The sequence below is a fragment of the Heloderma suspectum genome, chromosome 5 (genome assembly GCF_057233095.1).
Source record: "Heloderma suspectum isolate Gila_16-S chromosome 5, 16-S_ref, whole genome shotgun sequence".
Classification (NCBI taxonomy): domain Eukaryota; kingdom Metazoa; phylum Chordata; class Lepidosauria; order Squamata; family Helodermatidae; genus Heloderma; species Heloderma suspectum.
The window spans coordinates 189,107,683-189,179,771 of NC_139462.1; positions in this window are offsets into that span (position 1 = coordinate 189,107,683).

Sequence of the window (72,089 nt, forward strand, 5' to 3'; positions counted from 1 at the left end):
CCCCCTGAACAAGTTTTGGGGAGAAATTCTCCGCACCCCCCCGCACCCCGCACCCCCCCGGGACGGGACTTACCTTTGGCGAATGTCCCTCCCGGCGGCGGGTCCGGCCGGCGGTTCAGCGGGTCTTCGTCCGGGGCGGGAGCGGCAGCCGGTATTTCTACCAGCTGCCGCCGCCGCCATTCCAATAAAAGAAAAAAAAAACGCCCCCGTGATAGGCTATGTGACGATTAACGTAGCCTATCACGGCTAGATTTGCAAAGTCAGCCGTGATAGGCTACGTAAATCGTCACGTAGCCTATCACGGGTGACTTAAACAAAAAAAAGAAAGCGCGTACAGATAATGGCAGCCCCCATAGGGAGTCGCCATTCCCGTTCCTTATTTGGTCACTGTAGTTTACGTAAAGATTACGTAGACTACGGCGAAAATAAGGGCAAAGCTATTTGCATTGCCCTTATTTTCGCCGTAGTCTACGTAAAGATTTACGTAGACTACAGTGACCAAATAAGGAACGCGAATGGTGGCTCCCTATGGGGGCCGCCATTTGCGTACGTGCTTTTTTTTTTTAAGTCACCCATGATAGGCTACGTGACCATTTACGTAGCCTATCACGGCTGACTTTGCAGATCTAGCCATGATAGGCTACGTTAATCGTCACGTAGCCTATCACGGGGGTGTTTGTTTTTTTTTAACTTTTTAGTTCGCGGCCGGGCGAGGCGCCTCCTCCCCGGCCTGAATTTCGGCCGGGCGAGGCGGGAAGCCTCCCCCCCGGCCTGAATTTCGGCCGGGCGAGGAGGGAAGTCTCCCCCCCGGCCTGAACTTCGCGGGGGGAGCAGCGAAGCGCCTCCCCCCCACCGCGAAAAGCTTCGAGGACAGGTAAGGGACTTTCGTGCAGCCCTATTGCTCACCTTCTTCATTTTGTACACATTTATTTTGAAGTCATTCTGCATTTGGCTTATCTTCCTATTCTTCATTTCTCCCCACCTCTTTTATCACATTAAAGTTGTTGACAAGAACTCCAGCCACCCCCAGATGCAAATGCACCTCCTAACTTTTGCCAGTCAAGGTATATCATCTTAAGAAACAGTCAGAGTCTGACATTCCCAGTTGTTTTGAAGTTCATGATATACCTCTTTTCCTTTCTTCACTTAGAATTATGGAATAGTAGGGTTGGAAGGGGCCTACAAGGCCATCAAGCCCAACCCCCTGCTCAATGCAGGACTTCTGGCTGCTTTTTTGAATTAAGCACTAAGAATTTAATTTACGGGACCAGTTTTCAGAAAGAATAAGACCAGTGGGACTGAGAATATTTAATATCCTGCACACAAAGTCTATAACCTGTTTATGTTCCAAAACGGTTCAATATTTTAAAAAGGTTGCTTTATTTTATGGCAACCAAAGTAGTACCCAGACAAACTGCATTTAGATCTTTTTATGTCTGCGGCATTTAAATTCTCCCATAGTGAACCACAAAATTCATAGAGCATTTAAATTGGCTTTAGCATATAGGATTGTCAAGCTTGAAGGGTGAAATCAACATTTCCTTCTTGGAGATCAGACATTTGGCTCCTAAGTAATAAAGACTAGAATGAGTTCGAAGATCCCAAAAGGATGACTATATTTGTCAATGTTCCAAATTTCATTAGGTGTTGTAATATTTGTAGAGGGTATTTGGCCCTGAATTCTTTGATCTTGGTTGTTCAAGGAGGTTTGGTTTTCTTCAAGTAAAATGTATTCCTGCCCCTTGTTACTGTGATGAAAAATGTGGAAATGTGAACTGCACATGGTTCTCCCCCCTTTTAAAAGAGAAGGAATTTGCATCTGTAATGAGAGGTGGGTGAATCCTACCTGATCAGTTCTGGAAATAGTTTGGATTAGCAAGATTTAGTTTGAGTGCCCAAACTAAGTCAAATTTCATAGTTTTATGGCATTATATCATTGCCATGCATGGGCCTAGAGGCTTCTGTGGAGCCCTAAGAATGACCAGGACCCAATCTCAGTCAGGACTAGGGATGTCAGAGAATTTTGCCACGGATCTTGGTGAGGCCGAATGCCAGTGCATTTGGCCCCCCGAAATCTGTGGCGGAATGAAGCCCCCGCTCTCCCCACCCCAAGAAAGGAATGCAAAACGGAGCACTTACCTGCTGCCATCCACGCTGATGTGAGAATGAACTTGCGAAGCATTCGCTTCCTCATCATAGCTGTCATAGGCTATGTAAATAATTACATAGCCTATCACGGCTAGGGATGTACGAAAGTCACCTTTTCGTGGATTCTGTTCGTGGGGGGGGGAGGCGCTCCGTCCCTCCCCCCGGAATCCTCGACGGCAGGCTCTGCTCCACGGCAGCTCTGCGGAGCAGCCGGCCAGGCCAGGGCCGTCCGCAGCCAGATTTCTGGCCACGGACTGGCTGGTGCAGACGCAAATGGCAGCCGCCATAGCAGCCACCATTTGCATCCAGCCAGGGAGCTGTGATAGTCTATGTAAGTCTTTACATAGCCTATCACATCTGGGTAAAAAAAAAAAAAGACCAGACTGCAAATGGCGGCCACGGCAGCCAGTCAAAGGCCAGCCACTGCCACCAAAGCCGCCGCTGGAGCCGCCGCCGTCCAGAACATCCACCCCAGGTAAGACTTGTCCCGGGGGCAATCCGCAGGGGGGGGCGGGGGGCAGCAGGCCATTCCGCCACGGATTTCGGGGGGCTGAATGCCAGTGCATTCGGCCTCACTGAAATCCGTGGAAGAATTCTCCACCATCCCTAATTATGACTAATGCAGCGACGCCATTTGCGTCCCTGTGGAGGCCATGATAGGCTACGTTAGTATTTACATAGCCTATCACGGCAAGCTAAAAAAAAAAAACAGCATACGCAAATGGCAGCTATGGTAGCCACCATTTGCATTCCCTTTTTTCCCGCTGTTTTAGCCTACGTAAATATTTATGTAAGCTATTATGGCGAAAAAAAGGGGGAACGCAAATGGTGTAGTGGGCCGCTGTAGCCGCCGCCATTTGTGTACGCTGTTATGGGGGTTTTTTGCCTGCAGGCTGCCCAATGGCTGGATGTGCAGCTGCGGGCAACCCCGGCCAGTGGCTCCGCGGAATCTCTGCGGAGCGGAGCTGGCCGGGTTAGGATTTCAGGGGAAGGTGCGGAGCACCTCCCCCCCACTGCAATCACCCCGTCAAAAAGGTAAGTGACTTTCGTGCATCCCTAGTTAGGACAGGACACTGACTCCAGAGGATCTTTAGTTCATTCCAAAATGGCTCTATAAGAATCATACCCCCAGATTTGTTTGCATGTTCTACTACATTCTCAAATTCAGTAGCAACCATGGTGAATTTACACCCCATACGGTTGTTTACCAGCATTGAATATGTGCCTTTGAGTGCTTGATTGTGAGATACCTTGGACAATTAATTGAAAAGGCAGCATAACAATATATTATATAGGTAGATGATAGATAATGCAGTGAGATAGATGATAGAGAATGCAGCAGATGAAGATCATGTAATAAGTTGTTGTTTCACCAGGTGCCACTGTTTGAGGTTTGTATCTTTTGTCTGTAATAGCTGATGCTGTGTTCTGTAATGCTCCACTCTGACCAGCAATAACACCAACACATCTAATGTATAACAAATGTTGTCATCCACAGAAGATGCACATTTTGAGCTTAAGGCTAGTTTCAAGAGGCAGAGGAACTAGAGATCAAATTGCCAACATTCGCTGGATCATGGAGAAAGCAAGAGAATTCCAGAAAAACATCTATTTCTTCTTCATTGACTAAACTAAAGCCTTTGATTTTGTGGATCACAACAAACTCTGGCAAATTCTTAAAGAGATGGGAGTACCAGACCACCTTACCTGTCTCTTGAGAAACCTGTATGACGGCCAAGAAGCAACAGTAAGAACCAGATATGGAACAACTGATTGGTTCAAAATTGGGAAAGGGGTATGACAAGGCTGCATATTGTCGCCCTGCTTATTTAACTTCTGTGCAGAGTACATCATGAGAAACACCGCGTTGGATGAATCACAGGTCGGAATTAAGATTGCTGGGAGAATTATCAACAACCTCAGATACGCAGACAATAACACCCTAATGGCAGAAAGCGAAGAGGATCTAAAGAGCCTCTTGTTGAGGGTGAAAGTGGAGAGTGCAAAAGCTGGTTTGAAACTCAACATTAAAAAAACAAAGATCATGACATCTGGCCCCATCACTTCCTGGCATATAGAAGGGGAAGAAATGGAAGCAGTGACAGATTTTATTTTCTTGGCTCCAAGATCACCGCAGACGGTGACTGTAGCCATGAAATTAAAAGACGCTTGCTCCTTGGGAGGAAAGCTATGGCAAACCTAGACAGCATAGTAAGAAGAAGAGACATCACCTTGCTGACAAAGGTCCATATAATCAAAGCTATGGTTTTCCCAGTAGTAACGTATGGCTGTGAGAGCTGGACTATAAGGAAGGCTAAGCGCCGAAGAATTGATGCTTTCAAACTGTGGTGCTGGAGAAGACTCTTACGAGTCCCCTGGACTGCAAGGAGGTCCAATCAGTCCATCCTAAAGGAAATCAAACCTGACTGCTCGTTGGAAGGACAGATACTGAAGCTGAAGCTCAAATATTTTGGCCACCTAATGAGAAGAGAAAATTCCCTGGAAAAGACCCTGATGCTGGGAAAGATTGAAGGCAAAAGGAGAAGGGGACGGCAGAGGATGAGATGGCTAGATAGCGTCACCGATGCAATGAATATGAACCTGAGCGCACTCCGGGAGAGAGCGGAGGACAGGAAGGCCTGGCGTGCTATGGTCCATGGGGTCACAAAGATTCGGACATGATTTAATGACTGAACAACAGCAACAACAACAACAACCCACCACAGGAAGATATCCATACATACTGATCATGGAATATCATTTTCCATAATAATTAGCTCTCTGGGCTGGGGTGAAAGAGGGAGAAAATTGAGGTATTTGTGGGAAGGAGAAAAAAGAATCAATGTACACAGGTGAGAAGAGCTACCAGTAAAACCAGTGGCACCAGTGATTGATCGCCCTCGGTCTTCTTGATTAAGCATAGTGTTGCTGCCCAGCAAGCAGCAGGACCCTCCCTATTGGTAACCCAGGGGCCTCTATGACTCACTTGGAACAATGCTATGTCATGTCTAGGGATGAGTGAGAATTTAGTTTCATTTCAGTTTTGATAAGAATTTACCAACGTTTGCAAAATTCTCTATATTTGGGACAAAAAGAATTTGAGATTTAAAAATATCAGATGTTGGAGAAAATGAAATTAACAGATGTGTCCATCCAGGGCGAAGGCTTTGAGTGCTTTGCTCTTAAAAGTCTGGGTTTGAATCCCTAGATATTCAACTATGTCAGTGCTGCATTAGGGTTTTAAACTCTCTTTTTCTAACAGGCTCCTCATCTTTAACACTTATATATCAGGCAGGAACATCACGATCCTGTCCATAAAGGGAATAGCTATACCTGTTCATAGAATCATAGATCATAGAATAGTAGGGTTGGAAGCGGCCTATAAGATAGGGATGTCGGAGAATTTCTCCATGAATCTCCGGGAGGCCAAATGCCAACACATTTGGCCCCCCGAAATTGGTGGAGAAATTCTCTGACATCCCCCCCCGGGATGGGACTTACCTCGCGCGAATGTCCCTCGTGGCGGCGGGTCCCGGCGGTGGTTCGGCGCCGGCGGTGGCCGGTCTTCCGACCGGCTGCCGCTGCCGCCATTTCCAAGTAAAGTGTAAAAAAAAAAAAGTGATAGGCTACGTAAAGATTTATGTAGCCTATCACGGCTAGATTTTCAAAGTCAGCCGTGATAGGCTACGTAAATCTTTATGTAGCCTATCATGGCTGACTTTGAAAAAAAATAAAATAAAAGCACATACACAAATGGCGGCGCCCATGGGTGCCGCCATTTGCATTCCTTATTTGGGCACGGGTAGTCTACGTAAAGATTTATGTAGACTACGGCGAAAATAATTTTCGCCGTAGTCTATGTAAATCTTTACGTAGACTACCCATGCCCAAATAAGGAACGCAAATGGCGGTGCCCATGGGCGCCGCCATTTGCGTACGTGCTTTTTTCCCTTTTTTTTTGAGTCAGCGGTGATAGGCTACATAAAGATTTACGTAGCCTATCATGGCTGACTTTGAAAATCTAGCCGTGATAGGCTACGTAAATCTTTACGTAACCTATCACGTTTGTGTGGGTTTTTTTACACTTTACTTTTTTCTTTCACGGCCGGGGAGACGGGGCGCTCCCCCCCGGCCAGAATTTCAGCCGGGAGGGGCGGGGCGCTTCCCCACCCGCCAAGAATTTCAGGGGGAGAACCGGAGCGCCTCCCCCCCCCCCCGAAAAAAGCTGCAGGACTGGGTAAGGGACTTTCGTCCATCCCTACTATAAGACCATCAAGTAGAACCACTTCCTCAATGCCGGAATCTAAGTCAAACCATCCCTGACAGATGGCTGTCCAGCTTCGTCTTGAATGCCTCCAGTGTGGGAGAGCCCACTACCTCCCTAGGTATTTGGTTCCATTGTCATACTGCTCTAACAGTCAGGAAGTTTTTCCTGATGTTCAGCCAGAATCTGGCTTCCTGTATCTTGAGCCCATTATTCTGTGTCTTGCACTCTAGGATGATCGAGAAGATCATCCTTGGCTTTCCTCTCTGTGACAACCTTTCAAGTCCTTGAAGAGTGCTATCCTATCTCCCCTCAGTCTTCACTTCTCAAGGCTAAACATGCCCAGTTCTTTCAGTCTCTCCTCAAGGGGCTGTATTTCCAGTCCCTGGATCATCTTTGTTGCCCTCCTCTGAACCCTCTCCAGTTTGTCTGCATCCTTCTTAAAGTGTGGTACCCAGAAATGGACACAGTACTCAAGATGAGCCCTAACCAGTGCTGAGCAGGAGGGAACTAGTATTTCACATGATTTGGAAGCTATGCTTTTATTCATGCAGCCTAAGATAGCATTCACCTTTTTTGCAGCCACATCACATTGTCAGTTTGTGATCTACAACAATTCCAAGATCCTTCTCGCTTGTAGTACTGTTGAGTACTGTTGAGCCAAGTATCCCCCATCTTGTAACTGTGCATTTGGTTTCTTTTTCCTAGGTACAGAACTTGGCATTTATCCCCTTTAAATTCCATTCTGTTGTTTTCAGCCCAGCCCTCCAGCCTATCAAGATCACTTTGTGTCTGAATTTGGCTAGTGCAGATGGCTGAGAATTTTCAGTTCATTTTTTTAAAGGATATACCAACATTCTCAAAGTCTGTCATATTTGGAGTGGAAAGAACTTGAGAGTTAAACAATTCAAATGCAGGAGAAAATGAAACTGACAGATTCGGCCATTCACGTAGCATGTATCAATGGCATTGTTGAAGCATTGTTCCAAGTGAGGTATTGTGATGGAACATAACAGTTGCCATTGCTTGTGGTATTTGACAAAAATGCATTTGCTGCAACTTTCCCCAGTAATCCTTCAGCTCTCCAAATTTGTCAGTTTTCTTCCCATCCTTATAAAAGCTGCCAAAATGGCTCCCACTTTTGCAGTCTGCAGATGGGGCTGCGAATGTGAATATGTGTGTGTTTGTGTGTACCAGGGGAGGGGGTGGTGGCGTAATTTTTAGTCCATCACTTTGCCAAGTATGAACCATAATGGATCAATAAGAATATAACTCCATTCTCAGAAATGAAAATGTATATAAAATCTGGTGAAGTACATTACTTATGAAGATAAAAATGAAGAATCACCTCAAATGGATGAGGTCATATATAAATATGTTACCCGCACACATTGCTACAGTTGAAAACACTTCATGCTATGGTAGTTTGCTCACTTCATCAAATATTTAGGGTACACATCACTATATCTTTAAAGACATTAATCTATGCCACTTGCTGATCTGGGTATATGCTAGATGATTGATAAATAGTTATAGACTGTATAACAGTGTCAGCAATCAGGAATGTTGCTGATTTTGCTTTGCCAAAACTTCAGCTCACTTTTTGTAATATATTTGTTTTTGATTGTCAGCTGTATAACTATCAACCCACAGGAGGGACGATTCACATATCTATAAGCCCTTAGCTAGGGAACTGGAAGTGGAGGTGAAGGAATTGTTGGAGGTGAGGGACTTCAAGAGAAGATGGCTGTTGTGCTTGGGTTCAAGGATTTATTATGTACTTAAGTATTTTTAATGTACACAAAGGAAGAAATAGATAACTTCATGCATGCAGATGATGGGACAAGGCCCTGTAGGGCAGAAATAAATGCAGTGAAAGCTGGTAGCTCCGATGTCAGTGCGGCAGTGAATCTGCTCCGGGTTTCAGTCAGAACCAGATAGGACTCTAAAGGAGCTATCCAAGGTACGAAGCACTTTGGATAGCTCCTTTAGAGCTCTGACTGAAATCCAGAGTGGAATTACTACCCCATTGACATCAGAGCCATTGGTCTCCGCTGAATAAATATAAATTCACTTTGCACATGGCAAAGGAGAAAGTGGATAGGGAGAAGCTTTCCCCGTCCCACCTCTAATACTAGAACCAAGGGTCCTCCAATGAAGCTGAATAGTGGGATATTCAGGACAGAATAAAGAAGTACTTTATGTTGTTGTTGTTGTTGTTCAGTCGTTCAGTCGTGTCCGACTCTTCGTGACCCCATGGACCATAGCACGCCAGGCCTTCCTGTCCTGCGCTCTCTCCCGGACCGTGCTCAAGTTCATATTCATTGCATCCGTGATGCTATCTAGCATCGGATTTTCTTTTCACCGCCAGACACATCCACAGCTGAGTGTCCTTTCGGGTTTGGCCCAGCCGCTTCACTCTTTCTGGCGCTACTTGGAAATACCCTCTGCTCTTCCCCAGTAGCATATTGGACACCTTCCAACCTGAGGGGCTCATCTTCCGGCGTCATATCTTTTAGCCTTGTGATACGTTCCATGGGGTTTTCTTGGCAAGAATAGTGGAGTGGGTTGCCATTTCCTTCTCCAGTGGACCACATTTTGTCAGAACCCTCTGCCATGACCTGTCCGTCTTGGGTGGCCCTGCACGGCATAGCTTATGGCTTCACTGAGTTACGCAAGCCCCTTCGCCACAACAAGGCAGTGATCCATGAAGGGGAGTACTTTATGTAGGGCATAGTTAAACTATAGGATTTGCTACAACAAGAAGTGGTGGTAACCACCAACCTTGATCATTTTAAAAGGCAACTAGACAAATTTGATGACGATGAGGCTGTGTATTACCTCCAGAATCTCAGTACAAGTTGCTGGGAAATACAAGCAGGATTGTGCTCATGTCCTGGTGGTGGGCTTCCCATAGGCATCCGCTTGGCCACTGTACAAGCAGAATGCTGGACTAGATAGGCCTTTGGTCTGATCCAGTGCACCTCTTTTGTTACTAACTGTGGGGAAAATATAGATAGCTACAGTGCAAAGACATCTATGAGGGGATAGGGATATCTTCTGTTCCCTGCACTCTTTAATCACAGACCTTATGTATGAATGTATTTTCAGGCTGGTTCTCAGAGTATTTTAACCTGTTTAAGGCTGCAATCCTAAACCCACTTTCTTGGACTCAGTGGGGTTAGACATGTGCTGTAGTAGAAATGTACAGGATTATCCTGTAATGAAGAGTTAGCACAGAGTCACGTGGGCTGTAATCTGGTTGGCTGTGCATACACTAACCTATTGTTAGCGATGGTCAATGCAATTCTGTTCATCTATGAACCCTTTATTATGCTGCAGCCAGTATGGGAGAGCCTGATTTGTGTTTGTGCAGCTGTATAAGTGCATTGCAGTCATAAATTCATAAGCACTGCATAGCAAGTTCCTTTTCATTGTGTGTCAGTGTGTGTTTTTGTGTTTATCCTTCATGCAGCATTCCCTTACAACAGGAGTTCACATTCTTTTTGGTCCTGAGGGCCACATGTAATCCTGGCTTGGGGGTTGGGAGCCATGCACATGCACACACATACACACCCACATATATGCACACACACATGGATGGACACGTGAACCTGAGAGAGATTGCTCATTCCTCACTGCCAGCAATGATGGGGAAAGAGTGATATACATGACGATTGGCGGGGGGAGTGGAGAATACAAGTGGTGGGGGAATCAGCAGAGGGGAAAGTCAGAGTGGCTGGGGGTGGGGGCACCAATGGAGGAACCCATTGCCTTACAAAGTTGCAATTTTTAAAAACAAAAACTAATTTGGCTGAAATTTTTGAAGTGTTCTTGCTATGTTGCTCTCTTCTTCCCCCACCTCTAAAACGGCAGAGTCCGTCTGCAACCTCTCAATATATTGTGGTGGAGGACAGACAGTAGAACTGTAGCTTAGGTGCATCCTGAGCAGACTTGCGGTAGTAGTACCTTCCATCCGGTACTATTTTTTCAGACAGGTCCCAGCTAGGGATGTCAGAGAATTTCTCCACGAATCTCCGGGAGGCTGAATGCCAATGCATTCGGCCCCCTGAAATTGGTGGGGAAATTCTCTGCCCCCCTTCCCCCCCGGGATGGGACTTACCTCTGTTGAATGTCCCTCTCGGCGGCGGGTCCCAGCGGTGTTTCGGCGGCGTTTTGGCGGGGGTGGCAGCCGGTCTTCTGACCGGCTGCCGCCGCCGCCGCCATTTCCCAGTAAAGTAAAAAAAAAAAAAAGTGATAGGCTACGTAACGATTTACGTAGCCTATCACGGCTAGATTTTCAAAGTCAGCCGTGATAGGCTACGTAAATCGTTACGTAGCCTATCACAGCTGACTTTGAAAAAAAAAAAGCGCGTATGCAAATGGCGGCGTCCATGGGCGCCGCCATTTGCATTCCTTATGTGGGCACGGGTAGTCTACATAAAGATTTACGTAGACTACAGTGAAAATAAGGGCAACGCAAATAGCGAATTTCGGGGGGAGAAATGGAGCACCTCTCCCCCCCACCGAAAACAGCTGCGGGACCAGGTAAGGGACTTTCATCCATCCTTAGTCCCAGCCGGTGCCCCTCCACTTGCCCAGTGGTGAGCCAGCGAGGGACAGAGCGAGCACATGCACTGGTCATTGGCCCTGCTTTTGTTCTTCCCCCTTGGCTGGGGCCTCCTGAGGGAGGGAGAGGTGGTGGCGGTGCTGCCTGGCTGTGTTCAGCTGAGCTCGTCCCATGACATGCTGAGTAGTGGCAGCTGCGGCTGTGCAAATGCGCTGACAATGGCTTGCCCGCCCAAATGAAGTTTGTGGCCTCCAGAGCCAGCTTCTGAGGGAGGCAGGAGAGTTTTAGGGGTAGTGGCTACAGCCCAGAAGGTGAGCTAGGTAGCAGGGAAGGAGGCTGAATTTCTCAGATCTGTGGGTGAGATCACTTTGTGGAGGAGGACAGATGGGGTGTGTGGAGGAATTGTGTCAGGGACCTCTGTATGTGAATTATGCATGGCTGTTTGTTGTTGTCTTGTGCAAATCACTTGCACTCATTGTATGATAAGAATGTGTCATTTGGAGGAGAGGGTGAGATTTTGTTTTTCCTGTTAACTATCCTTGGTGCAAGCAGTGCCATTGGGAGGCAGGATAGTACCCCTGATCATCAGAGGCAGGGTACCTCTGATTGCCACCAGATCCTAGGGTCCAGCAGGAGGGGATGGCTTTCTCCATCTTGCCCAGATTGTGAGCTTCCTTGGAGGCAGGTGGTTGACACTGCTGGAAACACAGATCTGCATTATTACTTTATACATAGCAAGGATGAAAAGTACGGTGAAGACTGCAATCCTACACCCACACTTATATGGGAGTAAAGCCATTGAACTCAGTGGGACTCCTGAGTAAACAGGCATAGCACTGATTTACACTGAGCACTGAAGCAGAAGATGTTGAAATCACAAGTAATTGCACAAACATAATTGGGAGAAATTATGGCCTAGAGATACAGTAAGTGACTGAAAGCTCATTTTTATTGTATAATTGTACAAAGTTGTATAATCTCAGAAGGGGCGTGGCTGTGAGGGGTGTGGCTGTGACTATCAGGGAGGAACTCTGCACTTCTGAATTTGCCACTGGTCCAGAGCAAATTTTCCTTTCTCATACTCTGACAGTTGACTATATTCTGTATGTCTTTTAGACCATTTCTGATGCTTTTGTGTAATGTAAATATCGTCAGTTAATCGTTATGTGCTCACCAGTCATTGCATTTAAATACCTGAGTAAATCCTGTAAGTGATGAGAATGAGAAATGGCAGTGACTGAAGCAGCATAACCATCATGACTGATTTCATTGTGGAATTGTTGCTAGATGTTCTATGGTGTCATCATTTTGCTGGTAAAATACACCATCATCAAATGTGGCTTAGCAGCAATTCACAGAGCTCTGTCCAGCATAGAAGAGACAGAGCATCATCAAGACTAGAAGGGGGTCAGAATGACACATACATACAGGCATTACAAAGGCACTGGCACTCCCACAAAACTGGCTGTGGCAATGCAAGTCTACACAGCTAATATTTGGCACTACGTTGTTTAGAAGAATTGAACTGCAACTGAGGGGCAAACACAATGGGACCAACCAACCTACATTCCAAACAGCTAATAGTTGCAGTTTCACATATCCAAATATATTATATCAATTGTAGGAATTATGCCATCATAGAGAGCCAGTGTGGTGTAGTGGCTGGAGTGCTGGACTGGGAGTCGGGAGATTCGGGTTCTAGTCCCCACTCAGCCATGGAAGCCCATTGGGTGACTTTGGGCCAGTCACAGACTCTCAGCCCAACCTACCTCACAGGGTTATTGTTGTGAGGATAAAATGGAAGAAGGAGGAGGATTATGTATGCTGCCTTGAGTTCCTTGGAGGAAAAAAGGCAGAATATAAATGAAATAAATAATAAAAATAAAATCATAGGAATTGGGGTTCTTATAAAGCGGGGGTGGGGAAACTCCTGCTTGGGGACCAAATCTGACCTCCATGGTCCCAATCTGCCCCTTCTTGGGTCTCCAGATGGTCATGCCGCCTCCCCCAGGACCCATACTTTCCCCCTCAACCAGCAATAGTTTAGTGGCTTTCCAGCTTTTATACAGTTTTCCCCCCATTCTCAAAAGCCGAAATGCCTCTCCTAAGGCTTAGTGACTGGCAGTAAGAGCTTTAAGATAAAACATGCTGGTATTTTCTGTATCCCCCCCCCCCACACACACACACTTTGCTTTTAGCTCTGCTCTCTTTGCCTTCGACCCTGCCTTCCACTGGAATGTGACACCTGAGAACTTCTCTGAAATTGACTTTGTCTCTCAGGTTGAAAGAGGTTCCCTACCCCTGCTATAATGGTATGGGATCAACACACCTAAAGGACTAATTGGCCTATATGCCAGAGGTGGGGAACCCTGTTCAGCTCTGAGAGCTGTATCCCCTGACTGGAAACCTTTTTGGGGCCACATGCTAGTGGTGGGCAGAGGCACAGCCAAAGGTGGGCTGTGTTGGAGCCATCCCACATTCTTTCTTTCTTACTCACACACACCCATTCACACTCCCTTCCCCTGTTTTCTCTCATCTATCTTCCAACTTGTCCAACTGCAGTCAGGTCACTGGCCTTGCTTACTGTTCTATAGCTACATCCGGTCAGGATGGTGCAGGGCCTTTACCCAGTCATCTTTAAGCTCTGGAGTGCCCTTCCTGAGGAGGTGAAGAAATCATCATCATTACATAAGAACATAAAAACATAAGAAGAGCCCTGCTGGATCAGGCCAAGGGTCCATCTAGTCCAGCATTCTGTTCACACAGTGGCCAAGCAGCTGCCCAAGGGAAACCCACAAGCAGCAGATGAATGCAACAGCGTCCTCCCACCATGTTCCCAAGCAACTGGTGTACATCGGCATAGTGCCTCTGATACTGGAGGTAGCATATAGCCATCAGGACTAGTAGCCATTTCATAAACTGTGTAAAATTGTTATACCTATAGATGATATAGATACAGATATAATAGCTGTGTTTTAGTTGCTTTTGCTTTGTGGTTGCTTTCAGTTTTGTCTATTTCATTTTGGTATGCATTGTTGTCGTTTTATCTTGTTTCTAATATTTGTTAGGGCCTACGTCAACATTTCTGTTAGCTGCTTTAAGCCTTTGGGAAAAAGCAGCCTAAAATATTTTAAATAAATAAATAAATAAAAATAGCAGGAAGTCCTTCAATACTTAGCTGTAGGTGAGGTATATTATACATTTCTACAGTTTCAAAACCCTCATAATGAAAATTATTTCCCTCCCCCCAAATCATGGGCCAAATAATACAGTGTTCTTGGAAGATCATGGTAGGGGGGGAACCCCTGTTCATTGTGCAATTGGAACAAAATACACTTGCCTTTTCTCTCACACACTTTCCAAGCCATTTGATCATTTGAGACATCTCTCCTTGCTGTAGAGGAAGTCAGTGGGACATCTTTAGGGGAACTCTATCGAGCAGAGAAATACTGCAGCTGCAGCAAGTCTGATTACAACTTTGGCTCAATCCCACTGTTGTCTGAAAGATGTGATTTGGTTCTTGGTTCCCCATACAGGCTTTCAGTGCACATCAGCAATTTTCCTTTAGATAATAATAGTTCTCAAACCAGGTTTTCATTTGACATAGGTTGACGGAAATCTATTGGTAGACTTGGTCCCACACCTCTGGAATCAATTTCCAACAGGGGTTAATCAGGACCCTTCTTTGCAGGTCTTCAGGAAAACTCTGAAGACCCACCTGTTGTCACTGATCTTCCCTTGAGTCTGGGCTGTTGGTTTTTACTGATAAGTTTTATTTTAATTGGCAATCGGCTTTTACACATTTTATTGAAATGTGTTTTATGGATTTTAAAAAATTGTATCCATTTGTGGTCTTGTACACTACTTTAAGAGTGTTCACCCTTAAAGGCAGCCTAGAAATAATTTTAGGTAGATAGATAGATAGATAGATAGATAGATAGATGATAGGTTTTGATATTTTTGGTCCACAATTAAGGTTGTATCTCTGACTACACAATTGCACCCCACTGACTGCCTCGTGTATGTGTGGAGAAGGACCATTTTCCCTTCATCCCTTGTTTAGGGATGGAGCAGAAGGAGCAGGGTGACTTGCATGGATTGTTCAGCCAATTGAGTACAGGGTCCGCCTCCCACAAGCACAGCTCCAGCCATGTTGGCACCTCGCCTATTCACCCAATCTTAGAAAGTGCAGGATTGGCTGATCTCTAGAGATGCCGAATAGAAATCCTGGTTCCCGTTCTTCAGTTGACCAAAGGGAGGAAGCTCCTTTGCCTGGTCTGCATTGATGCATCAGTAGAGTTCCAGGGATTGGATTCAGTTGGCCTGAGGTTTTCCCTATAATAATAAGTCCCAATTTGTAGGTTCAAGGGATGGAGGGAGACAATAGTAGATCCTGATAAATATCCTAAGGGTTGTAATAGCAAAGGGAGGATTATCCAAAACAACCTCACAAGGCTTACTAAACTGAGGTGAGCTGTAATAGGGAGTCTCCCCACACCCTTGGGCCCTGGAGGTCTAAGGCATCTCAGGGGCTGATGACATTGATAGGGTCTCCTATGCATACCTATTAGGTGCATGGGCGATATGGAGCAAAGATGCTTGGAGCATCTTTGGGTGGTGGTGGAGTTATTCAGCAATGGACTGGGAATGGCAGTTCCTAGTCCCAAACGTGGTAGAAAGTCCAGCTGCACTGAGTTTGAGGAGGGTGGCTTTAACTAGTTCAGAGTGTTACAAGTCAGACATGTCAATGAATAATATTACAGCCCAGGGTTTGACACATTTACTGTTATCTCAAGTCTTCCATCCAGAGGTAAGGGTGGGGGCAATAAGCACATGTTTACCTTTCAGGGTTGTTGTTGTTGATGTTTTACTATACCACTTAAGTCACTGTGGTCTGTTTAACTGCTGCTCAGAAATATCTCTGGAAATAAATGGGGACTTTTTTTGCACATATCCACTTCCTTAGTGGATTATGCCTACCATGGCCAAACCACTAGAAGAAATCTTCTATTTCCCCTCTGCTTACTATGCCTGCACAATTGCTTTCTGTATTACATGCATCTAGAACCAGAGAGGTTCACCTGGTACCCACTTTAGTAACTTTTCAGCATCAACCAAATATCATTTTATTTTCACAGCCTTTTGAACTCCATGCTTTTAAACTCTAGCATTATGCTATGGTTTAATGTGGTTGTGTTTGTGGAACTTATTAGGCCTTGTATTAATTGCTGCTTGTCACAATTTTTAGACTTCTTGTCTGATTTAAAATAAGGGTGTGTGTTTTTAGTGTTAATACTACTACATAGAGACCTGGTTCACATGTGACAGCAATTCATAGTTTATTAAACCATGGGTTGTTGTGAATGAAGTGGGAGCAAGCAGCTGTGCTAGTTCTCACAGCCTGATCATTCTTACTGAAGCTGGGTGGAGCTAAACAATCCAGGATTGCTCCATCCCTGGGTTGTTTATTGTGATGTCTAAACCCGGAACTGTGAATTGTTTGGAGAGGAACAACCCAGACATGTAACACAAGAACAAACCAAGAGTTACAAATCTGAGTTGTTACAGATTTGTAAATCTGAGTTACAACTCTGAATCTGACTGTCACAGTATGCAACCCATGGATGGAGTGTCCCTGGGTTGTTTAACTCATTGGGAGCAGCTCCTGCTTGCTCATGACTACCGAGGGTTTTGTAACCATGATGTGCAAACTGGGTCAGAATGTTATTCATGTAGACTTTATGATTTTAAACTGCTTTTATCATGTTGTCTGTCATGCAGAGAATAATTGTTACTTGGCAATTCATAAACAGAATGCATGAATAAAATTTTACTTGATGGAAGACAAATTGTCTGACCTTTCTGTCATGAACTGTGAGCTTCATTTTACAAACACATGATGGAAGTTATAGTTCTAGTTCCAAACTGGAAACTTGAAAAGTGCCAGAAGAGGCCAGTATGTATGCAGTGATTCTACATTTGACACCCTGCCATTATTTTTATACGAGCTGGCTAGTTTCACAACGCCAAGAGAGTCTTGTTAGAGCTAATTGCCTGACCTCTTATTTTTATTTTTTTTCTAAATAGATGATAGCTCTAGATTTTAATTGGCTGTTATATTACAGGTTTACTGTTGCCATAAGAAGATCTTTTAAAGTTAACATGATATATGTCAGTGTTCTCTTTTCAGTTGTTCTCTTTTCAGTCAGAACATGCAATTTTAATAGTTGTGTTTCTTTATCCTAAAGGGGTGGCAGGAAGAAACTCTGAAAAATATCAAGGAAACAATGTTATAATTACATACCTGATTTGGGAAAGCATCTTTCTTCCCTTTACAGGGCTGAAGACACACATTGAATTGAATAAAATTGTCCCCATGTACCTAACTGCGGTATTCTTTGCTTACTTACAAATGCCATTTGGAAGTGAAAGTGTGTGGAATCCACACCCAGATGTGTGCCTTGCCTTTTATTCAATCATTTATTTTTCAAACAAAGAAACTCAGTTCCCACTTATTAACCGTGTTTAAGGTTGTCTAGTGAGAGTATGATATAAAACATACAGGTTTTTTTAAATGTCTTCAAAAGTCACTTCATTTTGTATTTCATCTTGAGCTCGTGCATTGCTAGGTCTAAACCCCGAGAAGGTTCATGTACTGTCAGAGCTGTGTTGCAGACAGCAGTATAAGGAGAGCCAAGAACTGAGAACTAGGAACCACAGGACCAGCCAGAAGCCAGGATCAAAGAGTAAATCATAACAGAGGACCAACCAGGAGACAGGGTCAAGAAGCAAGCTGGTAGTCAGGGCTTGAGATGAGAGGGAAATTCATTTGGTTTGCATTTTAATGCAGACTTACCAAATTTGCAGTTATTGAATCTAATCACAAACCAGAATGCAATTTGCCACAGAAATCTGTATATTTCTAAAGTTTGTGATTCGGTAAAAAAAAACCATACAAAAAATGTACATTTCAAGAAACACGTGCAGACATGCACATATCCACAAAAATGCACACAAGAATGTTTTATTCAACGACAGGGAAATGCATACATTCTCAAAAGTGTGCACAAAACTGCATACATTTGGGGAAAATGCATGCAAAAATGCAGATTTTTTTTTTAAAAAAATGCACATGAAAATGCATACATATTTTCATGCGGGCTAAAAATAAATGAATTGCAATCTGAGGCAGAATCAGGATGGAATGAACCTAGCATTGGAAAATGAGAACCTGAGTAAAATTGATTCACCCAACCCTAGTCAGTCCCAAGGAGGAAGTCAGGCCTGAAAGGTAAACCAGGAGGCAAGTTTGAGGAGCAAGCTGGGAGCCAAGAACAAAGAGCAAGTAAAACCCAAAGAAAAACGAAGAATACAGGAACTCAACAGAATCTGGGAATACCCTGCTGCTCCTCTGGAATAGGAAGCCCTCTTAGACTCTTCATGTCTAGGAGGAATCAATGGCTAGCCTGTGTCCCAAATCAGTCAGCCCAAATCAGCCTGAAGGAACATTACTGAGAAACTGTCACCTGTGGTTCAAACTGGTTCACCATGTGGGAGCTCTACAAATCCCACAAGTTCCTGGCATGTACCTTCAACAGTGCAATCTTATACATGTCTACTCAGAAGTTCCATTGATGATTTCACAAAGGCTTGCTCCTACCTAAGTGGGCATATAATTGCAACCTAAGAGATGCAGCTACTAGAATGATCTCAGGGTCTGAACCAGTCAAATCTAAATATTAAAATTATTTTAGGGATATAAGAGAATTTTATTTCAGTTTGCAAATCATCCAAACTTGCCCCATTTGCAATCCTGAATGTGAATTCGAATGAGAGTGCATTTTTTTGAAAAATGTTCACACGTTCCGGAACTTGAAATCACATTTTAAAAATGTGTGATTTATTTTTTTAATGAGCACTTTGACATGCACATTTTTTTTTAAAAAAATGTGCCTTTCAATGGGGAAAAGTGCACATTTTTAAAAGAATGAGCAGAGAAATGCATAGTTTTCCCACTCGAAATGCACACTTCCCCTATTCAAACGAACCAAAAAACAGATCGCAAACAAAAATGGAAGCGAGCCAAATCGAGCTTCAGAATGAAGTTCAGAGAATTTCAGTGAGAGCCTCAAACATCCCTGATTCTCCTATCCCTTATTTATTTGTTTGTTTGTTTGTTTGTTTATGTCACAAACTTACGTATTGCTTCCCAACAAAATTTCCAAAGTGGTGAACATAATAACAACATCAACACTAAAATATAGCAATAACTGATCAGCAATAATAATACCTATATTGAGTATGTGGTTGATTAAATAACTTTGAACTTACTTAGATAGCTTTTTAAAAGATTTTTACTATTTTGTATTGACTTACAACGATCCCCATACCAGCTGTAGCTTTATTCCTCCCCACCAAAAGAATCTTTGGTTGCTGTCAGGAGCGCCCTGGCGGCCCCTTTCAGTAGACTCCAATAGCCAACTCAAGACACAGACAAAAGGATTCTTTTCAAGGCTTTAATCCTTTTACAACTTAATGACTCTTTCAGATGCTAATCACCAGCGACTAAGCAAGGAAAAAGCTAGGGATGGCGGAGAATTTCTCCCCGAAACTTCGGGGGGCCGAGCACCAACGTGTTCGGCCCCCCGAACAAGTTTCGGGGAGAAATTCTCTGCCCCCCCGCCCCCCCGCACCCCCCGGGATGGGACTTACCTTTGGCGAATGTCCCTCCCGGCGGTGGGTCCGGCCGGCGGTTCGGCGGGTCTTCGTGCAGGGCGGGAGCGGCAGCCGGTCTTTCAACCAGCTGCCGCCGCCGCCATTCCAATCAAAGAAAAAAAAAAAAACGCCCCCGTGATAGGCTACGTGACGATTAACGTAGCCTATCATGGCTAGATTTGCAAAGTCAGCCGTGATAGGCTACATAAATCGTCACATAGCCTATCACGGGCGACTTTAAAAAAAAAAAAGCGCGTACGGATAATGGCGGCCCCCATAGGGAGCCGCCATTCCCGTTCCTTATTTGGTCACTGTAGTCTACGTAAAGATTTACGTAGACTACGGCGAAAATAAGGGCAACGCTATTTGCGTTGCCCTTATTTTCGCCGTAGTCTACATAAAGATTTACGTAGACTACAGCGACCAAATAAGGAACACGAATGGTGGCTCCCTATGGGGGCCGCCATTAGCGTACGTGCTCTTTTTTTTTTAAAGTCACCCGTGATAGGCTACGTGACGATTAACGTAGCCTATCACGGCTGACTTTGCAGATCTAGCCGTGATAGGCTACGTTAATCGTCACATAGCCTATCACGGGGGCATTTTTAAAAAAAAAAAAAAAACTTTTTAGTTCGCGGCCGGGCGAGGCGAGGCGCCTCGTCCCCGGCCTGAATTTCGGCCGGGCGAGGCGGGAAGCCTCCCCCCCGGCCTGAATTTCGGCCGGGTGAGGCAGGAAGCCTCCCCCCCCCCGGCCTGAACTTCGCGGGGGGAGCAGCGAAGTGCCTCCCCCCCACCGCGAAAAGCTTCGAGGACAGGTAAGTGACTTTCGTCCACCCCTAGAAACAGCAGAGTGGCATATGCTCCGAGTAGACAGTTGATCCCCATTTGAAGGAGAGTCACTTGAAGACCCTGAACTTATGGGCTAGGGAGAGATCCTCCCTCTTTCCCTTGGGTCCATGGGAGGTGGCCATTGCTTGCGTGCCAAACGGGCGCTACGCCTCCTTTCCGCACCCTCCATTGCTCGTCGCTCCCTGCATCTGCGTCGAGCGTCTAGCAAGCCTCGCTCCCACACTTTCTCACTGCTAGGATCACTATCTATCTCAAGAATGCCGGGAGGAGGAATCTCTGCCAGCTGCTGTGCCTGTGATGGAGGAGCAGGCTCCTCTCCCACGGATTGCTGATCCGCCTCAGAATCAGAACTGCTCTGGGGTTCTATCGGCTCAGTTTCCACCCTGACAGTTACAGACCTATTAGGAGGATGTGATGCCAATGCTTTCTGTCAGCCTTTCCCAACCTAGCACCCTTTACATGTGTTGGATTATACCATCCATCATCCCTGACCATTGCCCATGATGGTTGGGTCTGATGGGAGTTGTAGTGCAAAACATCTGGAGGGTGCCAAGTTGGGGAAGGCTGCTTCATGCCTTGCACATACCACATGGCCATGAGAATACACTGAAGTGACTATGGCTAAGGACATCTTTGCTTTACTGATCGTAACATACAATGTTTGCACTCAAGTTTCTGTTTTCCCTCAGCAAAGGTATATTTGACAAGTCACTCTGTCACCTATGGATCCATTCTTCCATTCTCTGTTTATCTCTTTCTTCTCCTGTTCAGTACAAAATCTGATCCTCTAAAGACAGCAATGAACACAGCCCTCATCCCCTGTCAAGAAGGGCAGCAGGCAAGAAATAGTCACTCCCGAGAGGAGCTGCTGAAAAGCTGCACGGTGTTCGCTTTTCTGGATCATTTCACTTAAATAAAACTTTAAGCTGGTTATTTAGTTCTTTAAGTGAGTCTCAAGGAGAGATTATTCTGGCAGGTGGTCCACTTTGCCAGCATGCCTGATTGGTACAGTAAACCCACTCACTTTTATTCTTGGATGAGTTTTCCTTTTTTATCCTACCCATGGAGTTGCTGTTTAATTTAAAATGAGGACTTCTGCTTATATGAATGAAAGTGGTGCCACTTAGGAACCTCTGACAACTGTTGTTCTCCATGGGATGGATCCAGGATGTGCCTTCCACAAGAGGAAGGGCTTAACTTGTGGAAGATCCTTCTGCGTGATTTTTGGGGAACTCCCCTCCCCCAACCCCCATAGCTCCCACCCACCCATTCAGCAGGGTCTCCTGACTATCTATGTGGCATTTTCACGGGCTGGAGGGGCTGCCCTAGGAAGGAGAGGTGGGGAAGTCCACTTCCAACAGCACTGTTGATCCAGCATAAATCTGAATCCAACCCTATGTTTATTCCTACATAGGCAAATATGTCGTAGGTTTTCATTGTCACCACTGGCTTAATTTCGAGATCATGACAGCTATGAAAATCAGCTAACTTGCTCTCTTCTATGCCATGGAGAGCAAAATTATCATATCTATGTCTTAGAATAGAGATTAAATGAAGGACTTGGGCCCCCTGTTTCCCTTGTAATGAATATGGGATCCACGTTTTAGATAATGGTGTTTGAAATGCTTGGTTTTTGCACTTCTATTTGCAAAGATAAATGTGCTTGGGGTGTTTTTTGTTTTTATCTCAATCTATTTTGGTTTGACAATAGCCGACCAAAATAATTTAACATATGTCAGTGCAAGATTTATTTTTTTTCACATACTTCAGAACTGCCAGAAGAGATTTCCAAAGGAAGCCCCAGAGAAAATTCCACACAGGTTGTTTTAGTAGTGCTCTGATAATTCAGAACACGGATCCTTTATTACAATCATTCAGGTTCTATTGAGCCTCTGGACTCTGTAGAACAGCATGGAAGATGAATGTAGGAGGAAAGGGGAATTGACAAAATATCGCTGCTCCCCCACTTCCTCTCACTAGATTGCAGTCTCTTCCATGAACAGAAGGAATCCAACCCTACCTGCACACCTTCCTAGAATCCTATAAATAGCGTAGGGATGCTGGAGAAATCCACTGCGGACTCAAATGAGGCCCAATTCCCAAGAATCCAACCTCTGAAGTCTACAGCAGACTGGGCCTCCATTACCTGTGTGTCCTTGGATTTCACACAAGGTGGTTCTCTGTCTTTCTAAAAAGGCGTGATATGTTGTGGGAAAATTATGGCCATAATTGACATATTTTACAACATTTGCAGCCGTAAAGCATTTACTTCTACCTAAATTGCGGTGTAAACGGCTTCAATTTAGGTAGAATTGAGTGTTTTATAGCTGTAAATGGCATAAAATATGCCAATTAAGGCCATAATTTTCCCACTATAGTCTAATGGCAGTTGCCATTAGCCTATCGCACCTTTTAGAAAGACAGAGAGCCACCCTTTAAACTCTGGTGGACACACCTGGGCTCCAGGGAAATCCATGGGGCCCCAAGCAGCCCGGATTTCACCATGGCAGAACCCCCTCCCAACTGGACATGGGGGGGGGGTTTCACCCATCCCTAAAATAGCCTTATGATGACAATTTCTTAAGTCCAGTTTAGTTGTGAATTTCAAGAGCTGCTCTGTTTCTTTTCAGCTTCCCTATGGGAAGATAAGCTAGAGAACTTCTCCTTCAGGCTATTTTTAGTCCTTCCTTTTCTTTCATTCTTCCTTACCTGGACTTTATCCAAGTAACAGTCCAAAGGAAAAGGTGTGATAACATTCAGTGTTGCATAAGGCATGAATAAGGCAGAGTTGGGAAAAGCTACTTCAGCAAAGCAGAGTTATAGGGGGAAACTCCAGCTGAAACAAGAGTATCAGAAGAAAACACCCAGCACCAAGGAGGGAGATCTTCCATACTGTTTCTACATGCTGTACAGTGTACTGTAATAATTCTGTCACTGGAGAGAGAAAACAGGAAGCCACTTTTTACTCATAGTTACCTCCTTATCAAGCTGTCTAGAGAAAAGTAAGGGCTATGTTTCTTAGTGTGGGAATAGTTTTCATCTTCTTCTAATGGAAGCAAAAGCAACAATTTTGGAGGCTTGCATTCTGATCAAAATGGTGCCTGACATACTCAGACATGCAGACACGCACACACAGAGCCAAGGGACCACTGTTCAAACAACTGCTCTTGGACCCATCTGAACCATTATGGTGTGATACGATAGCAACTTCGTAGTACGGCATAGCAGCAGAAAAATATATGAGGGGATTAAAAAGTTGAGGGAGCACAGGGAGTCAGAAGCAAATTGTCTGGCAAGAATAGTGTCAGCTTCAGCCTAGTGAGTGGCAATAGCAGGCCTTCCTGTATTTGTTATCTACTGCTTACACCTGTCAGTAGGCCAGCATGGTGTACCAGCAGTACAAAGTCGTCATTACCTACCACACAGTGAAAGCTGTTCAGAAATGTATCTTTTGAAAGGGCAAATAATATACAGCGGGCTCTGTCTGTTATTAAATACCTAATATTGTGGTGATAAGCAAGGGCATTTGGAAGGATGTCTCAAGAAAAAAGCTTGGGTGTATTCAGAAGCAGAATTACTTCCCATGTAGGAATTAAGAGGCCTCAGGAAAGGAACCCCTCATTCCACTTGTCTCTTGGGCACCTATGCAACAATTGGGACATTTCCCCCTTCCTCCCTCTTCTAAGGGCTATAAAATAGGCTTAGGGTACATATATGTGTTTTTGTGGTAGTGGGGAAATAAAATAAGTGCTTCAGAAGCATGTTTGCATGGAGGTTGGACATGTAGGGTCAGTCAGACAAAGAAACAACAAAAAAATGGGGAAAACATGTTGCACATAACTTCCTAGGGCTCATTCACCACATTTTGGATGTTTTCCATCCATGGTAAGACTTTGTTTCCCTCACCATAGATGGAAATTTGAGGTAGCAAAGTGCTTGTTTGACTGATTCAGTGCAGGCCCAGATTGCAATTTTGTTACCACAAACTATTCTTGCTGAGAGTTGCAGTAGCAATTTCAATCAGGACTTGCTCAGACAACCACTTCTCTAACTCAGTTTCCCCCATTGTGATTACAAAGAAATCTGACCAGATGGGAAAACAAAGAGAAGTCCCCCCACCCCACGTCCAGCTTGCCTGGCCGTGGGGGGGGGGATGTTGTGGGTGGGGGGGAAAGGGCGGGACAAGATCGAAGGCCATTGGCCTTCGCTCCTGACGTCCAGGTGGGGTGGGGGCTGAGCCGGCCGATACTTAGGCCTCCCCGCCCCCTTTCCTCATTCATTCTGGCTTTTCGGGCTCGAGCAGCAGCGTCCTCAACGGCAGTGCATGGCTGAGGCACCAAGAAGGCATCGAGGAGGAGGCGGCGGCAACGTTTGGCTCAGTGGCGCAGTAAACGGCGCACTCCTTCTCCCGCGGGCCTCAGCATTCACGGGTGAGTGAGCAACGCGTCCCCTCTCCCCAGGCCTCGGCCTTAACGGGGGAGAAGCAGATGAGGTGGCGGCCCCATAAACAGTGCGCTCCTTCTCCTGCGGGCCTTGGTATTCATGGGGGGGGAGCGGGCAAGGCAGCGGCGCCGTGAAAGGCACATCCCTTCTCCCTCAGGCCCTGGCCTTTGTGGGTGAGAAGCGGATGAAGCAGCAGCGCCCTAGACGGCCTCCTTCTCCCCTGGGCCTCAGCCTTCTGGGATGGGGGAGGCGGACAAGGTGGTGGCGCCGTGAATGGCACGTTCCTTCTCCCCCGGGCCTCAGCCTAATCAGATGAAGTGGCCATGGCCAGCCTGCCAGGATGCAGGTAGGCCGCCATCTTTGCCTGGCAGCGCGCAGGCCCTTGACGAGGGGATTCCAGTGGAGCGGTGGCAGGTATGGTACCTTTCTTCTCCCTCAGGCCTTTCTTGGGGGGATTTTTCCTATGCCCCACAGTGGCCCATTTGGCCAATACAGCAGGTCGGCCTAGCAGCTAGCGATCACCCCTTAGTAGCATGGCCTTGCTGTGCTACAGGTAGGGGTGGACGAAAGTCACTTACCTGTCGTCGAAGCTTGTTCGTGGTGGGAGGGAGGCGCTTCGCTGCTCCCCGCGCGAAGTTCAGGCCGGGGGGGGAGGCTTCCCGCCTCGCCCGGCCAAAATTCAGGCCGGGGAGGAGGCTTCCCGCCTCGCCCGGCCACGAACTCCAAAGTTTAAAAAAAAAAACGCCCCCGTGATAGGCTACGTGACGATTAACGTAGCCTATCATGGCTAGATCTGCAACGTCAGCCGTGATAGGCTACGTTAATCGTCACGTAGCCTATCACGGGTGACTTTTAAAAAAAAGTGCGTACGCTAACGGCGGCCCCCATAGGGAGCCGCCATTCGCGTTCCTTATTTGGTCGCTGTAGTCTACGTAAATCTTTATGTAGACTACAGCGACCAAATAAGGAACGGGAATGGCGGCTCCCTATGGGGGCCGCCATTATCCGTACACGCTTTTTTTTTTTTTAAGTCACCCGTGATAGGCTACGTGACAATTTACGTAGCCTATCATGGATGACTTTGCAAATCTAGCCATGATAGGCTACGTTAATTGTCACGTAGCCTATCACGGGGGCGTTTTTTTTTTCTTTTATTGGAATGGCGGTGGCAGCAGCCAGTCTAAAGACCGGCTGCCGCTCCCGCCCCGCATGAACACCCGCCGAACCGCCGGCCGGACCCGCCGCCGGGAGGGACATTCGGCAAAGGTAAGTCCCATCCCGGGGGGGGTGTGCGGGGGGGTGCAGAGAATTTCTCCCCGAAACTTGTTCGGGGGGTCGAACACGTTGGTGCTCGGCCCCCCGAAGTTTCGGGGAGAAATTCTCTGCCATCCCTAGCTACAGGCGCTTCCTGCACCTCCAGAGAGGCCCTTAGGGCTGGGGATTTCAGTGGGCAGCAGCTAAGTGGCCTTGCCGCCCCCGCAGAGGGAAGGGGAGTTTCAGTGCTACGAAGCAGCCTGAATTGCCTTTGCTGTGGGTGGCAGCAGAGCGGCCTTGCCAGCCCAGAGAGGGGTGGGGGGGTTCACCCATGCCTCCTGAATGGCCTGTGGTGCAGTAATAATAATAATAATAATAATAATAATAATAATAATAAACATGTGGCGGAGTTCTTTCCCCACACCTCCAAGCAATCGGTCAAAGGGCTGGATGTGCCCGATCTTGCCCAATCTCAGAAGCTAAGCAGGGTCAGCCCTGGTTTGTACTTGGCTGGGTGACAGCCTGGGAATCAGGCTTCCCGCATTTAGCAGGGGTTTGGTCCCAATGGTCTTGTAGGCCCCTTCCTACCCTATGATTCTATGATCTTTGGTGGCCTTGCCTGCCCAGCATTTTTTGTATTTAGATGGGTAGACGAGTAGGAGAAGACAAAAAAAAAAGGAGGGGGGAGGGAAGTGCCAAGTTGTATCTAGGATATTCAGCTATCATTTTCTGCATGGGAAGTGCTCGTATTTTGTTTGTAATTAGTCTCTCCCTCTCTTCCAGAGAGATCTTTTAGACGATCTCTGGAAGAAGATATAAGGGCTTTATTTGGCCAAACGAATACATAGCATCAGGGCTATGCATGGTGAGCAGATTTCTTCCTTTCTCACCCTCAAAGGAAGGAATGGGGACATGTGCATGTGGCCCCATTGCTGCGGGGGAAGTTGTGTTTGGGTGGGGAGGTGAAGACACTGATGCCCCTCTACAATTCAAAGGGTTGTTTCCATCCATTCCCACCCCACATAGAAGGTCTCCTTTCCGCGGGGAGGCAGCTTCGAATTGTGGTCTTAATTTTTCAGATCGGAGTGCAAGGTCCATAGACGGGGAAGAAAATGGACAAAAGTAAATGAGAAGAAAAGAAAAGTGAGCAGGGGGGAAGGGGGACGGCCATCCGCCTTGCCTAAGTTTCCGACTCGGGCCTTTGAGCCTTTGAGCATACCACAGAGCCCCCTTATTGTTAACAAAGTCTGGGGCTTGATACCCAGCTTCCCTGGGTAGGGCGTGGTGAGAATCTTTTCTCACGTCCCTGGTAGAGCCATTGCCAACCCCCGTGAGGGGAGACCGGTAGCTATGTGGGTTTGGGGTTCTCCTGTTTTCACACCTCTCTGGCAGCTTAGAGTACCAGCTTGATGCAGTGGTTAAAGTGCCATAATGGGACTTGGAGATATGGTTCTAGTCCCCACTTGGCCGTAAAGCTCACTGTGTGACTTTAGGCCAATCCCTGGCTCTCTGTGTAACCCGCCTCACTGGGTTGATGATTGTAAGGGTTGTTCTTTGTTCATATTGCGAGGCAGCGGCTTTAGCATTCACGCCAAGGGCATGCTCGGGAGGAACAGGTAGCTTCTGCTTTGCTGAAGCTAATACAAGGTTGCCCCCCCATCTTTGTTTGTTTGTTTGTTTGTTTACTCCACACTCAGTGGCAGGAGTCTGTGCCAATTCAGCTAACTGGTTAAATTTATTAAGGTTACAACTGTGCAGTAACACGGGAGGTATGAAACACTACCCGGTTAGGGTCAATGTATAGGATCATCTGGTGCGTAGTGCCACGCCCAAGGGCTGCCCTATGATCTCTTGAAATCCCGTTTTTCAAAATTCTCTTATACACAGCTTGGCCCATGCAGGTTGATTCAAGGCTTTACATCCATTCTTAAATTCCTTGTGTGTGAGGGTCAGGTGATTAAACCTCCATTCAGGTTATTAAACCACAGTCCTCCCGCAATCCGATCCTTATGGATCGGGTAGTAGTATTGAATTTGCAACACCTCCTGCGTAACGCCTGTTTTTCTCATGAGGCATACAAACGGCAGGTTGAGCACCAGTGCCAATGTTTCATCTAATACCCGGACGCTGGAAATTCCAGAAACCACGCTAAGAGGCACTCATTGAGTGTTGTGTATTTAAGTAGTGTAAGCCATGCTGCACTTCATGTCTCACATGACAAGGGCCTTCTGTACCTGGATTAATAGGGAGCCTGGGGGTGTTGCTCTCTCATTCAGCTGCAACAGTTGTAGCCCTCCCGGTAGTTTACAGTTATGGTCTTGTGTCCATTCCTAAAGTGTGGACTTTACTGCTCGGCATCACTTTTCTTGTCCTTACAGTTATTTATTTATTTATTTTTCTTTGATCAATGTATTGGACATCAACCCGTGCGCATGCGTTCTCATGTCCGGACACAGCATGTTGTTTCAAGCTGGTCGTAGCGCATATACGTCAGGCTGCAGCTCCCTGAGCAGCCGGTTCCACGGTGCATGTGTTCACGGATTGACCGGCGCAGCTTGTAGCAAGAGTGCTTTCTTCCCACTCCATTCCATTATGGGTTGGTGCGTGTTCCCCTGCAGGTTCCAGTGCTGCATCTACGAGGGAACAACCTGTGGGTGGGAAAGGCAATGACCTTTCCTAGATCATGTGGCACATTTGCCAGCTATAATGATCCAGCTTGCTTCCTCAACTTTACTGGAGGAATGCGCTTGGTTAGATGGCCAGAGTGTGTGTGAACCGGTGCGGGTGTTCATCTGTGAGCGCAGCATGGTTTTCTGTGCCCGTCGGAGGGCCTCCTCAAGCAGCGGATCCCAGCTTGGGCTTAGCCGGTATGCCACCATTCAGTGGTTGGCAGATGCGGCATGCGCTTGGAACACCTCCTAGAAGGTAATGGGCTGCTAACCCAACTTATATCATTATCAGCTTCGGAGGGTGTGGTTAGCAGAATTTGCCTCACCGGTTGCCGACCAGGGGCAATGGGTTGGAACAATCACAGGCCCCTCAGTCCACCTTCAAGGTGGACAGGCCAGAGAAAGCTCAGAACACCAACTTGGTGTGCCAGTGTTTGAAGCCAGGGTGGCATCACCTCGAGGGTGGCAAAAGCTGATGTCGCCCAGTTTTAGCTGTACCCAGCAGCTAATTCCTGTTGTTAATTTTTCCCCTGATCTTTGAATTGGATGTTTATAAGCCCATGTGTTAATCAGAAAATAAAAGTCAACCAGCTTCTTTATAAAAAAAAACCCAAAAACACTTAGAGGTTTGCTGTGCCATGCTTCAGCATTAAGTAGAAGAATGGTTAACAAACATTTAGAGTGCTACACGCAGGTCCTAATATTCATTTGGTGTTTGATTGTGTGGCTTCTAACTTACCTTGCGTTGCTTCCCCTGGTGACTTTGAATGGAGACAGTCTTGGAGAGTAGATGACAAATTGTTAAGATTTTCTCTGTGGCAGTTGATGGGAGCTGTTTGGGCCTATATGTATAGCAGGAGTTTTCTTATTATTCAGCTTCCTTTACTATGCCCAGTGCTACGGCAGTACAGGAGATGTGTCCAATCCTGGCCTTTAAGTAAGATCTAGTCTAGGCTCTTTTGCTCTTCTCTTACCCTACCCATAGGGTATCCTGCTAAAGTAACTATAGTTTTGGCTTCAGCTTCTTCCCAAGCAAAGGCCTCAGCTTCCTGTTCAGCTGGAATTGATTCAGGACTACGATCAGTTTTCAAAAGCCCATGAAAGGGACTGCCCAGACTATTTGGGCAGGCTTGCTGCACTGGCCTTCTGGGCTAAAGATGAAGGGTGTGGCTGACAACACTGCTGACTTCCTGGTCAGACAGGTGCTCCAGGGTTGGTCTCGGGGATCCCTGGTGCCTCCAGACTCCAGAGCCCTTCTGTTGCCAGACATATTGCTGGGTTTACGGGCTCTGTGGCCTTTGGTTACCTCACCATACGAGGCTTGGCAGTTTAGTGATGTGCAATTTCCCCAGCAGGTGGTCTTTATTCTGCTGAGGAAGTCCAAAACCGACCAGGTCGGGAGTGGGGTTAGCGCGTCGCTGTTCCCAGCCATGTTGCTGGACCTTCGTCTGGTCACCACCCTGGGGGCCTTTTTCTCTAGGTCTGGAGGAGTCTCCCCGGCCCTTTCCTCTGCCTTAGTGACTCCTCTCCCCTGACCAAACATCAATTCTGGGTAGTCACTCTGTGGCCTTGAAGGTGTTGGGCTTGCACTGTGTCTCTGGGGCTCACATCAGACAAAGTGCAGGCTGTCGGCAGGTGGAGCTCCAAGGCGTATTGGGCCTCCGCAAGGCCCCTGCTGGGCCTTTTTGGACATGAGGATGCTGGTGTTCACATGTTTGTCTCCTGTTCTTTCAGATGTCCGGAGTGCGAGGGAACCGGTATGCGTGCTCATCTGGGGGCACAGCATGGTTCTCTGGGCTAGTCAGAGTGCCTCCTCATGTGGCGGAGCCTAGCTGGGGCTCAGCCGGTATGCCACCATCCAGTGGTTGTGCAGAAGTGGCATGTGTTGGTGTGCCTCCTGTCCACATTCTTCCAGCTAGGGCTGGTGAAGGTTTCCCCGCAGATTCTGGTTCTGCACATGGGGTGAACGATTTATGCCTGCTGAAGGGCAAGGCCCTGATTCTTCAAGCCCGAGCTGATTCAGTGTCGCTGGCCCAGAATTGCCATCATTGGGTCCATCCTTCTGCCGAGAGGGGCATGGAATGACAGTTGTGATCCCTGAAGATGGTGGTCATCTCTGACCTAGGCAATGTTTTCTTGTTGGAGTATCTGTGAAGGGGCATCATGGAATGTTTTGCCACGTAGGTTGGGGGGAGGGTGACTAAGCAGAGGCTTGTCGCCCTCCTGTGGCGGTTCCGGGTGGGCACTCCACTGGGGGAGAGGACAGGTGAGCATTCGTGGGCACCGTTTCAGGTGACTGGTAAGGCCCGAGGCTGTCGGCTCCGGGTTTTGTGGCCCCGAGTTGGGAGATAAGGCTTACCTCTGAGACTGACCCTCCTCACCCACTCGGGTTCCGTGGCTCGAGGGGTGGTGACAGGGGAAAGTCTCCCAGCCCAGAATTGGGTGGATCGATCTGCAGGGTGGCTACAGTAGACACCATGCCTCAGACGACGAATGCCTCACTCTATACCTGTCATGATTACTTGTTTTCTATGTGCCCGCCAGTGCTTCCTTCGCAGATTGTAATATGACAATAAAATGTGGCCCAGTTTTATCCCAACTCTATTTGTGTTGTCTCATCATTTCTCCCCCCTATGCACCCGCAAGTCCCCTCACCCCGCGTCCGGCTTGCCTGGCCGTGGGGGGGGGATGTTGCAGGTGGGGGGGAAGGGCGGGACAAGATTGAAGGCCATTGGCCTTCGCTCCCGACGTCCAGGTGGGGTGGGGGCTGAGCCGGCCAATACTTAGGCCTCCCAGCCCCCTTTCCACATTCATTCTGGCTTTTCGGGCTCCCTCCCTCCCACCCAACATGCAGTGTGGGTTGTACTGGTTGCCTTATTGGGGGCCGAGTAGGAATTTTTGATCTTAGCCAGATTGGCTGGGCTATGGGTTTTTTCGCCTACTTCATACTGCTGGTGGGATAGGGAGTAATGTAGGCTAATTGGTATCATCCGATTGCTATTTATCCGGTCACATAACTGTACCGGCGGTTCCGGGTGGGCACTCCATTGGGGGAGAGGACAGATGAGCATTCGTGGGCACCGTTTCAGGTGACTGGTAAGGCCCGAGGCTCTCGGCTCTGGGTTTTGTGGCCCCGAGTTGGGAGATAAGGCTTACCTCTGAGGCTGACCCTCCTCACCCACTCGGGTTCCGTGGCTCGAGGGGCGGTGACAGGGGAAGGTCTCCCAGCCCAGAATTGGGTGGATCGATCTGCAGGGTGGCTACAGTAGACACCATGCCTCAGACGACAAATGCCTCACTCTATACCTGTCATGATTACTTGTTTTCTATGTGCCCGCCGGTGCTTCCTTTGCAGATTGTAATATGACAATAAAATGTGGCCCAGTTTTATCCCAACTCTATTTGTGTTGTCTCGTCATTTCTCTCCCCTATGCACCCGCAATTGGAAACAGCCTTTGGATGCAGATATTGCCCTGTAAAGGGTTCAGGAAAAGGGAAATAAGGAATTCCTTAGATACAGAAAGTGAAATGTTAAGAAATGGTGAGCATTCAGTAACATTCATCTGATTTTACACATTGTCTGAAATGCAGTAAAGTTGTCAGCTTTTCAGGATTCAAATTCAACTTTTGAAATTCAGTCAAGAAAATTGGTATGCCCCCTTCCCCCATTTGTTTCCTATCTGCCATCTTTGTAGAATTCTGCAATATTAAAATGTGAACCTCATACCTGTAGCATCTGTATGAATGGTTTTCTGTGTATGGTAATGGGGGATAAGGCTGTAGGCTAGTTGTGATTTCTATATTGCATTTTTATCATAAGTATCTACAGCTTGCCACATAATTGCATTGCTTCTTATATGAACCAGCAGATCTAACATCTTTTCTGGATTATTTAAAGGTGTACATGCTATGAAATTGATAGAGCATGCCACAGAGGCAGCATAAGTGCTTTACAGCTATATCACATGGATAATTCATACCATGGCACCATACCAGTTAATTTGAATTTAAAGCTGATTGTTATTTACCACAAATGCAATGGAAGGGTATACAAATAAAGTCAAGTAGTAAAACCTTCAGGACAATATAGAATTATAAATACCATGCATTTCAAATTCTCTTTTATTTAATACCAACATCCAATAAACAGCTATTGTCAACAGTAAATGCAGTATTGCGATCTAAGTAAATGTCATTTCCATGGAAATATAAGAGCTTGTGCATTTAGGCTGGTCTTGCTTCCCTGTGGAACAAGTCATTTACAAATATAAGTCAGGTTTAATTCATGAATGCACACCCTTATGGTGGGTCTGCGAACTAAAGGTGGCAATTCTAAAGCAGGTAAACTTGAAGCAGCTAAGTTTAAAACAAAACAAAACAGATTTCCTCTTTTTTAGATTTTGGTCTCATTCCTATCATATATTTGTCTATCAAGTCTCAAAATGGAAAAGAAAGTTAAACATCTTTTTTTACATATTGGTCAGAATTAGAGAAAATACCACAGTTATGAATGTAATACCCAGAATATTGGAAAAGTGGATCATTTAAATCATTTAAATCTTCGCTTGGCTTGATGTAACTCCATTAAAGTGCTGTGCCACTTCAAACATAATATGTTTCCTGCATGGATATATAATATCTATAGAGAAATTGTATGTACCTTTTGTGTGATAAACACATACGTACCTGTTTTGCTTCATGAATATGTAGCTGAAACAGGACCGGCTCTACCATCAGGCAGAGCAAGATGGCTGCCTCAGGTAGCTGTTTTTGGTTGTCATGAAAGGGAAGCAAATGATTAGTTATTTAGTTTAGTATTATTATTGTATTTTACTGCCAGGGAAGGGAAGAGGCGCTTGTGGGATTTTCTGCCTCAGGTGCCAAAATAACCTGAGTGGCCTTGGGTACAATGCTCCTTGACTTGGGAGGAAGACATTTGCTGCTCTGCCTCAGGCAGTAAAAGGCCTTGGGCTGATCCTGAGTAGAAGGTCCAAATTGGGAACCTGTGGCAACACAGAAATGTGGGATTCATGAAAAGAAAGAAAGTCCTGCATATTTGGGCAAAGTAACAAACGTATTCGCATAATAATTCCATATCACCTGAAAAAGCATGTCATTTTTTGAATAGATTCCCCCCATTCTTTGCTAATCTCTATAAAATCAGAATTGATTATCATATGGACATTGGAATACTCAGTGTTACTGAAAGCAAAAACAATTTTGCCAAAACAAGAGAATAGCATTCTTTTCATGAAAACAGGGAGGTTCGCAGTACATGGAGATCTGCCTATTTCTTTAATGATGTGTTTTTTATAGCTGAAAGACTGCACAAGTTTCATGTGACAGAAAGGCTGTTTCTATGGTTACCTTGATTGTTTTTAATAGTGAGGAAAAGAAAGACATAAAACATGGCTAGATTGACAGCTGCGGAGCTGCCCCAGGGCTGTGCTAGTATATGTCTTTATCAAAATGCATTTGTGTGTATTGCTAAAATGTACTAAGCCAACTTACGATGCAACTATCCTTGATACTCTTTTTGAGAACCACACCTATCATTCTTATCAAACAGCCTGTGTTTCAGCTTTAACGATACACATATGTGTGGAAGAAGGGTTAGCAGCTTTGCTACCCAGCAATATTGGTGCCAGTTATCCTGACATTTCTATACAGTTGTGAAACTTTCATTCCAAATTTTTGCTGAATTGAAATTATCTTATTGGTGTGTAAGATTCACTATATATTCACATTTCCTTGTGAATGCTCCAGCATAGTGAATCACCTTTTATTTATAACTGAAAGTAAGATACAATGTATGTACCATTTCTCAAAGTGTCATGCTATTTTCTGGCTCTATTCTACTGATGTTTCTTCTTCTTTATAGCTCTTAAGGAAGGTTGATATGTAGTGGATTACATATTAAAAGTAACATCTCAAAAGATGTGAACACAAATGGAGTGGAGGTTGTTCCTAACTCCCAAATATATGTAACTTCCTTCTTACATCCAGATTTCTGTATAACCCAGAAAAATTAATTAGTCACCTTCTGACAACTGAACATACCAATGAAAAGTTAAAACAGAGGGATGAGCTGGATGTTTTCCAGGGAACTTTGGCACTATTTGGGGTGTGGGGGCTAATGTTGAGTTTGAACTTCTTCCTAGTGTCTCTGAGGGCAAATGAAGTTAATTTAGAGTGAGGACAATGCATATTTAGCAGGAACTGCCTTCACTCTGAATTGATTTTCTGTTGCCCTCACTCTGAATTAACAGTTTACTTGTGGGGACTATCAGGAGTTACCAGGGCTAGTACCTTGGGATTTCAGTGGCGCAACAATAGTCTTTTCTGGCCCTGATGAATTGCTCGTTCTTTAGTTTTACTTCCTTGCTCTCATTCTTGGCTTGAACCCTCAGCTCTGGCCCTTGGCTTGACTCCTCTATCCTGGCTGCCACAGCTCTGAGAGTGATGTACATAGACAAAAACAGTGTCACTGTCAGTAAGAAGAAAAATGATTTGAAGGTGAAAGCAGAAGCTGATTGGGGTTGCAAAGAAGCTCACAATGGAGCTGCTGCCTGATGGAAATGCTAGGTGTTGGGGGAAGGGTCTGGGCAGCCCAATATATGTGTATGTTGGGAGTGGGGGCAAGGACCCTGAATGTGTGCTGGGAGCGCATTCCCTCTCAGCAACTCCATGGAATTTGTATGGAAAAAGTCCCTCCCCCTGGACAAAAATCACCAAAAGGTCTGTGTGCTTTTCATAGTAGGTGAGGCAATTTTTAAAAAATAAAGAACACCCCTATTTTGGTTTAGCCCTAGAAGAAACATAGCCTCACATGCTAGAGATAGATAACCACTTCATATATAAGACCCAAATCAGATCATGTCAAGCTGCTTCAATCATGTAACAAAAGCCCTGACACTGCTTTGACAAAGACAGGCATGGATGGCTGTCGTGTTTGATATGCCATCAAAAGCTTAACAAAAACTTCCTTCTTGCCAGTGGATCTGATGAGTAGAGCATTCTGCTTCCCAGGAAGACAATTCACCTTCTCTTTGAAGTACTTGTTCCCCTCTACTGAGCGCTGCTTAGGCCTCATCTTGAGTACTGTGTCCAGTTCTGGGTGCCACACTTTAAGAAGGATGCAGACAAACTGGAGAGGGTTCAGAGGAGGGCAACAAAGATGATCAGGAGAGTGGAAACAAAGCCCTATGAGGAGAGACTGAAAGAACTGGGTATGTTTAGCATTGAGAAGAGAAGACTGAGGGGAGATAGGATAGCACTCTTCAAGTACCTGAAAGGTTGTGACAGACAGGAAAGCCAGATCTCTTCTCGGTCATCCCAGAGTGCAGGTCATGGGATAATGGGCTCAAGTTACAGGAAGCCAGATTCCGGCTGAACATCAGGAAAAACGTCCTGACTGTTAGAGCAATATAACAATGGAACCAACTACCTAGGGAGGTGGTGCGTGGTGGGCTCTCCCACACTGGAGGCAGTCAAGATGAGGCTGGACAGCCATCTGTCAGGGATGCTCTGACTTGGATTCCTGCATTGAGGAAGAGGTTCGACTCAATGGTCTTATAGGCCCCTTCCAACCCTACTATTCTATGATTCTATGAAAATTTACTAGGCAAAATAAACCTTTGTTTGTCTGACATAGGGATGCTAACGAGATTGCTTACTTCTTTTTTTATGGGCCCGATTCTTGCAGAGCTGCTCTTAGAAGCTCAGGAGTAAGGGTGGCCTAGAAATATTTTTTTTAGACAGATAGCTGTTAACACCGGCAGTAATGTGGAATGAGCTCCCTAGTGAGGTTTGCCTGGCACCTACATTGTATTCCTTCCTGTACCAGGTGAAGACTTTTTTATTTTCCCAGCCATTTTAGCATTTTAGCTTTCTAGACGTTTAGCTTTGCTGTTTTAAATCTGTATTTTAAATCTCTGCATTGCTGCTAGGTTATATTGTGGTTTTATTCTGGTTGTATTGTTATACTGTGGTTTTAATGTTTTATATATTTTATATTGTTTTATTGTGTGCTCTTTCGTTTTAATTTTTGTGAACCAAAAGAAGCTCTCCCAGAGAGCTTCGGCTATTGGGCAGTATAGAATAAACAAACAAACAAACCCTGTCTAGAGAGGTACAGGGAAGATTCTGATAACAACCATGGTCAGATACTTACAAAGGGACAAGGGAATGACCTACAAGGTAGCTGGCACCCTCCACACACTTTTCAAGTTCAGCCTTATCTGCCCCCTCTCATCTGCCTCCACAGTTATTTCTTATTTTTGAACTGTGTGTACCCTAAAGATTCTCTCATTGTCTTTAATTTGTTCTGGGTTTACTTGAAATGTTAGAATTGTTTCCTTACACCCAGAATATGTTTTCTAGACTGCAGTTCTTTTGAAGCCAAACTGAATCTACTGGGGAATATTCCTTTCTTTATCATTTCTTTAAGAAAAGTAAGGTGGGGGAGAGGCCACTTTTTATTACTGAGCTGCTGTTTGCTCATATGCAGAGAAGGTGTGTGACATTTGCGTAAAGTGACAAAGCTACGAGATATTAATATTAGGCTGCTCAGTGAGCCGTAGAGTTGGCCATAGACTATCAGCCAGCTAATTAATGAAAGAATGGGGAAGGGGAAAGTATTCACTTCTAAAAATGCTGGAGAAAAGTGTGCATGTGGTGGGGGGAGAATTACAGTTTTCAGGTCATGTCAGAAGTATTCCGATAGAATGTGCAGTATTTCAAATACACTGTGGGGTGGGGAAATGTATTGCAAAGCACATCTATTGTTAAGTTAGTAAAGGGTTGCTAAACCTCTGGAAAATATGTATCGACCACATGTGTGAGTTGGCTCTAGAACTAAATCGACTATAACAGTACGCTTGTTGTTGTTGTCTTTGCTTTTCCCTCCTTCTCCCCCTTCAAACTCCATCTCTGTCATGTGAACACTTTTCCAGGCTCACCTGGTGCCTAGAGTAAGGGGTAGGGCCAGCTCAGATTAATGCTGCTGCCCAAGTAGGAATGTTAGAGAAATCCAAAATGGATTCAAATGACTTCAGATTTCTATGAATTTGACCCACCTATTCTGCAGCGGACCAGCATCTTCTGAGCCACGTTGAGATTTGTAGACTGTTTTGTTTACTTTCTTGAATTGTATGCAAATTTAGGCATATGAAAGTACTATAGTTAGTGGGAAATACGCTAATATATATACCATCATATAACAACAACGTTTTATACATCTTCAATCTCTCTTCAGCCTCCACTATATCACACTAAGGAAGATATGCAAATTATTGTGTACCAGCAAAAGTTACATCAATTATGGTGGACAATTTTGCATACTTTTCCGAAGGGGGAAAAAATCAGATTCTGTCAATGAGTAGACAAAGGAACAAAAGACATCTGACAATCCATGACATACATGCAGAACAGATTGCACAAAATCCATACATCCGTACCCCCCAAGTGACAATATGGTCACGCACATTTTCCGCATTATTGCCTATGTCAGCCTTGGGTTGTTGTTGTTTTTAATGCACCCACAGGGGAACCCAATTTGGAGCAATTAGTGAACTGCCCAGAGAGCTTCAGATATTGGGTGTCATAGAAATGAATGAATGAATGAATGATTGAATGAATGGCAGGTGAAGGGAGGGGGTCTAACTCTTTGCCCCATGCCAGTTTTCCACTGAAACTCACACACCATATTGCTATATGACCTCAAATGTCCCATTCGCTGCCCCATTGGGTTCAGATAGAAGGTGGGAGTGATTTGGGGTGGGGAAACTGCATGGGGAGGGGGGAGATTCAGACCCCCACCCTCTGCTTGTCATGGTGGCACCACCAGTTTGCAATTACATGAAACATGCATTGTCTGTTCTGGGTCATGGTGTTTTTCTGAGGAGCATTCTGTGAAAATGGAAGCCTCCAGCCTGTGGCCACTGAGAAAAACACTGCTGTTCCCACCACCACTGTGAAACATGGCTGGCAGTGTTAAAGAAAGGTGAAGTCAATCTTTCAAAGCCACCATAGCAGTGGAATGTTGAGAGGCTTCAGTTTGAGGTGACATTGATTTAACACCACCGTGATGACAGTGGAATATTGAAGTGACAGTGGTTTGAAGCAACCATAGCCGTGGAATGTTGATGCAACATTGGCTTGATTTCTCTGCTTTCGGTCCTCGCATCTGTGGTTTGGCATCCCTTCTACAAATTTAATAAATACAGTTTTTTAGCTGTACTGCCCTTACTGTTTTCAGATGTATATTTGCTGCCTGGGAAAAACACACACACATAGTGAATTATTAAAATGTTTCCACCGTGAAAATCGAACTGTCACAAAGGTTCATTTCATGAACTTTTGTCTCTAAGGTAAGACAAGCAATTTGATAAATCAGAACAAGATAATAAGTAGGCTGAAATGCTTGGAGTGTTGCAGAGTGCGTACAGATTAAGAGCTATTCATGTCAAAAAGATGTTACATACATAATTTTATTTTGCATCTCATAACCAATAGCCAATAGTTCATTCAAATATTGTTCTCAAACACACATTGAAAGTAATTATTCTCCATAAATAGGTTTAGTGGATATGTAAATATTCTCCCGAGGAGGCACTGAGAACTGTTGCTTTGAAATATGGACTAATAACAATAGAGTTCCACTCCTCCCTAAACCTCAGTGTAGGTATCAGCGGTGGCATTGCTTCTGATTTTGTAGAGGGTAGGGCTGTGCACCGCTTTGGCCCGAAGCCTGAAGCCTGAGTCAAAGCGGGCCATTCAGGCCACTTTGGGCTCCTTCTGAGGTGAAGTGGAGGGGGCATGAAGTGACCCAAAGTGGGTCGGGGGTTCTCCGAACTGCTTCAGTGCACTTCGGAGCTTTGGCACCCCGGCCCACCCATGCTGGTGCCTCCAGCTCCTTATCTGAGCCGCCCATCACAACTGTTGTCATGGCCACTTCCATTGCCACCGCCACCTCCATTGCTGCTGCCTCCTCCTCCACCACCACCTCTTCCTCCTCTGCCATCGCCACCGCTGCTGCCCCCATCACTGCCACTGTCATTGCAACCACCAGCTCCTGAGCCCTAGATGAACACCAGCTCTTGTTGCAGGCAGTCGCCATTTTAAAAATGGCGACTGCCTGCAAAAGGAGCAGTCCAGTTAAAAGGAGCAGTCCAGTTAAAAAGGACTGTTAAAAGGAGCAGTCCAGTTAAAAAGGAGCTGGCAGCAATGATGATGGTGGTAGCAATGGCAGCGGCAGTGGCAGCAAAGGTGGTGGAGAAGGAGGTGGTGGAGGAGGAGGCAGCGGCAGCAGAGGAAGAGACAGCGGCAGCAGCAGCAGCAGAGGTAAGGAGCCGGGGGGTTGCGCGGGGGCATCGGGGGGGTCTTAAAGTGGGATCCAGCCATCCGAATCCTGCTTTGGATTTGGGGCCAAGTCAGGTCAGGGGAGAGGCCTGAATCAGCCCGAGCTGAATCAGGCCTGCCTTGGAAGCCAGAAAGCGGCTTCCAAGTTGACTTGGGGAGGGGGTGTCCATGCACATCCCTAGTAGAGGGGCAAGGCACAACACTGTAAGCATGCAGATGCATCCCACATTCATGAGATAGCCAGAACAAGGGTGGGGTTTGCAGCAAAGCTTTTTAAATCCAATGCCCACCCCTTGCTGACTAGGGATGTGTGAACTCACTAGGAATGTATGAAACACTTACCTTGCTCGGTTCCAGGGCATCTGCAGTGGGGGGGAGGTGCTCCGCCCCCCCCCCCCGGAATCCTCCCTGGTCGGCTCCATTCCACGGCGACTCTTCGGAGCCGGAATTACAGCCGCTTCTGGGCTGTTGCATCCGCAAATGGTGGCCGCTATGCCGGCCACCATTTGCGTGGCTGCCAAGCCATGATAGGCTACACAAGTATTTACGTAGCCTATCACGACAAAAGGCAGCCACACAAATGGCGGCCGCTACGCCATTTGCGTGGCTGCCTTTTGCCGTGATAGGCTATGTAAATACTTACGTAGCCTATTACGGCAAAGAGCAGGGGCACAAATGGCATAGCGGCCACCATTTGCGCCCCTGCTCTTTGCTGTGGTAGGCTATGTAAGTATTTACGTAGCCTATCACAAAGAAAGGCAGCCACGCAAATGGCAGGGGGAGGAGGCCATTCCGCCATCGATTCCGGGGGTGTAGATTTATGATTCTTACCTCTCTTTTTTTCTGAAAGGTTCCTCATCTTTAGCAGACATATGGCAGGCCGATACCACATGGTTCTTGCCATGTGGGAATAGCTGTACCTAATCTGGCCTGGCAGTTGGGTGAAAATTTTGTCTGCAATTGTTTTTGATAAGAATTTACCACAATTTGCAAATCTGAGTTGCTCATAGTGGCAGGGCAGGACAGGGAGGGCAGAGAAATAGGACTCACAAACATAGACACTGGTGAATACCTGGGGGCACCATGATGATTAAAGGAGATTCTATAGACTTGCCACTCAGGGATTTGGGATTTAGGGGCAGGGAAAGGTCATGTCTTGGTGCTTGCTTGGTTCATATGTCTAGAGCTTTGCTGCTTGGGCAGGGGGGAGGCGATTGACTCAGGAGGGCCTTTCTCAACATCAAAAGGTGGGGCAGAAGCCGGAAAATGGGGGGGGGCACTAAGAGGGTTCTACCTTAGCCCATGTTCCCATGCAGCTTATGGTATTCACTGCAGAACTCACTTTGTCTTTAGTAAAGGTGCGGCCGTAGTGAGCCCAATGACAACTGTCCTGCCTCTTTATTCTGGGTAGGGATGCAACTGCGTTTTGCTTTGCTTTATCATTCATTTTTATCTGTCTTGTGATTTTGTAACAGGGATATAAAAAGTGGATTCACATATACAGCAGCAAAATTCCCAAAATTTCTTCACATGGGTAAGAAGCGCATTACCCCTGCTGTGTGAGGGCATTACCCTATCCCTACCCTATCCATCACCCTATCCACTCCTCCAAATGCTATAAACAAAGACACATCTGGGCTGAATGCTTTTTCTCAGCACTACTGCAAGGAGCAAAGACAAAGGGCCCATATAGTAAGGATGGACGAAAGTCACTTACCTGGTCCCACAGCTTGCTTCGCGGTGGGGGGGAGGTGCTCCGTTCCTCCCCGCCAAAATTCTGGCCGGGGGGGAGGTGCCCCGTCCCCCCGGCCGAAATTCTGGCCGGGGGGGAGGTGCCCCGTCCCTCCGGCCAAAATTCTGGAATCTCGTCTTCTGCCGGGACACAAATGGCGGTGGCCGTAGCCGCCGCCTTTTGTGTCCTTGCAATCAGCCGTGATAGGCTACGTAAATCCTTACATAGCCTATTACGGTTGACTTTGGGGGGGGGAAGTGTGTATGCAAATGGCGGCGCCCATGGGCGCCGCCATTTGCGTTCCTTATTTGGGCATGTGTAGTCCACGTAAAGATTTACGTAGACTACAGCGAAAATAAGGGCAACGCAAATAGCCCATGGGCGCCGCCATTTGCGTACGTGCTTTTTTTCCCCCCCAAAGTCAGCCGTGATAGGCTACATAAGGATTTACGTAGCCTATCACGGTGTTTTTGGAAAATTTACGTTTGTTGTTGTTTTTTTACTGGGAAATGGCAGCGGCGGCAGCCGGTCGGAAGACCGGCCGCCGCCGCCGCACCGCCACCGAACCGCTGCCGAACTGCTGCCGGGAGCCACCAGCGCCAGGGACATTCAACAAAGGTAAGTTCCATTCTGGGGGTGGCAGGGGGGTGGCGGAGAATTTCTCCAGCAATTTCGGGGGGCCGAATGCGTTGGCATTCGGCCTCCCAGAGATTCGTGGAGAAATTCTCCGCCATCCCTACCATATAGCTCCAAGATGGGACATGTACACTGTAGTAGGGATGTAGGAGAAATTCATTTCAGTTTTTTTACTAGAATGTACCTATTTTGCAGCTCCCAGAACTGAACACTGACCCAAATGAAGACTTCAAATCACACAGGCCATCCATTAGAGAGGGAGGAGTAGAAAGGCATTGGCTCCCCCTTGCCACTCCCAGTGCAATTACAGGTTATCACACAACTCCAGTTGTATACATGCAATTGTTTCAGAGGCAGCCCTAATGTTTATTATTAACTGGACAATACCTACATCAAGCAAGAACATATGTTTAATCTTAAACAGTCGATAACATCCAGTTGACTTAACAGAATACTATGCAATTTTATATGCTTTTTCTGTAGGGCTGTGCACCGCCTCAGCCTGAGGCCCGAACCCTGAGTCAAAGCGGGTCACTTCAGGTCACTTTGAGCCCCTTCTGAGGTAAAGCGGAGGGGGCACGAAGCGACTCGGAGCAGGTCGGGGGCTCCCCAAAGCACTCGGTGTGCTTCGGAGCTTTGGCACCCCCGGCTGAGGCTCCTCCACTGCCACTTCCATCGCTGCTGCCATTGCCATCACTGTCCTTGCCGCTACCGCCCTCGCCACCACCTCCTCTGCTGCCTCTGCTGCCACCATCATTGTCCTTGCCACCACCACCGCCATCCCCGCTGCCGCCATCCTCACCACTGTCCTCACTGCCTCCAGTGCCACCACCTCCACTGCTGTTGTCCCCGCCACCTTCTCCACCACTGTCCTCACTGCCGCCAACTTCTGAGGCCTGGATGCGCATGCCGACTCTTACTGCAGAGAGTTGCCATTTTTAAAACTTCCAGCAGCGGTCGAGGCAGTGAGAGTGGAAAAAATACTCAGCAAGGAAATATGAATACACATGATGATCCATGTGCATTCATATTCTCCTTTTTTCTTTCATGTTCATTTTCCAGCATCTTGTGAAATGCACAGCCCTCATTATAAACAGTAAGCAATTAGTCAAGGATTTGCTTTTAGTCTTCCTTCTTTAGCAAAATTTGTACTATTGATCTTATGAGTTCATCTTGAACCATCATTCAGGAAGTGCAAACAGAGGAGAGGAGGGGGTATTTATGACTTTTGACATGAAGAAGGCTCTGGAGTTTTTTGTCCTGTGGAGAGGGGAGCAGGAAGGAAGGTGATTCCCTTGAGAAATACATTCTTCAAGTGTTTCAAAGGGTCTGACAGATTCTTCCACTATAAACGGACATCTGTAGTCTAAGCTGTACCTCAATAAGAACAGCATGGTTGTCATGTCAAATCTCAGCAGGCTGTCTCTGCTCATGTTCTCCCAAGTTAAGAAATTCTGCTTGAGCAGAGCAAAACATAACCTTTAATATTACATTCTGTGGTACAAGCTCCGATGACATGTAAGTGAGTCTTATCTCTAGATCTCAATGGATTTGGTACAAGGCAGCCTCTCTCCTTTAGAGTTGTCATCAGCTGAGAGTTCTTCCCCAAAGGGAACAGGAGCTCTCTTTGTTGTTCATGTTATAATCTTGTCAGAGGAAGAAAGATAACATTACACTAATATACCCATCAGACCATTGTGCTTCTGGAGTCAGATTGCAAGCAAGCGCTGTGCCATTTTTTTTTTTAAATTGCCATGTCAGATCAAACTACCTAGAGGACCTACCTGTATTAGACATTATAAAGAGGAAAGAAAAAGGATACAGGATTGCATTAAGTAAAGTAGAAGATAATAAACAAACAGCTGAAAAATCTCTTGCCACCACTTCCCCAAGTAGCATATTAATTGTGCTAAAGTAAAAAAAAAAGAAAAAAAAGCCCTTTCCATTTGTTCATCTTAACTAGGGATGGATGGGTGCAGTTGGCCCACAGAATTCTGAGGAATAATTTGCCACCAAAATTTGGGTGTCCAGTTTCTGCTGCGGTGAAATCCAATGGGTGGAGCAGTTGATGTTGGTTGAAGTTCTGATGATTTGTTCCATCATGACATCTGGAGGTCCTGCTAGGATTTTGCAGAAACACGATCTCAGATGAGTATGCATGCCAACAGCTACAGGCCTCTGAAGTCTGCACAAAATGACTAAATTCCCCCTGCTGTCTGCCCCACATCACCTCCAAGGAATGACTGAAGAGAAATGGGAATGGCCTGATCATCCTTATAAGGGCCACAGCTTTTTCAGAGTCTTTCAATGCTCTCTTGCATGTGTAGTGCAGTCAGGATGGTGTCAAACATGGGAAGTATTATGTTGTGATGCTGGATGACCTTTGATGCACCACACATGTACAGGTATATCTAGAGTTTCTGTATCTCCTGCACCCCATTTCATGCACCTGTCTGGTGTTTGCAGCCCTAATTGGTTGATGTTTCAGCCTCTTTTTCCGAATCAGTTTTCTCTTCTGGAAACAGCGAAATTGCCATATTGCCAATGAAATCTGACAATGTCACTGACAACAAATGAAACTAATATAGAGTAAAGAAATTGCCTTCACTCTGAATCAGCTTCATCACATTGCCAAATCTCATTGACAATGTGATGATTTCTGAGAAAAGGTCAATTTTGGAGGGGCGGGAAGCAATGCAGGAACTGATCAGGCTGTGAAGAGGCTTTTGTGGGAGCATCACCACCGGAAGGGATGGAATTTCTCCTGTCACTAATATGGACATTATATTTGGGAGAAACTGTTTCCCCCCATTCTTTGGGGCGGGGGGCAAACTGATGCTGGAAAAGGACCTCTATCATGGAGGAGTGCAACTCCATGAATGTGATGGGGGAGTGCAAAAGTTTTCAATCCCGATCTGAGTCTCTCATAGGAGGGGTATTTTGCAAGGAATGAAAATGGAGGTCCATGAAATGTACCTCCAGTTCTGCTGATACCTAGTGCCACCATAAACATGCTCCCTCCATGCACCCTGGCTGCAGTCACCTACACGTGCATTTGTTCAGAAATTGTGCTTCTTATTGTTAAGTGCCAGAATACTTTCCTTTAACTCTGATAGACCAGTTCTGCACTTCACCATTCAGATTCATAGAATCACAGAATTGGAAGGGGCCTACAAGACCATCAAGTCCAAGACTGGTTATCCCTAAACAGACATACAGAGATTTATTTTGCTTTGGTGTCCCTCCCCATCTTGTTAAGGTATTTAGACAAGTAACTTAAAGTTGGTTGTTCATATATCCTTATTCTCTAAGCACTGCCCTGTCCAAGGATTTAGATACAGTCCTATCCATAATCGTCATGGCATGAACTGCAAATGTAATCACAAAGCATTAAATAGGTTAAAACGCTTTGAAGTGTTGAGATCCGCTGCCTTTACAAACAAAGGTCACATTGTGACGAATACAAAAAGCTGCATAAAGGCTTTGCTGTGCCCGATGGGAAGAGCGGATCAGTCTGTAAACTGAAGGCTGTGCCGCATGAAAGAAACCGTTGAACCTATAGCATTGTATCAATCTACTCTGATGAAAGACAAGGGAATCCAGTGCTGTCACTCACTTTGCCATTTCCCTACCTTCATTTTCAGCATCCATTTGCAGACGGGAATCACAGAGCTTTAATTGATGCCTTGGGTGTGCATTGAACATAAGGTCTCCCTTAGTAAAATATGTTGTTTATTGTACTCAAGAGAAACACCTTCATAATTCATTAGGTAATTCAGGGAAACAGAAGACATTAAATTCAGCAAAAAGAAGATGAAGAAAGACCTGGAGCAACCAAATTAGTTTGTTGGCAGTACACGCTTGTGCACACATAAGAGAATAAAGAGATCCTGAAAATTTGCGATCTTATTTTGCTATGCCCAGGACCTGAGAGTACAATTTAAGGGCTTCAAGTTAGTGTAACTGCTTGGGTTAGGTTACTATTCCTTGCTGAAATTCATTCTACAGGGTCAGCATTAGGGTTCACCTTTCTATTTTGTTACATCCTCAGCAGTTACATTTGGGGAACCACACCCCTGGACCAGAGGGGTATTCCAGACCAGACATGAGATCCAGAAATGAAGCAATTTCTGACTACTCCTGAGAGTGGCACAAGTGCTCTCTATATCACATGGCTACCCCTGGAGCGAAAAATGAGAGAATGTAAAGGCAATAGATCATCAGAACCAGGGTTCTTAGAAAGCCAGCTATCACTCTGTTGTTGTTGCTAAGCCTGGAGCTGAAGGGCCATTAGTGTTCAGGTGTGAGCCCCTGACATGCAAGCACTATCTGGCCACCCATGGCTCACACAGACCCGATAAGCACACTAGCCCTGAAGTGTAAACAGGCTTGTGTACTTGTACATAGGAGATCCTGATAAATAGAGATTTTTGAAACAAGTAGGTATATTTTGCTAGGATACTTAAGACCGGGGTGTGTGTGTGTGTGTGTGTGTGCTGTTATACAGAGCAGAGCATTGCTTTATTCTTTGAAGCTTCCCCAACCGCCTCCCTAGTTCCCTTTTTCAGCTGCCAGTACTCCAAAATGATTTGCATTTACTAAGTACTACACAGTACACAATGGAGGCTGGTGGCTCCGATATCAGTGGGGCAGTGAATCTGCTCCAGGTTTCAGTCAGAACCAGTCAGAATCACAGAATCATAGAATCATAGAATAGTAGGGTTGGAAGGGGCCTACAAGGCCATCGAGTCCAACCCCCTGCTCAATGCAGGAGAACTTTAAAGGAACTATCAAAGGTGCTGCACCTTGCAACTGAACAGGAACCTCCCGACACCTCCATTTTTGTTTTTTTGTTTTGCTTCAGACAGTACACCTTAAAATAGGGCTGTGCAGGGACCCCCCGATCTGACTCGGAAGCTGCTTTGCAGCTTCCAAGGCAGGCCCGATCCGGCTCGGGCAGATTCGGAAGGCTCCTGACCTGCCTCAGCCCTGAACCCGAAGTGGGTTCCCCCCGATGCCCCCACGCAACCCCCCAGCTCCTTACCTGGGCCGCTGCCTCCTCTCCTGCCACTGCCTTCTCCGTTGTGCCACCTTCGCCGCTGCCCATTGCTACTGTCTTTGCTGCCTCCACTGCTGCCGCCACTGCTGCCTCCTGAGGCCCGGATTTGCAGCAACTCTTCTTCCAGGGAGTCACCATTTTTAAAATGGCAACTCCCTGCAAGAAGAGTCGCCGCATGTCCAGGCTACAGGAGGTGGCATGGCAGCGCAGCAGCAGAGGCGGTGGCGTGGCAGCAGAGGCGGTGGCGTGGCAGCAGAGGCGGTGGCACAGCAGTGGCAGAGGTGGCGGTGGTGAGGAGAAGGCAGCTCAGGTAAGGACCTGGCAGTGCTGGGGAGGTGCTGGGCTGGGGGCTGAATCACACCAAGCCCCTGACCTGCTCTGGGCTGCTTCATGCCCCCTCTGCTTCACCTTGGAGGGGTCACAAAGTGCCCTGAAACAGCCCACTTCGACTTGGGGTTCGGACCTCGGGCCGAAGCAGTGCACCCTACCTTAAAATTCCCATAGGGCAGGGGTGGACAACTTCCTAAGGTATGGTGGCCAATAATGCAGATATGTATGGAGAAGAGGGCTGTAGAAGATGAATCCACAATATTAATCTGATCAGGTTGCCACTCCAAAATCCAGACTTCAGCTATTACTACTTAACAATCTCCTGTTGGCAGACAAGGATGTTGTGCTCTTCTTGCTTGTGCCACATTCCCCATCCTTCACCTGCTGTAGTGAGTAGAGCTCCAGGTGTTTGACACAGCAGGTGAGTGAGGATAGTGGGTGCCAGTGCCATGGATACTTGAGAAATTTGTTCTTTGCTAATTCCAGTATTTATTCATGTGTTACATTTATATCCCACCTGTCCTACAAGAAGCCCAACCACCTCTTCTTTTTATCCTCAGAACAACCAAGTGAGGTAGGTTAAGCTGAGAGTCAGTGACTGGCCCAGAGTTACCAAGTGAGCTTCATGGCTGAGTGCAGTTGAACCTGGGTCTCCTCAGTTCCAATCCAACTCTCTAACCACTACACCACACTGGCTCTCCCAGTGGGGACTGTGGCACTGCGGACAATATGGACTGACCTGACCCTCCAAACCTATGTGTAGACTGGAATGCAGCTATCATTTGGGTAGTGTAGTGCATGTCTCCAAATTTATGATGCAGTTCTCAGCTCAAAAAATAATACCCCCAAATACATATTGAAAGACAAAATGCATTTAGAAATTTCATTTTGTGAGAAAACACATTCCAAAACAGTGAGCTGGATCTAAATTGTGCATTATTCTTAGAGAAGCCCTACTAAAATAAATGGGACTTGAGTCAGTCATGACTAACTTGTTGTTGTTCAGTCGTTCAGTCATGTCCGACTCTTCGTGACCCCATGGACCATAGCACGCCAGGCCTTCCTGTCCTCCGCTCTTGCCCGGAGTGTGCTCAAGTTCATATTCATTGCATCGGTGATGCTATCTAGCCATCTCATCCTCTGCCGTCCCCTTCTCCTTTTGCCTTCAATCTTTTCTAGCATCAGGGGTTTTTCCAGGGAGTTTTCTCTTTGCATTAGGTGGCCAAAATATTTGAGCTTCAGCTTCAGTATCTGTCCTTCCAATGAGCAGTCAGGGTTGATTTCCTTTAGGATTGACTGATTTAACCTCCTTGCAGACCAGGGGACTCGTAAGAGTCTTCTGCAGCACCACAGTTCGAAAGCATCAATTTTTCGGTGCTCAGCCTTCCTTATAGTCCAGCTCTCACAGTCATACATTACTACTGGGAAAACCATAGCTTTGATTATATGGACCTTTGTCGGCAAGGTGATGTCTCTGCTTCTTACTATGCTGTCTAGGTTTGCCATAACTCTATTGATTCCAATGGAACTAGTCTAAGAATGACTAAGTTTGGATCCAACCTAATATTTGAATATATTCTCATATGGATTTTTGTTTTAAAAAATGCAGATTAATGCAGAAAAAAGACTTATGAATGAATGACATGGACCAGTAAATTGACTGAGTCATCCATCCCTGGAGAGCACCACAGGGGGGATGGGAAGGAGGAAGCTGTGCCACACTCTAGCAGGAGAGTTCAGGTGCAATCCTATGCATGTTTAGACAGAAAAAAGTCCTGTAGTTCCCAGTATTCCTCAGCCAGCATGGATGGCTGAGGAATGCTGGGAGTTGTAGGACTTTTTTTCTGTCTGAACATACATAGGACAGTGCCTTTATGCACTAAATCGGGGGGGGGGAGGGGTGTCTCCATGACAATGGAAGGAGAAATCTGGCTTACCCAGATTTTTCAAGGAGCCAGCTTTGGTCCATGCAGGGCTCCAGGAATGAGTGCACCACACCATTCTAAGTCCCTTCACAGGAACATACTTCTGGATGGGGTGGGGGGGATTGGAGTGAATGTCATCAGACTGGCAGAGGCTTATCAACCGATGTGAGAGGCTGACAAAGCTGCAAACAATCAAAGCTTTGATGCTTTGCATTAATTAGTCCCTTACAGCTGAGAAAGCAGCTTTGACATAGTGCTTCACAGCCTTAGGGAGAGTTCACCCTCTAAATACTTGACGCACCATGGCTCCAACCAGTGCCCTTTCTAATCCCTTTCTCCTTTCTGCTAAAGTGCCTGATGCTGCAAAGGATCGAAGCTGTGAATTAATTACTTTCAAAAAGCAAGGAAGAAAACATCAAAGACACAGCTTCAACATTAAGGCTCCTAAATGCCTTATTTCGATGCATGGGAATCTCAGTAACTTCTGGAGTGCGCATTTTGGGGACAAGCTTCATTAACCACCATAGGAGTTACTTCTGAGTAGACACACATGTTTGGGCTGGGAAAGACAGAGAGGGGAAACACAGGGATGGGAACCCATCCCCCTTTATAGCCCGATGCAGTACAGGGTCAAAGGTGAAAATCAGTTACTTCTGAACTGCAATAAACCAAACAATGGAGAATCACAGCTTCAAGATAATGCTTTACAGCCTTTAGGGAATTAGTGCTTAAAAATGTGCTATTTCAACTGAGGGAGATCTCTGTAAATTCTGAAGTGTGCATTAGGGGGACAAGCCTTATTGACCACAATGGGAGTTACTTCTGAATAGACACTAATTGGTTTGTCCTGGGAAACACAGGGACAGGAAACATAGGAACAGGAAACATCCCTTGACCAGGGTCATGGTGAAAGGCACACCCATGGGCAGGGCTAGCATACCCAAGGTAAGTGTGGGGGTTGGGGCACACAGCAACTATACCATGGAGAACCTGACTGAAGGAAATAATTAGGGATGTATGAATCCCACTTACCCGTCCACTGCCTGGGTCCGCTGGGGGGGGAGGTGACCCGTCCACTCCCCCCAGAATCCTCCCCAGCCGGCTCCGTGGCAAGGCCGCGGAGCCGCTGGCCCGGGCCGGCCAGGGCCAGCCGCAGCCAGACTTCCAGCCGCTGCCGGGCTGCTGCAGCCACAAATGGCGGCCGTCGTAGCGGCCGCCATTTGCTTTCTTGCATTAGACCATGATAAGCTACGTAAGTATTGCAGGGATGCAAATGACAGCCACTACGCCATTTGCGTCCCTGCCTTTTGCCATGATAGGCTATGTAAATACTTACGTAGCCTATCACGGCAAAGAGCAGGGGCGCAAATGGCGTAGCGGCCGCCATTTGTGCTCTTGCTCTTTGCCGTGATAGGCTACGTAAGTATTTACATAGCCTATCACGGCCTAATGCAGGGACGCAAATGGCGGCCACCGCAACAACCACCATTTGCGGCTGCCACAGCCTGGTAACAGCTGGAAGACTACCCGCCGCCGCCCGGCAACAGCCGGAAGACGACCCACCACCACATCCACTGCCACTGCCGCATCTGCTGCCGCCGCTGCATCCACCAGTGCTGCCAGGTAGGTCCGTTCCGGGGGGTACTTCGCAGGGTGGCAGGGGGATTGGTCTGTTCCGCCATGGACTCCGGGGCGGAATTCTCCAACATCCCTAGAAATAATCAGACTTTTAAGTAGTCTCAGGAAATCCAGTTTTTCTGTGAAAAACTCCAGGGTGGCTGCAAGATGGCCATGGCATCATGTGCTCCGAATGACCTCGAAACAGAGCCAGCTTGCAGCAAATCAACCGTGGAGACACCCCCCTGGTGTCTGTGTGGGCAAGTCTGATACGCAGATTTAGAACAGAAAGTGGTTGTCACAGCAATTCTTTCCCTGCTGCCCACTGACTTCATGCTAGGGTCAAGATTCTATCTAGAGAAATGTAAGAATGAAAATTTAACTAAGGAGTAAGTTTATAGTCCAGAGATAGATGTTTAAGGGGTTCATTAAAAGCATTCAGAGTTCAACGATTTTTACTGACTTACATTCTTGTGCTTAAACAAGTTTTATTGTTCCCCATAAAATTTAATTTGTCAGTGTTTGGAATCTGAATTACTAAAATAGGGCCATGGCACACAGTTTTGGGATGCCAGGGAGCTAGTGATCCTCCCCACATCTTGTGCATTAAGGGTAAAGAGAAAAGTAACATCAAATAAGAGGAATGGTTCACAGCAGGTTCTTCACAGCTTCATGACTGAAAAGACAGAGATGCAAACCAGTAAAACAGACACTTGTTCAGTCATAAGTTTTGCCCTTCCCTGCATGCCCACATCCATTCTTGCTTCTGCTCCACCACCTCCTCTTCCAGACAGGGAAAGTTAGGAAAGCGTAAGTTCAGTGATGGATATAGGAGAAGACTACAGTACTCAATACTTCTTTAGAGCCTTGTTCAAATGGGCCAAAACAGATATAACTTTAAATATGTGTCTAGCAGCTACTTCTTTTTAAATTTTTACTCTAGAGTAGGTGCAGACCCACCTACCCACCCCAATCCAGATCAGAACCCCAGGAGGGGGCGGTAGGGGAGCTTTTTAGATCTTGATCAGGGCCCCTGAACCTAAGAAGCTGTAGCTGCTAGACATACATTAAGTAACGTCTGTTTGGGCCCAAAGTGAGACAATCGTCCATTTCCCCTCCCTGTTTCAACATGTAGCGGACTGGGAGGTGTGGTGGTGAGTTTGATTGTTTCACTTTGCATAGTGTTCCAAGCAAGGGAGCAATACATGCAACTGTGGGATGCTTTCTTTCACCAGATGGAGCCATACCAGAAGTAGTGGAAAGCAAGTGAGTGGGCAGGAAGGGAGAGGAAGTCTACAGCTTTACTAGCATTCAGTTTGTGCATTTTGAACAGCAAATCTGGGCTTGCAGCATGGTTGAAGAACGCACTGTGAACCCTCTTTTTTATATTAGGTTTGTCTTCACCTGAAGGCTGCAAAGTGTCCCGGGAGAGCCTACATCCCTACATTTCTCCCCAGACTTTCTTGCTCAGACATTTCATATAGAGAATCATGCCTCTTTTCTTACCTTTGTTCATAGTGCAGCCCTATCCATGTTTAGACAGAAAAAGTGCTACAACTTGCAGCATTCCCCAGCCAGCTGGGAGTTCTAGGATTTTTTTCTGTCTAAATAAACATGGATAGGATTACACCCTTGTTTTCCAAAAACCAGTTTCAGAAAACAGCTTGACAATGCGGTCTGAGAAAAGATAAATGGGAAACTCCAGGAAAACAACCAGTGCTGTGCCGAAAAATGTTCCACATTTTTGGAGACTGTTTTCATACAATTTGATAGGAAACAACAACAACAACAACAACAACAACAACATTGGTTTTGGGGAGAAAAATGTTCAGTGGAGATGAAAATTGTGGAAAGATTCTCAAGGATGGGGTTTGGGGCTCTTGAGCTTGCCTAACTGTCACACCTCCACCCTCGAAGGATTCCTTGTCAGTGGATGATCTGGATCCTCCTGAGCTAGATGTTTTTGGAGAATAAGTCATTTTAGGGGACCCTGGGACTGACCAAGAAGGTCCTAAGCCCTCAGGAAAGAGGACTTCAGATCTTTCCCCTTGAAAGGTGGAAAGCTCTGCTCCTGACCTGAGTCAGAGGGGGATGCTGAGCCAGTTGAAGCCATCCTTCAAGATAGCTGGTGCCTGAAGGTACAGACTAAGACTGTAGCCAGGTGAAGGAATGCCCACTTGCAGAAAAAGACTCCTCAACAATAAAGGCTTCCTCATGAGTAGGATTTTTGACAGAGGGCCTGTGATGAACTACAACAGAGCCCTGGATGAGGGCTTGGGAGCTCAGTGTACAAAAGCTTTCAGTTGAGGCATACCAGCTGCCAGAAGCAACATCTTTCTACCGGTTTCAGTGCCTTGTTGTTCTGGCCTTCCTTTATGACTGATCCTCTGTGCTGCTGATCTTTGGATCCCTGCTTGACTCTGCTCCTTGGACTGTGTTTGTGTTGGTCATGCTTTGACCTTGTTCATGCCTCAGACCCTTCTCTTCGATCTTTCCTTCTTGACTGGTGACACTGTGCTTTTGACCCTTGCCTGTGTACTGATGACTTGCTTGAGCTGCCTTCTTGCTGGACTGATTCAACTGTGCTTGACCCGTTTATTGGCTTGCTCCTTGCCCCTTAGTTTGCCCTAGCATTGATCCAGCTAGGGATGTCTGAGAGGGGGGTGATGTTCAGTGGTCTCCTCCCTGCTTGGCTTCCCAGACCCCACTTGCCGAGCCACTTCACACTTACCAGGCCGTTTGTCCCCTTGCCAAGCCACCATTTTGTGGAAAAATGGCAGCTTGGGTTTTTCCATAAAAGAAATTTTGCATAAATGGTGGCCCAAAAGGTAACTTTCATGAAACTGGAGGGCAGATTTTGGCACAGAATAAAAAATAACATATATGAACCAATGGTGCCATCCTTTCTCTACTGCTCTGGTGCCAGATGGCAAATCTTGGTGACACTCCCTGTGGAAAAATAAATAGTGAGCAATTTAAGAGCTTCTGTGTCATCAGCTTCAGAACAGGAAACTATGCCAGATATCTGAGCACCATTTGATTGTGGTGGTCAAGTTCCAAATTCCCCCAAGCACAATGCTGATATCTCCTATTTATCCTACTGAGTGATTTAATGCCCAGTTCTTCTCCGGAAAGGCAGCTACAGCTTTAATTGGCATTAACAATATGGGTGAAAAACAGACACTAATAAACTAAGGATCTGTAGCCTAGTCCACAACCTTGTTAAGTCAAAGTACTAGGATTTATACTGATTTAGTGCTCTTGAAACTCAAATCAGGCTGTGGATCAGGCTGTTTGCTTTCAATAAATGCAATAATGCATATTCTTTCAGTAGCTAGGAACAGATGCAGTAATATACCTGTGATGGCTAGATGAAACAACAGGGAATGGCTATCCTTGTCTTGTCTAGTTGTAAGACCTTCCTTGGGGCATCTGGTTGGCCAGTGCTGGAGCCAGAATGCTGGGAGAGATGAAGCTTTGGATTGGATGGCAATTCTTGTGCCATGTTCCTCTTAAGGGAAGGAAGTCACTTGGAGCTTTAATTCTGTTGGCTTTGCTGGGATGGTATCCTAAGGGTGGTGCTATCAGGTGTTAGATGACCTGAAAGGGCAGTGAATTGTAGTTCTGGGCTGAAGTATTTCTGGGTAAGTTTTCTGTTGGAGGGGGCAAGAAGGAGGAGGAAAGGGGTAGATAAAGTAGTCCCAACATTCAGTGGGCTGGTAGATTTAGTTTTGGGGGTGGGTGGATTACACTTTGAATTCCCTATAGGTGCAGCCATTTTGTGCTCCAACAATACCCCCAGAAAGATGCTGCATCATGAAGAAGCATCCATTCGCAGAACCATTGAGAGGGAATATGGCCCTGAAGTGTGCCAGGAGATCCACCACCACTCTCTGCAATTGTAAAAAGTCTTTAAGAAATAAAAAAGAGGGCATTCCTACATTATCAGGAATTCCAAGGGTACCCCCTCCAAAAGTTTAAAACAATTTTCACCCCCCATCCCAGATGCCTCTCCATTTTTCCAGCAAAAGAATGGGGCTGCAAAGGTAGGAATGAACTTTTGTCCTTGGTCTTGTGGATTGTTATTTGTTTAATGTATTATTACTGTATATGTGTATGTGATATATTTACTGCCAGTGCCAATGTACAATTTTCTGCCTTGGGTGCCCAAATAATCTTACTGGCCTTGGATAGTGTATACACTGGCCAGATTTGGATGATCAGCAGGGGAAACAGTGCAGCATCAGTTGTTTCCCCACCCCGCACATGCTGGTTGCGCAACTGGGATTACCCTAATGACCTACGTCGTATCACAAGTTGCTTTGTTGTCCAAACCCAGCATGTGGCATGAGTATAGTGGCTTTTCAACCCCCTTCCAACCCATGGCTTGCAGTGGGGGTTGCAGTGTGGGTGAAAAGTTACCATGCCTATGCTGCATGCTGGATTTGGAAGACATGGCAACTCACAATGGCACGCGCAGGGGTGGGGGAAACAACCGACGCACTGTTATTTTCCCCGCTGATTGTCCGAACCTAGCCATTGACTCATGGAGGGTGGGTGGGTGGCATTTGCTGCTTCTCTGATGGCAGCAAAATGTCTTGGGCCAGCCTTGCTATACCCCTAACTTGTCAGGCCTTTAAAATTCATCTACATCAGATGTCAGTGGGGGAACTAGAAGCAGGATTTGGAGGCAAGTAGGTAACAAATTGAACTCAGTGGTTCAGAGGGTTTTTTCCCTACACATCTGCTCTCTAGGGAAGATACAGACAATGTGTTCTGAATTAATTAGTGCCCCCAAATCTATCTTTAATAAAGTGTAACTGAGCCACAACTCTGTAATGAATGTTACACAACAGAAAATAAAGCATCACCTTCTCTGATATGTGAAGCTATCTGTGGAGCCACAGCTGTATATCTTTGACCCCCATTTTATATTATTTCAGCTCATTGATGCGCGCTCTCTGAAACTCCTAGTGCGAGCTCTCAGCAGCAATCACCAGATTATCCATACATCTTCTGCACTGATTTGGTCAATGAACTATAACCCAGCAACAGGGCTGTAATGTTTCTGGCACCCAGGATGCTGGCTGCTTGTCAGCAAGACGTATCACCTAGAAGAAGTGCTTAAGAACAAATAACCTCAAAATTCTTCACATGCCATCTGTCTTGATGGCCAAACATACCGAGAGCTCTCAGGACAATACAAAAATAAATAAATGGGCAAGACTGGTTAAGAGCCAAACCAAATCCCCCTTCCTGTGTTATTTAATTATTTATTACATGTGTATACCAGGGATATTGGAGAAATCTGCAACAGAACCAAATGAGCTCAGATTTTTATGAATCCAACCCACAGATTCCACAATGGACTAGTTTCCCCCCGGCTGGATGGATTATGCAGACTTGCAGACTGCTTTTCTGACCTTCAGAAATTTTGCACAAATTTTGTTGTAGAAAAATACAATAAAAAAAACCTCAGCCCAAAATGCACATTTCTGCCATTGAGCAGGGGGTTGGACTCGATGGCCTTGTAGCCCCCTTCCAACCCTACTATTCTATGATTCTATGATTCTAGGCTAAGGCATGAAAATGCACATGGGGGGATTTGCTCATTTTGTAGGGATTTGTGCATTTTTGTACTTGCAAATTTGTGCAAAAGCACATTTGTGCGAATGCAAATTTGCACAAATTAAGAAATGGGGGGTGGGGGGACCCGATTCCGCCAAGGGGTGGAAGATGGGATGAAAGGCTCCTGACAATCTGCAAAAAATAAATGGAATGGGTTTTACACAATCCGTACTTCCCTAAAACCTGCCCAATAGCCAAAGCTCTCTGGGCAGTTCACATTACTCATGTGAACAGCATTACGCATTATTCATGTGAAGGGGATATCACAGCACTGCTGCATGCTTCCTGACTCCACCTTAGGGTGGCCACTTATAAATCACCAAAAAAGAAAACATGCATCACAAAAAAAGAGGACACTGCTTTACACAAAATTCTCATATGCTAATGTGTAGAAGCAAATTTAGAGATAATTATTCTAATTTAAATAGAGATTCAATACATCTCATCATAGTGTGGAAGACTGTGACCAAGTGACCTGTACGCCTTGCTCAATCTGCTGTCCTGGTGCTCTTTGATGGACAACTTTAAGGCCCAGCTCTTCCTTCTGACAGTTCTTTACCTTTATCCTGGACTTGAACTGGGCAGCCCATCAAATAGAGAGTGCCTTCAAAATACAGAACAGTCTACTGGAAGCCCTTCAAATAGAGGGCTGTCTTTCATAAAAAAAAAATTTTAAGCAAACACAAAAAGGGATACATGGCCTCCCTACTCCACCTTCAGATGTTCATGCGTTAGCTTGGTCACCTGCACAATGCACATAGGCTTCCATGTGTCCCAGTGGTATGGAAGCCTGTGCATGAGCAGCTGCTTGTGTGTAACCTTCTTCACCGGAGATGACCACACTAATATGTAAACATCTGAAGGTGGGGCCAGGAAGCATGCCCAACGCTAGCGGCATATTCCCCAGTAATCATGCAATGCCCATTCCATGTGAGTAACAAATGAAGCAGGCTTAAGGCTGGGCCAGATGTTTACTTGTGGACACGTTTTCTGGATAAACAGTGGATAAAATCCAGACTTGGGCCAGATCTGCACCTCATGTCATATCGGTTCTATCCCATCGTGATGACACTATATCCCTCTTGCACATTTATACCTTGTAGCGCACACAGTGGAATCTGTTGAAGTATTTTGGATAATATGGAATAAAAAGCAGGAAATAATACTACAAAAGCGGTATATGGAGTGTGTAATTTCCCCTGCGCTTCAATACTGATAATCACTGCGCTTCAATGTCAATAAAAATCACTAGGGTAGATCTAGCCTTAGTTGTACTTACTTCCCACTGAAAACACTAGGACTTGAGTCAGGACTAATCTGTCCTGTTAATTTCAATGGGACCAAAGGGCAACTCACTTGCTCTGGATTCAGCGTATGCTGCTTTTGAGGGGGCCAAAATGTTTTCCAAAATCCTTGTTTTTCTCATTTTAGTTTTTGGTGCTGTTTGCAGCAGTTCATGGCCGTCATTTCTAAATTAGACTGCTGCTTCAACACCACTGTTTTCCTCTGATACCTCCTTCCTGGAGTAATTCTAGACAATCAGGTCCATATCATGGAGCAGTGTTGAACCACTTTTAGCCCAAGGGTTGAATTTCATTTCACATCATTTCAGAGAAGTTCTCATGGGACACTTTCCAGTGGTGGGTGTGAGTGACCACAGGCAAAAGAGGCAGGGCAAAAAATATCAGCATATTTTATTTTATGCTGCAAATTAAAATGCTGTAAGTTAAACTTAACATTAAGATGTTGTTTTAAATTGTTTTAGATATCTGTTGTCTTGTGTGTGCTATTTGTTCTATGTCATTACATGAATTGTTTTATAGTTTATATAATGTATTTTAATGTTTTTTTTTAATGTTTGTGAACCACCCAGAGAGCTTCAGCTAGGGGGTGGTATATTAGAAATATAATAAATGAAATGTTTTAGCTGTTGCTGGGGGCAGATGTAAGCCAGTGGGAGCAATGCTTCTCAGACTGGTCACATGAGTGATCTGGACTATTACTGTGCAGGAAAAAGCAATGTCAAATTGGTGAGTGAGAGGGAAGCATCACCCTATTTAAACTGTCAATTAAGTGTTTCACCAGTTTAAGGAGGATATGTGCAGTGTGGTCTCTCCCCCTCTCTAGTCAATTTGCAAGCCCTTTTCAAGGAGAAGGGAGGGAACAAAGGCTGCATGTGCTGTGGATCACTTCTGTTAAACAGACAATGTGCTAGCAAATAGACAATGCACAGCATCTGTCCCCCTCTCTAACGATTTTGAAAGTCCTTTGCCAAGACAGGGTGCAAATCACTTTCTTTAAACTGGCAATGCAGTTGCAAATTGACAGCTTAACAGATGTGCAGTGGGATGTGGAGTACAATCTCTTCCCTTCCTAGTAATTGCAAGTGCCTTGCCAAAAGAGGGGGAGGGAAGGCACTGTATTGGGTTGCAGATTGCCTTCTTTAGAGAGTGGCAAAGCCCTAGCACTTGGATAGGCTAAAGAAGGCACCATGCAATAGAATGTGCAGTATCATCCCCTCCCACTAGTCAATTGCCAGTGATTTGCACACACAAAAGGGGGTTGGGGGAGGAATCCCACTGTGCACCACACTGTAGTAGGTGCTTCCTTTCAATTGACAAAGCATTTACACACACACAACTTAAAGGAGGCAATCTGCAGTCTGATATGCAATGCAATCCTTCCCCTGCCTCTTTTTGGCAGAACACTTGCAAACAGACAGCAAGCAGGGTGTGTGTGTATGTGTGTGTGTGCATGTCTGTTGTGCTGTGCTGTGCTGTGCTGTGCTCATTTTCACCCACTTTTACCCCCTCCCCAAACTGCCCAAAGGGAGGGTGCTTTACACATTTGATAAACATATTTCTGATTCTTGCTGCCTCTTTCAGCTGAACTTCTTGATTTTGATCTGGAGCCAACAATCCAAGATCTGAAAGAGATTTTTGGAAAAGGGGGTTTGTGAATTCAAGTGATAGGGATGGGTGGATCTGTCAGTGTTTTGCTTTCTCCAGCATTTAGGTTTTTTAAAATCTCAGTTTCTTTCTCTCACAAATATAAAGAATATAATCAAAATCTCAGCTCTATTTTAAACATTCCTAAATGCTATATTGATCTGGAACTGGTCTGGGGACAACTAAACTAAGAGCTTTTTTTGAGACTTACATTATCAAATGTATATCAGCATATTATACATTTGAGATTTATAATATTATCAGCTATCAAAGATGTCAATGTCTGCAACAATGTCTGTAATGCTGGCCATTAGGAGAAAAAAAAAATCAAAAATCCATATTAGTGTAATACCATAAAAGGCCAACCAGAGTCTCCGGATTTCTTAATTGAACAAAACTGAGGGAGTTGTGGGTTGGGGGCACTGCTCTGCTGCAGTGGTTCCGCTCCTTTCTCTCAGGACGGTTCCAGATGGTTTAGCTCAGGGATAGTTGTTCCTCGAAAAAGGAACTAGTATGTGGACTCCCTCAGGGCTCCATTCTATTCCCGATGCTGTTCAATATCCACATGAAACCGCTGGGAGAGATTATCAGGAGGTTTACGGCTGGGTGTTATCAGTATGCTGATGACACCCAAATCTATTTCTCCTTAACATCTTTATCCAAGGAAGGTAATTCACTCCTCTGAATGACTGCCTAAAGTCGGTAATGGACTAGATAAGGGAGAACAAGCTGAAACTGAATCCAGGAAAGACAGGGGTGTTCATTGTGAAGGGTCCTAATTCAGGTATTGAGGTATGTCAACCAGTTCTGGATGGGGTTGCACTCTCCCTAAAGGTGCAAGTTTGTAGATTGGGGGTGCTTCTAGACCTGACCCTGGTCCTGTCACCCCAGGTGGAGGCAACGGTGAGAAACGCCTGTTATCAACTTTGGCTGATATGCCAGCTACTCCCATCCCTGGAACATGTGAACCTGGTAATGGTGGTGCACACGCTGGTAACCGCTAGGCTTGATTTCTGCAATGTGCTGTACTTGGGGCTGTCTGTATATTCAGAAACTTCAACTGGTATAAAATATGGCAGCCAGGTCAGTCTCTGCCTGGGACATCCTGTGGAAACCATATTACACCGGTTCTAAAATCTTTACACTGGCTGACAATTTGTTTCTGAGCAAAATATAAAGTGCTGGTTCTGACCTTTAAAGCCTTACATGGTCTAGATCCAAGGTACCTTAGGGAGCGCCTTCTTACCTACATCCTAGTCCACCACCTAAGGTCCCCTGCGGCCTATCTGCTGGGGCTGCCTAATGTGAGATTGGAAGCCACACACAAGAGGACCTTTTCCTTTGCCACCCCTCCCCTCAATTGTGGAATGACCTGCTGGTTGAAATGCGCCTGCTGAGCTCATTGAAGGTGTTTAAGCAGCAGGCATTAAAGATGCTATTATTCTGGCGGACCTTCCCTTTTTAGAACTCTTGTTTCTCCTTTCGCTGACCTTTGTATACTGTTTTAAGCAGTTGTTTTAAGCTGTGTTTTATTGTTGTTTTTTTTAAAAAAAACATTTTTAATTTAAAGTTGTTTTTAGTTATATGATATGCTTGTATATATTTTCCATATGTTTTATGTAAATGGTTTTTAAACTTCATATATTGTACTTTAATGTTTTATCTTGTGTAAACCACCCAGAGAGCTTTGGCTATGGGGTGGTATAGAAATATTAACAACAACAATACAAAAAACCATTTGGGTTGGGGACAAGAAAAAAGCCTACATAGAATCATAGAATACTACGTTTGGAAGGGGCCTACAAGACCATCGAGTCCTGCGTGCAGCAGCAGCCTCCCTACTGGGCAACCCAGGGGCCTCTATGGCTCACTTGGAGCAATGCTACATCATGTTTAGGGATAGGTGAGAATTTGGTTTCATTTCAGTTTTGATAAGAATTTACCAATGTTTGCAAAATTCTCCATATTTGGGACAAAAAGAACTTGAGATTAAAAAAAACAAAAAACAGATGTTGGAGAAAATGAAATTAACAGATTTGTCCATCTAGGCCGAAGGCTTTGAGTGCTTTGCTCTTAAATGTCTGGGTTTGAATCCCTAGATATTCAGCTATGTCAGTGCTGCATTAGGGTTTTAAACTCTCTTTTTCTAACAGGCTCCTCATCTTTAACACTTATATGTCAGAACATCACGATCCTCTCCCTAGTGAGAATAGCTGTACTAGTTCATAGACTCAATCATAGAATCGTAGAATAGTAGCATTGGAAGGGGCCTATAAGACCATCGAGTCCAACCCCTGCTCAGTGCAGGAATCCAAGTCAAAGCATCCCTGACAGATGGCTGTCCAGCTTCATCTTGAATGCCTCCAGTGTGGGAGAGTCCACTACCTCCCTAGGTAATTGGTTCCATTGTCGTATTGCTCTAACACTCAGGAAGTTTTTCCTGATGTTCAGCTGGAATCCGGCTTCCTGTATATTGAGCCCATTATTCTGTGTCTTGCATTCTGGGATGATCGAGAAGAGATCCTGGCCTTCCTCTCTGTGACAGCCTTACTTAAACAGTGCTATCATATCTTCCCTCAGTCTTCTCTTCTCAAGGCTAATTATGCCCAGTTCTTTCAGTCTCTCCTCACAGAGCTTTGTTTCCAGTCCCCAGATCATCCTTGTTGCCCTCTTATGAACCCTCTCCAGTTTGTCTGCATCTTTCTTAAAGTGTGGTGCCCAGAACTGCACACAGTACTCAAAATGGGGCCTAACTAGTGCTGAGGAGAGAGGAACTAGTACTTCATGGCATTTGGAAGCTATACTTCTATTATTGCATCCCAAAATAGCATTTGCCTTTTCTGCAGCACATCACATTATTGGCTCATATTCAGCTTGTGATCTACAACAATTCCAAGATCCTTCTTGGTTGTAGTATTGTTGAGCCAAGTATCCCCCATCTTGTAACTGTGCATTTGGTTTCTTTTTCCTAAGTGAAGAACTTGGCATTTATCCCTATTAAATTTAATTTTGTTGCTTTCTGCCCAGCCCTCCAGCCTATCAAGATCACTTTGAATTTTGCTTCTGTCTTCCAGGGTATCATCACAGCCTTGAGAGAGAATGGGAGACGAAGGGTCTGCAGACATTCAAATAAGGCTCTAGCCGGTGATGTGATAGTTTCAGATTTTGCCCCTAAGATTCCTGGGAGCAAGAAAGGCAGAAAAGTTTGATTCTCCCCCACCCATTTTTGAAAATATAAAATCCAGCTGTTACTCAGAAATGTTCCCATCTTGGTTGAATCACAGGGTTCTTTATCAGTGGAAAACAGATACAGTTTGTATATAATTCTGATTTTCTTTTCTTTATTAAAAAAAACCCAGTTATTGTAGTTGATAATCATGTCTTCAAGAAGAAAATCAACAGAATGTACGTATTTATTTATTTACCATTAACATTTATGTACCACCTTGTTTGCTAAAGAGTCACCAAAGTGGTGTACAGCAATTTAAAACAATAAAAATAAGAACATTAAAAACAATAAAAAACATTAAAGCTACACTTTTTTAAAAAAGGCTAAAATAAAGGGATGTGTCTTCACACTCTTTCTAAAGGCTAAGAGAGTGGGGGCCAATTGTAGTTCTTGGAAGAGCATGTCCCATAATTTTATATCCTGCCTTTCCACCCAGGAGCTCAAGGCGGTGTGCAATCTCCTCCCCCACTCCAAAGGTGATGCTTCAATTATTTTTCTTAACCACTTTCTCCAAATTTGATGGGTACCTTCACTTTGGTAAGGGGAACCCATAAAGTCACACTTTTTTTCTCATTATACATCAGTTCCAGAATAATGCTAGTTGCAGACAGGTGCACAGATGCATTTATTCTCATTCTCATTCTCTCTCTCTCTCTGTCTCTCATATCAAACCTCTTCTGTCACTTATAGCCCCAGTGAATACAGCAGGACAACCCTTGATACATAAAGCTGGATGGGTCAGATGCCTTGTTCCCAAGGACGAATGTAAAGACCATTTAAAAATAAATCCTCCAAAATAAAGAAATTAAGATGCAGCATTGCAAAAGCTAAAACTTTGAAGAATGAGAAAAAGGAAAAGTTGAGCATTTAAAAGTAGTTATTCTGAGCTTTTTGCTCTACAGTTTTTCCAAGTGTGAATCTCTCCATAGGGATTGAATAGTTTAAAAAAATAAAAAAAAATGGAAAGAATAGCTGCTTGGTTCTCTCACTCTTCTCCTCCCACCCTCCACTTTCTTTTCAGTGATCCTTGTGGTTTCAGTGCACCTGATCATGCAGTCCCCGTGCAGAATGCATCTAACAAATCACAGAGAGTGTCTTCAACCTGCTATGTATCAAAGTCCCTTAATGCAGCAACAAAGTTCTCCAAGGTCAGAAATGCAGTTTATCAACCTCTTATATCTGTTACAGCAGACAATAAATTTATTCTAGTGCTGGAATCTATGAATATTTCAGATCCTCCATGAGATAAACAGTATTGCTTAGGATGCTCTGTGTGTCATTGTCAACGAACACCAAACACTGCCATTGCTGTACACGTGACATGCCATGCCTTGATATTGCTCCGAGCGCAATAAAATTTAATGCTACTTGGTCTGCATTTTCCTTACAGTGCCCTCCAGGTCTGCATTTATTTCCCAGCAAACAGGCCATTATTATGGCAAACTTCCATCTGCAGATAGATTGGAACTCTTAATGTTTTGATTCATTGCTCAATTGCCATTTCTTTAATTTCTAATCAGGATAGAAATTAACTCCAGGAAGATAAAGAACAATGCATGTCTTAAATTACTCCCTACATTCACTTACTGTGAAGAATGCTCCTTACTGCATCTGTCTTAATTTGGATTAATTTAAAATTAGTAAAATTCTTTGTCTACCTTAAAATTAGTTTACTGCATTGCTATCATTTATTATTTTTAAAAGCACCTAAGGCATATTTATTGGACTAGGTATAATTATTGGACATATAAGCTAGTTTTGGGGTAGGTCTGAAGCAAAACAGCCATCCCAATTTACCACCACTAGCTGCAGGTAGCGAACTGGGGCAATTGTTTCAATTTGGTTGGGGGAATTCAGAGAACTTCGGCGAATTCACGTTTTGTTGATTTGCACAGCCCTACCATTGGGGTGTGTGAAATTCAGAATTCACAGAGTGCACCAACATTTGGTGGGCACTTACTTTAAGATGAGGTGACAGGTTTCTCTCAGAGACAGTGTGTGAGTGATGGGAGATAGGGAAAGACAGACTTGAGCTCTGGCTGTCCAGGGAAGCTGGAGTTCCAGGAAGCAGTGGGAACTGGCCAGGCTATTGTACATTTGGTTGTATCTGTATTATTTTGTGTGGTGTTTTACCATTGTGCGGGAGCACTTATGCACATCAATAAAACACTGCCTAGAAAGGGTTGTGATGCAGTCATATCTACGATTACATCTAGATGGCTTTTTTACAGCGTTTTAGTAATGCACAAGTGTGTACTGGTATGCAGGGGTGATAGAGGAAGCAAGTGACTTGAAGGAACTGAAAGATGCAGCCAAATGCACATGCTCCCATTCCAGTTTTAGAAATTTGCTTTCTGAAACTGGAATTCAGGAGCTGATGGGCAACTTCAAGGCCTTTTCTGTTCTCCCTTCTTATGGTTCTTTAAACCCAATGTGGACTGGACAGTCCTTCAAATAGGAGACACGTTGACAGAGGACTGTCTCTGTAAAGGAGGACACATGCCCCCCCCAGCATGGAGTGATCATTTTCAGGATACTCCATTCCACCCCCCCCCAAAAAAAAAGTGTTTTAATTTTTTTCCCCCCAAGATACATTCAGAATTCGATGGCCACTGAGCAATCACAGGCTTCACTAAGTTATTTTGGGAGTCTTTCTCCTTCTTAGGTTTTCTTTTTTTTCTTGTCTAAAGATTTTTTGTACTTCTGCAAACCCTGGGATTCCCCTAAGCCTACAGATACCTCCCTATTGTGCATGGATAGTGTTGGCTTTGCTGAATAAGCATTGGCTCTTGGAGAACTGACATCACTATTAGTATATGTGATTTGAAAAGCAATTAAAAACTAAAAAAAAAAAAAAATTCACACAATATAGGACCTGAATTTGAAAAAGCATGAACTCCTATCTTATCTTGGATTTCTCCATTTTAATATTTTATGAACAACTGTTACTTCAGCCATGATGGAGGGGGGGGGGATGTTAAAAGGAAACAGGAAATTCCATCTCCAGATTTGAATTGTCACTCTAAACTTTTCTTATCTGTTTGGACATCCTTGCTTCTCTTACATGTGAAACCTAACAGTGGCATCTCTCACTGACTAAGATGTGTGGGCTTTTGTCTCCCACAAAATGACTGGGCAGAATGCTGTCTGTCCATTTGGCCTTGTATCTCTAGTTCTATAGTTGCAGAAGGGCTAAAGCAGCCTTCTCCAGCCTGGTATCCTCCAAATATTTTGGACTTCAACCCCCATCAGCCCCAGGCAGCATGGCCAATGGTCAGGACTGCTGGGAACTGTAGTCCAAAACATATGGAAGACACAAAGTTGAAGGAACTGAGCTAAAGATTTGCCTTAAAAAAAGAAAAGAAAGAAAGCTGGGAACCTGAACCAGCTAATAGTCCAAATGGGTACTACAGGGTGGTATGTTCATAATACAGACAAGACCTGGGGTTGGATCCAGATTTTATGCTGGATTAACTGCATTGGCAGAAATGGCCTTCTTCTCTCCCTCTGTGATTGCCACAGCAGACCCTCCACTCCCTGAAAATTCTACACAGAGAATCTGGTGACCCCGCTGAATGGGATGGGCTGTGATATGGTGGGAGGGTTATCCTCAAAAATCAGGTAGAGGGACCCTATACAAATGGAGCTCCTCCTCTTGTGGAAGGTCCCTTTCATGGAAGGCTGATCCTGGATCCAACTTCTTGACAGAAGTAAAAAAACAGAAGAATACAAAAAATGATGTTTTTAATGGATGGATCCATCATTTGTCATCATCACTGATGAAATTCTCCACCTTGCAAATGGGCATGAAGCCCAAATTTTAACACACAAAAAAAAAGATTTTTAAGTAGCAATGATTGCAAAAATTGGTACAGAACAAGCATAAAACAGGACATAATTCTGTTTTCTGGGACTTTTTGCTTACCCTATGAAAATAGGTAATGCAATAAAAAAAATACCAGAAGTGCTGATTTTTTTTTTATAATGTCAGGCTTGGCAGGAGATCTTAATCTTTGGTATATTTAAATTCAAAATTGAGTTTCCCTTATGGAGCTGGATCAAATCCTTGAGGAGCATCAGAGGACTTAAAAAACCCTGAAATGTATATGGTCTCTGCAGACATGGCCTGACTTTTGCTGAAGATCAGATATGAATTTAAACGAAGATAGAATAGTAAATATGCTCCAACTACCATAAAAACAAAGACCTATGTTTTACCACATCTGTGTTTAGAGAGAAGAAAGGTGTAAATTAGGAAGCAGCCTACAGATTCCTTGAAGGCAGTGCCTCTTTGATATTTTGGGATTTCTTGGCAACATGTCTCTAGTGGGCTTCTCACTCCCCACCTCAAATGAGCAGGTGACACTGACTGGTGGTGGCAAGGAACACTTGCCTTGACCATTCACTCACCAGTCCTGTCTGTCCAGACACTGTGGCAAATAAGACAGAGGCTTCAAAGGCACCCAGGGGAGAACTGTGGCAGTTAAACTCAGTTGTAACTCCTCAGCTACAATGGGTCAGGGTTGGTGCCAGTGGGCTTTCCCGAGTTCTGTAGTCTTGGCGGCTGCCTGACAGTGCCAAACCCTGGTGCTAGGAATGGGCGAGAGTTTCATTTTAGTTCATTTTTGATAAGAATTTCCCAAAGTTTGCAATTGCTTCATAATATTCTGGATGGAAAGAATGTGAGGGTTTTTTTTAATTTTAAATCAAATACAGGAGAAACTGATAGATTCAGTCATTCTGACCCAGGGTGTTGAGTGCTTATCTCTTAGAAGTGTGTTTGAATCCCTGTGTATTAAGCCATATTTGTCATGCTTAATAAGGGTTACTAATGTTTTTTTCTTACAGATTCCTCAGTAAGGATGGCTGACTTCAGATTGGTTTTGATAAGAATTTTTGCAAAGTTCTCCATATTTGGAATGGAAGGACTTGAAGTTTATGGGAGAAACAGAAAGTGACAGGTTCATCTATCTAGGCCCAGGACTTTGAGTGCTTTCCTCTTAGAAGTCAAGGTTTGAATGTATTCAGCCATGTTAGTGCTGAATTAGGGTTGCCACCTCTTTTGTTCTGATGGGCTCCTCATCTGAAACAGCTACATGGTCTCTCTGTGCAGGGAGTAGCTGTGCCTTTTAAATTTGGCTGGTGCTGATGGGTGAGAATTTGTTTCAGTTCATTTTTTATAAGAATTTACCAACATTCATGAATTTCTTCACTGTCAAGATGAAAAGAACTTGAGATTTAAAATGTATGAATGCTAGGGATGTCGGAGAATTTCTCCACGTATCTCCGGGAGGGCGAATGCCAACTCATTCGGCCCCCTGAAATTAGTGGAGAAACAGTCCGCCACCCCCCCAGAATGGGACTTACCTTTGCCGAATGTCCCTGGTGCTGGCGGCTCCCGGCGGCGGTGCGGCAGCGGCCGGTCTTCCGACTGGCTGCCGCCGCCGCCATTTCCAAGAAAAAAACAACAACACACAAGCAAACGTGATAGGCTATATGTAGCCTATCACGGCTAGATTTTCAAAATACACCGTGATAGGCTACGTAAATCCTTACGTAGCCTATCACGGCTGACTTTGGAAAAAAAAAAAAAAGCGCGTACACAAATGGCGGCGCCCATTTGTGTTCCTTATTTGGGCACGTGTACTCTACGTAAATATTTACATAGACTACAGCGAAAATAAGGGCAACGTTAATAGCGTTGCCCTTATTTTCGCCATAGTCTACGTAAATGTTTACGTAGACTACACATGCCCAAATAAGGAATGCAAATGGCGGCGCCCATGGGCGCCGCCATTTGCGTACGCGTCCCCCCCCCCAAAGTCAGCCGTGATTGGCTATGTAAGGATTTAAGTAGCCTATCACGGCTGACTGCGGGGACGCAAACAGCGGCGGCTATGGCCGCCACCATTTGCGTCCTGGCCGGCAAGGAGGATTCACGGCCGGAGGGACGGGGCGCCTCCCCCCTGGCCAGAATTTTGGCGGGGAGGGATGGGGTGCCTCCCCCCCCACCCAGAATTTCGGGGGGAGGGACGGAGCACCTCCCCCCCGCCACGAAGCAAGCTGCGGGATGAGGTAAGGGACTTTCGTCCATCCCTGAATGCAGGAGAAAGTGCAATTGGAAGATCTGTCCATCTCTACCTGATGCTGCCCCTGCTTGAAGGAAAGAATGTCGAAGATGTGTGAACTGAAGTGACAATATGCAGAGGACAGGAAACCAGAATACACAAGGGAATAGAACTATTATCTCAAGTGGCAAGCATTCACACAGTGCCAAGCCAGCTACGGGTCGGGGTGGGGTGGGGCTAACTGGGGAGATGTATGCTCTGCTGCTGTAGGGTGGGATCACACATTATTCAGTGCAAATCAGTTCTGGAAAAGACTTGTTACTGCTGCCGGTGCCTGGGAAGGGATAACCTTACAATATTTTTAAAAGGCCACATGTTCACACATAGAGTACAGGAGGGGCATGTTCTTTTTTTTACAGAAACTAGAAAAAAAATCAAACAGAACCAAACATCACAGGAGGCAAGGCACCTCTGTGTGTTGTATGCCTATGTGTCATCTCAACAGTGATATAATGAATACTAGTGAATAGATGCCAGTAAAAGTAACACACCGAGGCAATAGCACTGGTTGTGCAAGCTGAGTGGCAGAGACTGTGTTTTCCCAGCAACCGAACCATAATTTTCTGTTTTATTGCTGGGAAAGGCAGTTTTCTTGCATCAGTCTGATGGGAAGAGATCTCCAGACTGATTTTTTTTTTTTGTACACAACAACAACAGGAAAAAGGAAAAGAGATACGTGTAATGTGCTGGTTTTCCAGTTCCTCTGTCAAAGTGTGTGTGTGTGTGTGTGTGTGTGTGAGAGAGAGAGAGAGAGAGAGAGAGAGAGAACACACAGGTAATGCGGGTATGACGGCTACATTGAATCAGAAACTAAATATAGCACAACATAATTTATGCAAATAGAGGGGAAGAGAGGCAAAACATTTTTAAAAATTCTAAATTTGGAAGGGGGAAAGATCTATTTCTGTAGGATTATATTGAAATGACACCGCATGAGTGGCACACAATGAATTTAGCAAACTATGCTTTTCATAAAATGAAAGTTCACCAGGTTAATGGGGATTGTTGCTGTATGCCAACAATGTGAATCTTATCAAAATATGATTTGTTTTGCACAGAGAGATGCTCTCTCTCTCTCTCTCTCTCTCTCTCCCCCCCTCCCCCCACCCCCCAGTTCACAAACCTTCAATGGGTCTTCCTCACTCTCCCAGTTTATGGGGTATTCCCATTGTGCCCCATGGGATAAAGGCTTCTTAGCTGGCATAAACCACCACTGCTTTGTGGCTGAATGTGCACTGTGTGCGAATGTGGCTCATAGAAGGTAGCCACCCATGCAAAGCAAGTTAGAATAAAAAGATCAGATTTGACTATTGGGAATACTCATTTCTCCCCCCCCCCCTCCACTCACACACACACTTATGAAATGGAATAGACATACCCACAAGGATGGACAAATTGGTCAGTTTTGCTTTCTTACACATTCAAATTGCTTACATCGGATGTTCTCCCTGTACCACATATGCAGAAATCTGTGATTTCTGGTACATTCTTATCAAAAATGAACCAAATGACATTATCAGCCATCAGCACTGGCCAAATTGAATAGGTACAGCCATTTCCTGCATGGAGAGGACCATGCAATGTATCTCCATGCCATATAGCTGCTGAAGATGAGGAGTCTCTCAGAAAAAAAGAGCAGCAGTATCATGGTTGAATATACAGTAATTCAAACCCAAACTTTTAAGAGCCAAGCACTCAGCACCCTGGGCCTAGATGGACCGATCTGTTAGTTTGGATTTCTTCCACATTCAAATTCTTTTAAGTCTCAAGTTCTTTCCATCCTGTTTATGAAGAATATTGCAAATGTAGCTTATAATAAAACACCAAATGATTGAAATAGCCATCCTTAACCCACATTCCTGGATGTCCAATGCTCAATCCTAATGAAATACATGTATAAGTAAATTTCATGTTGTCATGTTCCAGCAATGCCCTGTTCTGTGAGTGGTAGGGAAAACAGGCAAAATAGTGTGCCTCTACTCCTTCTTGTCCTTATCCCCCTGCCCCTTTTGCTGCCTTCATCAAACCAGCCTTAAAATTCCGCAGGTCTCCAGTAACCCTCTCTGCCTCACGCTTTTATCTCTAAAAATTAGTTCTTTCTCTCCCAAACTCCAACCAATGAGGAGGGTAGCTTTTTGTTCATTTCTGCAAGCCAAGTTTTTGTTTCTCAAGTTAGAAACCTGTTCTCTCCCTTCCTCTGACCTTCCATTGAACTCTATAATTGCCAAGCTTCCTGAGAAAACTTCCTGTCCTCTGCATTCTAATGAAACTTTTGATCTCTAAACTATTAACCTTTAGGCTGAAACTTACTGAATATCTACACTGATCTCTCTATTAGTAGGATTGCTTGGTAACTCTTAGAAAAGCAGGAGGGTTTTTTCAGACACAGAGCACTATCCCTATTAGGAAAGCCTAGAGAAGAGGTAGCTAGGGGCAAGCATTTAAAAATCCCAATCCATCTCTCAAATCAAGCAGCCCCCCAAATGTTGAGCACATTCCAAATTGGAGTCCTGCCTCCATCAGCTGCCAAGGAAGCCCTTGACAGCTGGTGTGGAGAGGAAGGGCCTCAGCGACACCCCTCTCA